Genomic DNA, 72089 nt, shown 5'->3' with positions numbered 1-72089 from the left:
TTTAATGTTAACTCGTTTAATACATTAACTCGAAGTTCTAAATTTTAAAAATATTATATTTAATTCTGTGATGACCAATCATTAGGTATATTGACACAAACTGTTTATTTTGGTTCAAATTTAAAAAAATCAATGGATTACAATGATTTAAAAATAATTTTGTAAATTAATTGGACTTTGTTATAGAGATGACGCATAAATATAATTTTAATTAAAAACAGATTTTTTTCAATCTTATTGTTATTATATAGTATAATATTTTGAAAATTAATTTAAAGAATTATTTATCAGAAATTATTATTATAATATTATATATTATAAAATCAAGTTGATTCAATATACATATTGTATTTTATTTTGTATTATCAGTATTATTACAACTATTCATATTAATAATATCTGCTAACAAATATTTTTTTAAATAAGTAATAATTCTTATTATTATTTAAAAAAAAAAAATTGTTATTTATAATTATTTATTGTGGTATTCTATATTTTCAAAAATGAGTTTCACGAATTATTACCTTAAATTATGTTATTTAGATAATTAGATGTAATTATTTTACATTCAGAAAACATAAATGTATAGTATTACCATACTTTAGGGGGATTATATTGGTTTCGAAATCTGTATCTCCCTTTTCAAATGTATCGATTTTGTCACACATTCACAAAAATTAAATTTTTTATTCAACTTTTATGTATTTTTAAATATTTTTCGTTAAAATATTATATTTTTATCTGATAGGTATCGGTTATGATAAATACTTTTATAAAGTGTCCAAATTTTTGACAGGAAAATAATTGTGGTCACCCTATCAATGTATAGCTTTTTAAGGGATGTTGAAAATAGTTATATTTAGATAAAAACATAACTTATAAGTCATCGTTGCGGACTAAAAACAGTTTTAGAGATTTTATTTACACCACTGACGCAGCGTAAAATCGAGTAAAATAAAATAATATTATAACTATGCGACGGTATTTACGGATAAAATCGCATTGTACGATAAAAGGATTGTTGTATATGTAGGATATCGTTTACGAAAAAACGGAAAAACATCTGCGCGCAAGTACATAACTAGCCCACAACAAACTCGCACACACGACAATAATACACGTTACAGAGGAATAGAGGATCAATATAACAATAATATAATATAACGATGGGTGTGCGAGTTAACGATCGTTTTTAAAAACGCGGTGTGACACAATATTGTACCTACCTATACACGTATAGTTTATACCCGTATATCCTATAGGCATGGGATATTATAATGAATAATAATAATAATATGTAATTCTTCTACCCGTACGATATTTTACCTATACCTGTGCAACAGTATTAACAACTTGGTCGCGGTGCGTTATTTGGCGAGGGACCGATTAACGGCGGCGGCGAGCGTATCACATCAATATTTTGGTGTGGAAGAAACCCGTAAAAACGATTTGACGCGGTACGCGCATGACGAGCGAGAGTCTATACAAGTATAAGGCTCGCAAGACGTCGATGTTATAACGAACAATATCGTAAAAGGTCCGCGAAGTCGATCCACATACGCTAATAATAATAATAATAATAATAATAATGTATAATGCGTCCGGGGCCGGAGCGGTCGTCGTTTACCACCCGGTGAGCGGCGGCGGCGGCAGTTATACATATTATTATTATCTTTGTGCGCATACATGTATGTACGTATATTATGATCTGAGCAAAAGGGGACTTTTCGGGGAGAAAAAATGTAAGACGGCGTGAGCGAGAGAGAAAACAGGGTGACGCGATTAACACGCCCTGTGCCGCAGGTTTTTGGGTGGCCGCCGCACCGCCGATAAAGTGAGCTGATTACGCGTTCGTATACAATATAATGTGTATACAAGAGTCAGCGGGTGGGTAGCAGCGGCGGCTAGTGTAGAAAAAGGCGATCGTTACGCCGCACATCCACACACACACAAGGGTGTGTATACGTAACATCGGGTCGGTCATGGATGTGATGACCGTACGTGTGTGTGTGTCAAGTACACTTCCATGTGCCGGGTGGTGGTTGGGGGAGAGGGGTATTGTGTTTTTGAAAATTCAGATCGTTCCCCCCCCCGCTGGTGCGTAACAAATCGCCACCGCCGTCGACGACCAACACACACACGGAACACTCGTACACAATGATAATATTATATACGATATTGAGCCATTAACCTTGGACGATATCGATACGCGAGCGGACCACCTCACATCACACACTAACACACACACGCTGGCATACCTTTGCACAATGCTCGGCGTACACGGTGTTTTGACACCTGGTCTCACAACACGGTATTTTATTATTGTTGTATGATATAGGTTTACGATAATAACAATAATGATAATAAGTGTAACATATCACATATATATTAATATGTGTGTGTGTGTGTGTGTGTGTGTGTAGACACGAATAATGTGTTACGACGAGCACTTCAGTGGTCCTGCGAGATCGAATCGGTTTATAATTATTGCCGTTAGTGATTATTATTGGGCGGAAGTCATAAAAGTCCTTAACATGCAAGACTGGGCTATTAACGAGTTAAAAATTAAGATTTGTAAAACGTCAAGTTACATTTTTACACGATTAACTAATATTTAATCAGGGAATTATACGAGTTAACTTCAAGTTAATTGTTCCCATAGTTGACTATAATACATCTTTTTGTATACGATTTATATACATTGACCGACTTGATGAAATAGCCTCTAGATGACGAGTCAATAATCAACATAATATTGGTAGTGTTTTTCGTGTATAAAAATCAAATTAGACTGCAGTATTATAATTATACTTCTTAATTTCATTACATTTTTTTTTATTATTATTACTTCCTAATATGCCTCTTCGGGCGCTCATGGATCAATGTTTTTCTCTATTTATTAGTGAACTCAATCTAATTTTTTCATATACAAAATGTATATTTTCTAAAATATGTTTATGAACTATTCCCTGTTAATAGGATGGCCTCTGAATAAATATTCATTAACGAACTAAATATATAGTTACTAACTTTGGGTTTGAATCTGACTAGTTTCAAGTTTGCTGCAACTGTAACATATGTAACTTGTAAAATAATATTTTAATTGAATTTTTTTTTTGCTTTTTAAACGGTTTTACTTACAGGTATCCATTCAGTGGTGACGCCAAAGACGGGACGAAGCGGGTCGTGCTCCCTCCTTGAAATTTTAATTGAACACACAAGTTTGAATTGGTATTTTTAAATATTATTACATAAATAGTTTTAAAAATATATGTGTATTGCCAGAGTTTGTTTTTTCTATATTATACGCAGTTACACAGACTGTAAGTTGTTTACGAATTACCTTTTATATTTCGTGTCGTTAGCGGAAATTGTTATATGGTTATCTATTTATCATGGTGTTATATACTCTTTCGGTTAAGGCCAAAAGGTATATATATGTTGTAAAAGAGTTCGTTCACTTACGGATTGTATTTAAAACACCACACAAAATCTGTTTGACTTTAAGAAAATATTTTATTAATTATTTTATTATAAGAATATTTTAACAACACAGTATTATTCGAATCGGTTACTTATCCACGACTAACTGTTGCTTATTCTATGTTCTCGTCTTGGCGACGCAGTCGCAAAAAAAAATACACATATTGCTTACACTACTATATTATTGTATAATATGCTTACTCATCTAAAATATGTGCAAGGGTTCCTAACACCCCCGGGGTTAAATGAAAGTTCATTGCCTATTGCAAACTATATTATTCTAGGCAATGGATTTTCATGATTTGGATTGTCTACGGTTTCATATATTATCTTACCTTCTATTGGGTTTTTTACGGAATTAGATGTTTTACAATGTTTCTTTTTGATTATTAAATATAAAATTATTATTATTACTAAACCTATACTGATGATACTTATTGTTATAATTATGTATAATTCATTATTTATTGTGCCCATAACATCACTACTTGTTTTTGTGTACTTTAATTCTTCTAGTGATTTGGAGTATTCAATTAGTTTGAATAAATTTTTTTTTACTATAGAATTACCTTTATCTGGAATATTTGAATTTTTTAAAATTGTATTTGTAATGTTTAATTTAGTTTTCCAGTTAATTGAAACGTCTAGTTGTGGAATAAAGTCTTTATATATTTTTGTAGTTATTTTTCTTTTTGCTATTAATAATGTCCCGTCATCAGTATTGGCTTCACATTGATTGTCTAAATCTAAAATGCCTGTGCCGTTTATACTTACTACTATTATTTCTGGATTATTTTTACATTTAATGATAATATTATCCCTAATTGTAACATATATCCAAGAATTTGTATTGTCTAACCTATGCCATATACTAAAATTAAAATTAACATTTTTTAAGTTACACAAATTAGGTAATATACCTGGCTTTCTAAATATTGTTAGCTCACAGGATTCATCCAAATGATGTAACTGTTGATCATAAGTACATAATAACGTATTCATCATTTGTTTACATTTTGATATTTGTATTTCGCTTAATTCTAAGTAATATAATCTAGATTCATCTATAGCTATATAATCAGATTTTGGAGCTATCATTACATAGTCGTTATCGTATATGTTAATAGGTAAAGGTATGTTTTTATATAATGTAAATTCATAATTGTTAACTAAAGGCATTTCTATGACGAAAATTAATACATTTTCTATATATACTATGTTAGTTGTAATTAGTCGTAACAATTCTGATATTCCTGAATTATCTAAATCTATTGGTATGCCTTCTCCTATGGGTAATTGTGTTTTAATATCTTTTAACTGGTTTTTAAGGGTATTTATATCTAATATACTGGAGTGAACGAAACCTTGTAGGGCCATATTTATTATATTTAGTAAATTTTCTGTTTCAAATGCGTATTGTGTTAAAATTATATTTAATAATGATATCCTTTCTTCTAGTGCTGTTTTAAAATTTAAGATACTTATTGCAGCTTTCTCTGCTTGCATTTCATGAAGTAGATAACTGTATTTGTCGGCTAAATTAATTTCATTTTTATTTATTTCTAATAGCGATGAGTTTACGTTTCATATAATTGATTGCATAATTTGTATTTGTGCATCAGATAATTTAGAAACGCGCGAATTTGAAATTTCAAGATCTCTTATTTTACTGTAAAAATATTCTGCGTCGGTGTCGTCACATACACCGAATAGGACGTTAGATACTCTCCCAACTAAATTGATTAGACCTCTCTTGGTACGATAATTGTTTTTTGGTTGATCTATAATTTTCATTATATGTTCTTTATTACTACTAATTTCTGATAAAAAGTTATATGCTTGATAATTATATTGGGAACAAAGTTGTTGTAAAGAATCTATCTCAAGGGATTTACTCATTTCACAGGACTCTTCAAAATCTTTTATCATGTTACCGATTTTATTGTTATAACATTATAGTTTTTAATATTAATATAGGTTAAGAAGCGCCAGTGAGAGTTGTATATGCGTAAATTGTTTATTGTGTGAAAATAGATTCCTGATGGGTAGTATATTGGAGTTAGATTGAATGAATTTGCCATCGTTTTTCCAAAAACAATTCTGAAAATGAGAAGAAAAAAAAATGTAAGAAGATTGGAAAAACAAAATGATATAATACGGCTTTGAATATTTTAATAAACAAATTTATGAGTAATTATTATATTTGCATTGTGTGTTATGAATTATTTAATTTTAATTTGCAAGTTTTATTTCATTTTTGTGTAATTTTATTTCCTTTCTGCCTCGTTGAATTGTTATATTTTCGTTATTATTTAATTGTATTACATTGTAAGGGCCCACCCATTTTGGTCCTAACTTTCCCTTTTGTTGGTGGTTTTTTACCCATACTTGGTCTCCGACTTTTACATTTACTTGTAGTTCTTTTTGATCGTACTTTTTCTTTGTTTTCTCTTTGTTTTTTAGTGTATTATTTCTGGCTGATTTACATGTTTCCTGAAGTTTTTGTTTTAATTCATATGTATAATCATCGTAGTTATATCTTGCTTGCGGTGTTCGACTTAATGTGTGAGGGACTGTGGCAGGAAAACCGTAAACAAGTTCATACGGTTGATGGTTAGTTGTTGTGTGAACTGTTGTATTGTATACAAATATAGCAAAAGCTACATAATCATCCCAATCTGTTTGGTTTTTATTGACATAGTGTCTAAGCTATTCTGCCAAAGTTCGGTGAGATCTTTCTAAACCGCCATTGGATTGTGGGTGGTATGGTGTAGTATTCATTTTTTCTATTTTAAGTAGCTTGCAGCATTCTTTGAATATTTTACTCATAAATTCAGTGCCGCAATCAGTTACAATCGATTCAGGTATGCCATGTTGACATATAAATTTTTCAATAAATGTTTTTGCTACCGAGTTAACATCATGAGTTACTAATGGGAATGCCGCTGAAAATTTGGTTAGATCATCTTGAATGGTAAGTATATATGAATGACCTTCATTTGTTGTTATTAACGGTCCCACAATGTCAAGAAATATTTTTTCGAACGGTTTTTTGGCCGCTGTTGTAATTACCATGGGTTGTTTGATAGTCCTGTTTATGCTTTTATTTTGCTAACACGATTGACAAGAATTCTTCTAAATTCTAAGGCTAATCCTTGTGACATCTCAAAATTTTTTGATACACAAACTACAAGAGTTATGTCTTCAGGTGCCTCGAATATATCACCCTTGATTTCGATTACCTTTGAATTTGTTATTAATGTTTTCTGTATATCTTCTTCGAATTTTTAGTTTAGTTTAGTTCTAGAGCGAAATGGCAGCAATTCTTTCGAACAGATCCGATCCGAGGATAGGATTCTTTAGTATATATATTGTTAAAAGGACAATGCGCATCAAGATGAATCCTGAAGGAAAGGTTTTCGACATGCCACTGACCAATGTTTATAGGATGCGTGACGTTGGCTAATATGCATGGATTTATTAGATTGTCGAATGATCGCGATTTTAGATTTGGCGTTTTAATGGAAAAGTGTGTGCCTGTGACTTGCATTGACATTCCCGAATTATTCGAGCGTTGGATGGATTATTTAAGTTACATAGATTTAACTTAGGAGTAATACATGGTGATTGCAATCCAAGTAATATAATGGCTGATAAGTATGGTGAATTGAAACTAGTTGACCCAGTTAATTTCATCAGTCAACAAATTAATTATGTAAATCTCACTTATTATACTGATAACACACCGAGCGAAGAAATAATCGTTTTTGTATCGTCTTGTTTCTTGAAAGTGGCCGAGCTGATGTCAATTGAATTGTGTGATTTGGGTGTTAAGATATACCCTGATAAGATGTATCCTGTATTATGTAGTCTAGCTGAGGGCGGTGTTTCAACATCTGAAGTGTTTAGAGACTTGACCGGCACACATGAGGATCTGCATAGACGATTCACAAACCGTTACATCATAGAAAGATACCCCAATATTCATGAATTAGTTGATGAGAATGGTATTGAATATGAAGACGACGTTGGCGTGGTTATCTATCAATTAGATTGTGATCAAGAGGTGTTTGAAGATGACGATGATGCTGAGTCTGATTCAAGTCTAGAAAATCCCGAGGTTGTAGTCAATGAGAGAGTGGCCGGACGTTCACGCGCCCAGGAGACTGGTCGAGTGTTACGATCTCAAACAAATGCGTCTAATGATAGGTCTACTAGGCAAAGGAGTAATAGTAGGCATGATTGATATTATTTTGTTATCTATTTATTTTGTTATTTGTTTATATGTCCGTTAATTTGTTTATTCATCCGTTTATTTATTGTTATCTTATGTAACAGAAACACAAAACAACCCTTGTCTCGGTTTCTTTGTTCGCGAGTTTTGCTGTCTTCACGGCTGTCATGGCTGGACTTGATACATCCAGTCTTGGTGGTCGGGGAACGGACTTTAGCCGTCCGTATAGATCCAGTGACTGATAACTATTAATAATCCCACCGCTGCCACCAGTTGTTATATACTCTTTCGGTTAAGGCCAAAAGGTATATATATGTTGTAAAAGAGTTCGTTCACTTACGGATTGTATTTAAAACACCACACAAAATCTGTTTGACTTTAAGAAAATATTTTATTAATTATTTTATTATAAGAATATTTTAACAACACAGTATTATTCGAATCGGTTACTTATCCACGACTAACTGTTGCTTATTCTATGTTCTCGTCTTGGCGACGCAGTCGCAAAAAAAAATACACATATTGCTTACACTACTATATTATTGTATAATATGCTTACTCATCTAAAATATGTGCAAGGGTTCCTAACAATGGTACAAATGTAATTTTAGATAATTCTGAAAAATGACCATATAATATGGTCTATGGGCGTGTAGCATGTAGCGATTAACGGCTAGAGCTATTAGCGTCAACGTCGTCAATAAAGCATTTATTTCAGGAATGTTATTCGATAATGAAAAAATGCTAAACTAGTATCAAGCCTTATTTAATTGCAAGCAATGTGAATGGATTTAACGTCGTTAGATTTCGGAGAATACGTTTTATTTTTATAGCTGATTTAGACCAGACATCGTATATAGTTTAATTATTAGTATATAAACATTATTTAACAAAATATTTAATACTGCAAGGCGTAGGCTTCAGTTTATTTACCTATTATATATTTTTGCTTCTTGAAATGCTTTAAAATATACAGCTATATCCTATAGGTGACCTCTGAAAACATTTATTAATGAATTAATTACATTTTTATATTTTTAGCAGGGTTTTAAACTTGGATTAAACTGCTAACTCCAGCATATAATTCAATTCTACCCTACTTTTCGCTTCTTAAAATGGATTTAAATTTCCAAACGTCTTTCCATTAGGGCCACGCCGCCACACAAGACCAAGTTTAACGCGCGGTGAAAACGCTCCATTTTCACGAATGATATTTGGCGTCACACTATAGCGTTTATTTCGCGTTTAACTGACTTCGAATTTGGAGAGCAGTACAGTTCATAAATTATGAACAATTATTTGTAAGGACATCAACTTATATATTATTACATTTTATACATACAGTTATATTTTAAAATTCAATGTTTTCGACAAAAATTACTTTAACCTACTGTATTATGAATTATGTTTAAATATTCATCTGTCAAAGATAACCCTGAATAATTCTGAATTAACAAACTAATTACATACAGTTGGCAATTATTTGAAATTTAGAATTAGATTAGTCTGCATTATCGAGCTCATACGCTTTTACCTATATAATTGTATTAGTGTTTTTACTGTTTTTAGATTCTGAGCAAAGCAATTGAATGTATTGATTTTACAATAATGTTTTTTTTTTGTGTAGGTACACGATAAGAAGTCAATTTTTATTTTACCATCTATTCGGATACTTTAGTTCGCCGGTTCGTATGCACGAATTTACATTATTCAAAAACAACATGAAACCCAGAGCACTTGGCAGTTGAATACCCGAGCTATTATGTACTACCCGTAGGTAAGACCCGCGTGTCAAGACCCACAGTTTTTAACCAGTCATCGAAACGCGTAGGGAAAAAACAGCATTCGTGATGTCGATATTATTATTATTCCGGTATAAAAATCGCATGAGTAGCGTTATCAATTTCAAAAAAAAAAAAAACATGTAAATCCTATATTGCGATACTTAAAACGTTAACGATAGGTAGACAAGATTATAATATTAACCACGTCGGACTTGTGTGTTTTGTTATTCGTCCTCATAAATATTATTATTATCTGTTAGTTGACTTTTTGTTTTTACGTCACATAGGCAGACACTTAAAACTGTATTATATTAAGGTACATCGAAAGCGTGTAGTGGCCTGTATAAAGTGTACGTGTGCGTGTGATATGTAGTTTGGAGCGGGAGGTACGAACACTCCAGGGGCGATTACTGCTTATTTCGGAGAACCCAAAGACAAAAATTTAATAAATATAACCATTAAAAATATATAGGTACATCTCAAATCAAACCCATTGCGTGCATATGAGCATCATGATAGGTGCGTATAGTTATAACTATATACTATCTATGTGTATGGCTACACCAGTTACATTAATAATAATTTACTATATTTTAATATGTTATTTAAATTATGTTCGGTTCGTTATCGCGATATCGTGCAGTTTTAAAAAACATGAAATAAATATATTATGTTGTTTATATATATTTAATGTTTATGTATTTTGTGCTCTGCGGTTTCGAAGAAGAAGAAAAACTGCTTTTACCGCCGTTGACTATTTATAATTAGTTAGATACTACGAATATTATTTCGTTTGGAGCCAAAATAGCTATTATATAATAATTTTAGTTTTGAAATGTTGAACGAGGTCTGACATATCATGTCACGTACTCACGTTATTTCGAAGCAAAACACAAATCTTATCCATACAATATTTATATATTTTACTCTACATGAAGTCTACACTGATATTGTTATTTATACACCTAAATGGCTTAAAATATTAAAATATATAAATTAATAATTTGTATTTTTAACAAATGTCATAAAAATTTTAAGGGTGTGTTTTTTAATAAAATTAATTTTTTATGATGGTTACAGAGGGTACCTATAGAACAAAATTTAAAAATCTGATCCCTGCAAGCGGCATACTCGTTAATTTAGCACTGTATAAACTATAATTCAGTATATTTACAACATAGGTATTTAATATAATATATATAAATTTATACATACTAGTATACTACATATAGTATATATTTACTAACCACTCTTCTGTATGTATTAACCAAAATCAGTGACCCACTTAAATGTTAAAATTATGACGTTGAAAAAATTCTTGATAGATCATAGTTTTTACATAAAAAGGACAAGTGAAATACAAGAATAACCCAAGTGGTTGGGGTAATGGGGCGTATTTGAAGCAACTATAGGTATATGGTTAAATAATAATAGACAATAGTAATAGCTTAAATTTTTCCTTTTATTTCATCAATTATTGAAATGATGCTTACATGTAATGTCATATTTTAAGTCTCTATATACCTAGGTAGTTTTTTTACTACTATATCATTAAAAATTGTAAATTAGTGTACATAAAATGTTAATTTATTGACATCATTACTATCTTCAAATTATATTTAGAACTTTTTAATTTTTCTGCTTGATACAATTTTATTTTATACCTTTTTTTAAATTTAATTTTAATTTAATACAATATATTTTGAATTTCGTAAAAATATGTAAAAAAAAAAAATTTGGCCAGTAACTTCAAACTATTATTATTTTAGATTCAGAGCCGAGTGATGAAATGTATTGATTTTTTTTTTACTTATGAGTTATGAGTACATGATAAATTGTTGATAAAATGCTTCAGTTTTCAAAAATGGTAATAGTTTTAGATATCAAACTAGATCTAGTTTGTATTTTGAAGGGGTCAAACTTAAAAATTCACATTACTTATTTTTATAATCGGGAATCTTTATGCAAATCCAATTTTTGACCATAACCGATTGAAATATTTATATTATCGTTTTTTATTTGATGAAACTATCAAAATATTTTAACTATTTCAACTATTTTAAGCTATTAAGACTAAAGCTATTAAGAAGCTATTAAGACGTAAGAAATGTTGTTGTAAATTACTTTAACTGAAATTAATATATTAATTGTACAACCACATTCCCACCAGTTTTTAAGTTATGAGGATAGTTTTTCTTTTAGTATTTCATGGAATTCAACATGTATAATTTACAAATCCATGATGACATTCGAAATCCAATTAAATGGCATAGTAACTCGTCGAAATATTAAACTTTTAAATGGAATATATTTTGCCAGGTTATAGAAATTATAAATTTAATAAAATTTATAAATGTCCAAAAATGCATAACTCATCTGTGGGACTTCAATTATATGAATGTTGGACAGTGATCCAATTGATGATTCTTCGGAATCTTAATTCAGATTATTTTTATATTTTATTTGTAGGAACCAATTCCTTCGAATGATTTTAGGCTCAGTCATTAAGCTGCTATTACTATTGTCTATTATTTTAATTTTACATTAAATGTTTCAAAGTGATTATAACGATTAATAGTATTAAATACAGATATTATATAATATTAGTATGATGCAGATCATTCTGTATTTCAAGCAATGTGTTGAGCATATAATATAATTGTTTTAAGGGTTTATTAGTATAAATTATAATGCGCGTGACCATATGGCACATTGTCGTGTGTATCTATTATGCCTATTATACACTCAGGTCATTCGACAATTGTCGAATATACAGTACCTATACAATATACATACAGGTACAATATATACGAGTATATAATATTATGTACCTATTATAGAAATACTAGGTACACAATAATGTTTCTATAAAATGTCCTCTAACGTATAGGTTAGATCACAAACCGTGCACGGATACCAAACGCCAGTACTTATATACACACAATTTATATTAATCTATCTATATTTAATGTACCTCCACCTCACTCTATAGAAAAGTACCCATATCGGATATACTTGTATAGCATAATATCCAATAATAATAGGCATACGTATGCCGTACAGAGATAATTATCGTATTATTTTATTATTATTACTGCAACCAGCCGTTTTTAGCACACTGCCGCCTTCTCTCCCATTGTTCGTCGGATCGGGAATTTATTGTCCACGATATTATCATATCAAGTTCACTGTGATATTAAATACGCACAAACGTACGCATAAATCCGCATCCCCACGTCGTAGGTACTTTATATAATATTTTTTCGACCTGACGACACGCGTAAAGTATCCGTCTTATCTGTGCATATTTATGTATAATATACTTATATGTATGAACGTATGTGAAAGACTTGCGTTTAAAAAAAATTAAATATTTTTATGTTATGGATTGATATTCCGATTATTACTTAGTAAATAATATTGCTTATAATGTAAGAATAACTTCAAAAAATTTATTTCTCAAAAAAATTAGTAATATTAAAAAAAAAAGGCTGAAAATAAATAAAGATATATGAAAGCTTGCAAAAGGAAAACAAGTACAAAAAAATAAAGACATGCGATGAAAAAGATCCAGTGATTGAACTTATTAAAGATTTTGAGTAGAGCGATGAACATAATAAATAATGATTTTACAATAATGTGTGTTTATACACGGTATAAGTAGTTGAAAATAGTATGACTTTCAATTTTGAGGGTGGTAATTGTTTTTAGATAGTAAATTGAAAAATTGAATTATAATTTGTACTTTGGAGAGGCCAACATTAAAAATTACCCATATTCTTCAAAATATTCAGGAAAAACAAACAAACAATTAATAAAAAATATAATAATTAATGAATTGTATTAACTATATTAATAAAATATTTACGAAAATCTAATTTTCGACAAAATCGTTACATTCATTTTTTATAACCCGTGACATTGTTACGTATTTAATCAATTTTTAAGAAAATTAAGTATAAAAATCTATACATGACAGGTATGATGACGTGAATAATTAGGCAATTAGAAATACAAGTATACTTAGGCTAGTGTTAAGACTAGGTAGAGCACCTATTCTGCGAACTTAAGAAAACAATTAAATGATATCGTTAACTTTGTGCATCCTATGAGAAGTCAATGCGGTAAAACTAATGTGTAATTTAACTTAATAGCCTATGGGAGTTACAATATGACGAAACATAGACAATTGTTTTGCGATATCGCATGCAGTAACTTCACGTATCTGAACATTAAGCGTCATATTAGATTCTGTGAGACATCTATAGGCTAAAAAGAAAACGATATACACGAGACAGCTAGTTAAATAATACAACTTAAGTTTGTATGATTATAATATTATCTAATTAATGGGCTCAGATTTCAGTGTAAAGTTCATTATTTTTTGAGCACTCTGTAATAGAACAATGGATTCTAAGTACACAATTTGATTCACATATCAGATATTTCAAGGACGAAACTTTTGTTCAGCATTGCTTTTTTCGATTTTTTGTAATTTTTAGAAGATGTTATCAATTCTTAGTGCATATTATAATTTACTTAAAGTCTAAAACTTACAATTTGTATGTTACAATTAGAAGATTAAAAATATTATATAAAGAAATATTGTTTTAAATTATTTTTAAACAAATTATAGTTTTTAATAAATTTAATTTTTAATTTTTATAAATAACATACATTTTTAAATTCATATTTTAAAGCAGAATATTTTTCATAGTATTTTGATACATACAATTTACTTGAAAAGCAGATGAGTACTATAAAATTTAAATATTATTGGTAATGATTCTCATTACATACACCTATATGAAATGGGAGGTGACTTTGATATTTATTGTGTAAACTATGAAATAATAATTAAGTAATTAATATTGAATTAAAAATTTATCAAAAAATGTATCACAATAACTTTTTAATTTTGAATACTATTTTTTGTTAAATTACAAGCAATAAGTACTAGTTTCAAGTTTCAAACTAGGTAATGATTGTTAGTTAATTCAAATATTTTTTTATTTGAAATTAGCAACTATTTATATTTTGAATCACATTTAAGTACACAAGATACCTAGTTGATAAATTGAAAAATTCTTATATCCGAATGAAAGCATTAGGTATTAGTTTTAACTCTAGATGTAGTTATTTCAACTACTAAATAAGTATTTGATTAAACTCAGTCATGTTGATTTGACCTCAGACTTTCTGATTTTAAATATAGACTGAAGTTAAATTAACAATATTTGATATTATAACAACTAATTGAACTAGTTATAAGTAATTTCTTATGAGTGTTAATGATTTTAAATTTAAGAGGACGTAGTACCCGCTTGTGTTTTCTCCGTCTTAAACACGTGAGACATAGCAAATTTTTGTTCGCCAGTTTCAATATTGTGCTGTTAGTTTTGATAATAGAGTGAACTGACTAATTATACAATTTAAAGGTAAGATTATTATCCAGGTCTTCACAAAGCCTTTTAATGATATTATTATTTTTATGTAAGTTATGAACATTTTAAAATATAGTCCTCTTAATCAATATTAAATTAACTGCAGATTAACCTTACCTCAAAAATGACCATCAAATGTAAATAATTTTAACATTTTTTGTAGTTGATTTAATCTCAGATTTCTATCCATATAGATAATGGGGTTATAAGTATTATTGAAAACGCAGTTATGTTCTAATGTTCTTCATATCAAGACTAATAAACTGCATATAGATTTTAAAATATATTTTTCAATAATATGTAAAATAAATTAAATTGTGTGTGTAATTTGTTTCGTTTAATATAAGCTTTTCATAAATGGCATTTTGTGTTTGTAATTTACCAATTTTGTAAAAATATATATTCAAAAGAGTAAATTAATAAATAATAATAATAATAAAGTATGGATATTGGACATATCCAAACATACTGTATACTTTAATAATCACATCAACAATAACCATATTAATGATGGAATAACAATCTATTTTGGTGAAACCTGCTTGTATCTAATGTATTGTTATAACAACCATATTTTATAAAATGATTCACAGGGATTTGTAGATTTTGTCAATTCGGAAGAAGCTTCTACTCACACTTTTTAGGTGGTAAAATTCCTTGTTCATCATTAATTTATGTAAAAGTAAAATAGGTATACGCCTACACAGACTACACAATAAATAGTAAAAAGTAGATTAACTTTTTTAACAAAGTTAAGTTAAGTTATTGAGTTAAATTTATGATTTATTAACTGTTAATTTTTAACTTATCAATACTTAGATAGGGTAGCAAAATGTTTTTAGGAGAATTTCAAAATTTTAGCAGAGTTTACAATTACCCGTAGTACATTTAGTACTCGTAATATTCAACAATGAGATTATCTTTATAGGTACAATTAAATACTGCTGAAATAACTAATTTTAAATAGTAACATAACATTTTTTTTCTTCAATGTATTTAATAAAATAATATTCGAGTAAATAATATAGTTACTTTAGAACCTCAAAGTTAAAATTATAACTTTAACAACGATTTTACTAATAGCTTAACAAATTTATTAAGTGAAAATGTTGAAGTTACTTGTAATAATTTGTTCGAAAATATTGGTATTATCGATAAAAATATCTATCAATACTTGTGATTTTGATTTGATAAATATTGATGATTCAAATTGTAATCTTCTACCTTTTAACGAAGCTAGTCCATTTAACGATATTTCAATAAATAATTATTACGATGATAATATCACTTGAAACTAAATTGGTTATTGACATGTAAGGGATAAAATTATAATTTCAACAATCTAAAAACATGGAAGAAGTTTCACTCATACTCTTGTGTGATCAACTTGTTAATTACGCAATGAGAGATGGAATTTGTTCAACAATCTTATCTTAATATGGTTAAAATTGTTGAATGTTGAATTTATTGTTTTAAATGTGAATATTATTACTTCTTGAATATCAATTATTTCATAAGCATTTTTATTTTTATTAATATAATATGAATCTGTGAAGTTATTTTCACCCATATAAACGTATACATTAAATTATAAAACTAATATAATTTGTGTTACACTTCTTATAAATGGTAATAATTTTTACACTACACCAAAAATTGCAAATTGATTTTTTAGCCATTTATAGCCATTTTCCGACTGCATAAATATTTTTCCAAATTTTATGAGTATTAGTTTAAATATAAACATTCGAAATATTCGATGTTATTTTGTTCAAGTTCTTTAAGTATAATTTTTTTGGTCGTGAAAATAAATCGTCAATTGCTTTTCGGCTTTTCGCAAACATTATTCATTATTTGTCGATTTATTTTTTTTTGACGACTATGATTTATGAACATTTTTATGTAACACATCAGCAACTATTATTTTGGCTTATATTCTAGAAAGATATTTAAAATTTTCGCCAATATTTATAGGTTTTCCACGGAAAATTTCCATAAATATCACTTTTTCAGACACTTTTGAGAGAAACACAATAACCATACAACACATTCGACGCACGATAGTCACTATAGTCGACGAACAATTCACTACTAAAAATATAGTGAAATACCCCAGGTCCCCAGATATCGAAAACCCGTATGTGTGTTTACTCAAGTCTGTATGTAATCGTAATGGTCGGTGATAACTTCACGTTTTTACTGATAAACGATATAATTTCTTTTCGTATGTTATACCCGTATGTACACGTCTTGTTTATCTTAATTAGGCTTAATTAAAATCAAACTATAACGTTATAAAATTATCGACTGATACTCGCTTAATTTATATTTTAATACGATATCCCTTATTAGTTGTTTTTATATCTGTATAAAAATATTAAAAGTACATTGGCACAATTATTTATATAAATAAAAATATTAAGTAAAAATTTGGACAGAATTACTTATTTAAATCATAATAATAACGATTTCAATTATTTTGTTATAATTTTAAAACATTATACATAGGTACCTTGTGATAACTTGAAACGTATAATATATTTTTATGAATTTTACTATACGAAACGATGTTTTTGATTAATTTTAACAGATAATATCTGTTTTTATTCTGAACATATTTTTACTGTATTTACAAAAAGATAAAATTAAATTTTCAACTTATAAACATTTTTTAATATGGTAAGTATAAATATATATTATTATAATAATTTAATAAATTATAAAAAAAAAAAAAATTATATCAACTAATATTAAGTAAAATAAATGGTTATACATTTATAATATAGCTTTATAAAATATAAAAAACATATCACAAAATATACTTAGTGATACCTATGTCGGCTGACAGACAACATCCGCTCTGAATCGTTTTTCATATGTAATGATATATCATTGAATTCAAATTTAACACACCCTTATATAACTATTATAATAGTGACCCACTCAACATCTACGTACAGCAGAGCGGTACCCACCCACTTGAATACTTTTTTCTTTCTAATACATTTTATTGTAATGGCCATCTCTTGAATGTTAATTATTAATTTATTTTTATTAACAAGAATATAGTTAATTTACTTATATCTATATATTAAGATGGTTCTTATTATGAACTACTCATCATTTCAAAATCTATTAACGATTTTTTTTGTTTTTATAATTTTCACTTACTACGTTTATACGCAGCAGTTAATGAAAATTAACTCAATGCGTATTGAGTTAATTCGCATTAGAGAGCGGGTTTATATGTGCACATAAAATATTAAGATTAGATGTTGAATAAAATTATAAGTTAATGCGAATGTTTTTTAGTCAGTGCTTTATGCTTTGGATTCCATGACCAAAATAATTATAATTTGACATTTTAAAATTCCCGTTGAAATATTAATTCGCATTAAAGCGTTCACATGAATTTCTTAATCCCGGAGTAAGAGATAATTCGATTTGACGAATCGAATTAAATAATAAATGCGCATCAGTTTAATGCGAATCAAAAATGTGTTTTTTGCACCTAACTCTTGGACTAACTCAATGCGCATATAAACGTAGTAACTATGTTTTAATTTAATATATTTAATATTTTTTCATTACACTTTTGACTGTCAAGATATTCTATTTAATATCCTTTATTAATTGTTAATACTAAATATATAAATTGGTATTTCTGGCGTTTCGGAAATTATTCCATTATTACATTAAAACTACCGTATAACATTCAGATTTAGTAATATAATATTATCAAATTTACCTTGAAACGAATAATGATGAATTAGATAGATATGTATTAATTATTTTGTTTTTTTATTATTATGATCCACATTATATTGGTTTACTTAAACAATTTACTTATGACATCGCCTATAATATTTTAGTATTTATACCTAACTAAATATATAAGTTTTGTTGCACACAATACATATACACACATAAATATATATATATATGTATACATTATACACAGGTAGGTATTTACGCCTTGTGAAATAATTTGGTGATTAATATATATATATATAAGTACCTATACATACATATTATACCTATTGACATTGATATACCTAGTTATGTACCACTATCAATTTTTATTACTTAACTTAAATAATTTGTGATTATAAATTATAATTTAAAACACAATTAAATTTTAATCAAAAAAATTAGTTTGTTCATATTTAAGAACTAACATTTAATTGGAAAAAAAGTCCTTTGTATAATTGTAAATTTAACTAGTTATCTTTGTGTAATTTACTAAGATGGTTTAAGTATACTATTTTAAAAAGAAAACTTCTAATAATTATTATTTTTAACTTGTAAATATATATTTTTCAAACTATTCATATCAATCTTTTATAAACTACTAGTTGTCCCCGTGTACTTCATTGACGTACAAAATGCATTTGTAACGCAAATTGAGTTGACTAATGCTAACATTTAACGTAATGCGTGTGGATAAATCATATTTTTGATTACAATATTATAGATTATAGACCAATGAATTCAATGAGCTATTGACTGAAATTAAAATCCTGTCTGTTAGTCTCTAAATAATGATGTAGAATCACCACTGCGAAAGAGACAAAAAATATTTGATACTTAAAATAAAATATTTATTTATTAAAATTAATAAATAATAATATTCTGATTATTTGTATCAAAAAGTTTAAAAAAATATAATATTTTCATTCATCATACTAAATTAGTTTAGTAATGTGATTATTGTTATGTTAAAATTATATATATATATATATATATATACCGATGATTATTATGTTATATATTTTCATACTAAAACATTTAAATGTATTTTCGAAATAAATATGAACATTCAGAATTTTATTTTTGAGTTTTTGCCGCGGTTGGATTTATTTTAACCGCGATTTGAGGTGCATATTTTTACGAGAAGACCAAAAAAAGTATGTTAATATAGATTGGTCATATATTAGTTATTTAGGATTAGTGTATTATACCCAAAATAATATTTTAGTACATAAAATTTTCTGCATTAACTTTTGTATCTTTAATATATTATTTATTTAATTAAACAAATACATGAAATTATACATTGTTCATTATAAATATATATATTAATATAATTTGTATTTGACTGATACACCATTTTAATTTTTATTAATTTTTTTTCAAATGAAGATAAAAAAATGCAAAAGACGATTTTTTTTCAGAAGTTTCTTACTATATAGACACCGGTTATTCTTATAATATTATGGATGTCGCGTCAAAGAATAAAAATGATAAAAATATTATATATTATACATATATTATTAATATTATTATATAGGTAAGTGTTTTTTTAATTGAACTGTCAAATAAAAATTGGGTAGGCCCGGACCTAGTTGACCTACCCTGTAAACACACCACTGTGTAAATATATAAAGTTGTAGATAAATAATGTACATAAATATAAATGTGATAATATTATAATTTATATGACAAGTTGCTGGAGTTATCCAATGCATTTACAACGAATAAAATTCCTGTGTGTAGTGAAAAATAATAAATGTACACTATCAATTATACATTATTACCATTTCACATAATTATATTAAGAGTTAGTTATACTTACATTTTTCTATAGACCAAATTAATATATTAATTATAGTCAACATTATTTCTTATCTGCATATTACAACGTAATTCGGAAGAACGGCCACTTCGACAAACAATAAGGCGCTGGGCACCCTTTCGTGCGTTTACAGACTGTATTTTGGTGTGGTATTGTCAAAACTATTAGAGTTAAAAGTGTAACAGACATATATACCTTGCAACTAAAGCACAATTCACTTTGTACAGTGAGTTCTCTGACGGTGACCACCCATCTGACACGCACTCTGTACCCGGTCCACTAGTCGCTTTATTTGAGCATCTAAACTATTGCCAGCCTAGCTCCACACTATCGACGCAATTATTACACCGCACATTTCCGAAGTTATTGGACCAGCTAAACCTAACTCACTATTCGGTTTAACCGCAGTTACCGCTCACCAGTTAATGGTACCCAACATTCCTCTACTGCTTGGAATTACATCTATACTGTTGCTATACCGCAGCTCCCGTCGCGATACCAGACTACTCGAATTACGTTCTAAAACATACGATTGCCAAAGAAAGATCAGTCCTATAATAACATCAAGAATGCTCTGTCTGGGCGAAACCAACGCTATATGCACACATATAGGTGGCCAGTAACTAATGAGTGAAAGCAGTAGCATATAAATACCGGAAGTGGATTTTTCGTTATTTCGGTACAGCTTACTGATTATCTATGGTATAAGATTACTTTGTATTACCTCTAATGTTGCATGTATCCGGCCCAACACTCTCACACTTGAACAGGAACGCCGTATATTATATATTCGAGGTTAGAGCGCACAAGGCAAATGGAATAAATGATAACACGTAGCAGATAAAATATTGAAATATATGATTATATTAATTTTTAATGTTATTATTATCGTCATCGTATTTTTACAGTGGATATATAATATAAATATATGTATACGAAAGAATTAAAAAGACAACATAATGATAATGTTAAACTTCATAATGATAATTATACATGTGTACCTATAAAATTATTATAATGTAATTAGGTATCTATGAAAAAATTGATGTAGTTAAATGTAAATATAATATGATTCTATGGAACATTGTATAGATACACCTAAACACAAATACATATTATAGAAGTCGAGTACATACATATATGGTATACATGTGTACACTGTATACAGACAATGTAATAATATATAAGTACATTTAGCGTAATAATATAATATATAATATAATAATACATAAATAATCATTAATGACTAGAAATACAATTAAAAATAAAAATATGTAATTGTAAAATTCTTAAAATATAAATCTAAATATTTCAGTCTACGTTATTTCTAAAATGTACATGTCTTACATGCTATATAGAGCCATATTTACTTGACGCGCGGGTTCAAGACGTAAATCCTATCTATTACACCTACCATGACCGTTTAACACGTATCTAAATAATTGTAATATTGTTTACAACTAAACATAATTCACACTGTCTATTTTTCGTCTTTCGTCTTATACGTCGTAGATATCACGATGAGACGCCGTGCGATTACTCAAATGATATATTATCGCCTCGAGCTTATTGATCCTATACCTACTTACATTATGTACGTCTACGCTATACGTCAACGAGTACCTACACTTTCTGAACTGACCGATAAGGACAGCGATTTTTTTGTTTTACGGGTTATAGGAATTCATTTGGTCAAATCAACCCCTTACCAACGTGAAATCGACATTTTAAATAAGTTGCACTACGGCTATTATAGTGACGAGTTAATAATTATTTATGAAAATCATAAAAATAAAAATGGCGATAGGATCCGATTCACTGGCATGGTATACGCTGTTCGTACAGTAATATTCTATTGCGATAAGACCCACGATGATAGGATGATCAAGGATTGCATAAAAAATAAATTAAATATTGTTTTATAAAATAAAAATCACCGATAATAACCATCGCTGCTCCGCGATTATTGTGTAACCAAGTATAAATAAATAATGTATTTACAGAAACAATTGATGATTTCTTATTTATATTCTCAAATAAATTAGTGAAACAATTTTGATATTTATCAAAATACTCATAACGCTCTTTATCAGATCGGCGACTATCACGTGGCAATATAGTCGACTGTACTGTGTTTTCAAAATGCATATTATGATATATAAGAATTAGAATTTTAGAGGTCGAAAACGCGGCATGGCATGGTATTTACATTTTTGCACACATAATATTATTATCATATAATACGCGCGCCTAAGGTTTATTGGCTCTCAAACGAAACGCGATTGTTCTACGCATAGAACAAACAGTAGTGATTTGACTCAACGGTGATACACATATAACAGCCTTACAGGTGTACATATAACAGTAGATAGATCATCGACCGACCGAACGACAACACGAATCGCATACCGATGTCGTTCGTGTTACTTACAATAACTATCAAAGACCTACGGAAAGACTGCTATTACTTTAGAGATACCTATGTAATCTATAACATTATGCTTTATTTACACGACACGTTCTTCGATTATAATATGTATAATATGTTCGATGTGTATGAACCGGAGAACGGGTCTTACAATTAAAAATTTCGTATAATTTTAACACGTTATACAACTATACATTGTATATGTGCATGAAAACGAAAACAACGTCTTAACAAAACAAAAAATAAAAACCACGTCAACTATACATTAAAAATAGTATGCCTATAGCATATAATATCGCACGTATATCTTAAAATAAAATATGAGCAGATCTGAGATGGTCTGCGGGAGAGGAGACATGAGATTTTAGGAAGATGAAACGAAAAAGACACTATAGGAAGTCGAAGAAACGAGGAAAATACCAACGTATATACACTTATGTAAGCGGTGGTTATTGGTAGGAATGAAGAAGAGTGATGTAGAACACGTCATTTGTATTGTATACAGCGTGCGCAGTACCGTCGGAAGGAACTCTGGTTGACCCGCGTACAATGATTTTAGAGGAAAAACGATTTACAGCGGAATGACACTCTGCGTACAACCTACTGGTAAATTAAGAGCAGCGACGACGACGGTGCCAGTTGACATTACGAGGACGCGACCGTCAGATGGTCATCCATCTCTTCGTCGGACATGGCGACCGTGGTGTGGTTGTACAGCCCCTGCGCCATCAGCTGCAACGCCAGCGGATTCTTGGAGCCGCTGGACTTCTTGATCTTGGCACGTTTGTTCTGGAACCATATCTTTATCTGGGCTTCGTTCAGGCCCAGCTCGTTAGCCAGTTCCTGGCGTCTGCGCTCCGTCAGGTATCGGTTCTCGTTGAACTCCTTCTTCAACCGGGACAGCTGTTCACCACTAAACGCGGTTCTGGGCCGTTTCTCTTCCGGACACTTGTCCTTCCGCTTCATCCTTCGCGAACGGGGTCCTAAAAATATTCCGAAAAATATCCGATTATTATATGACGAAACGAACACAAACTATATATTTATATGTTAATTGCAGGTATAGGTGTTTTTGGTGGTTGGCCAACCACCGATGCAAATTTTTTAAAAACGATTATAAATGTCGACTGTTAAATCATTAATAATGTCTTTATTCGCGTGATTACCTATAAGTAATAAAAGTGATCAAAGTTCTAAAAACTACTAAACTGTTCTCGAAGTGTACTGTCTAAAAATGTATGGGAGAAGAACAGCAACAGTAAATTGATATATGAAATGCAATATGCATGATGCACTAAAGTGATTTTATTTAAATACCTAGTTGAATAGCGATCGATTTTTTTCGATCTCATACTCGTATCCCGTAATCGGAACATTTTTATACATTACATTTTTAACCGATAAAGCGATTCTTACGCTACCTTAAATCACCGAAAAACAACTTGAACACCATTCAACTTCGAATTAATTTTTCAAAAAACGGTATTCAATCAAAATCTATCCAAATAAACCGTCGTTCAACTTTAAAATAATCACCCTGCCTACGATACCCGTCGTCCGGTATTTTATTCTCGGCGCACCGATGACATTCTTGAAAATAATACACATAGATTATATGTCATACTCAAACACGCGCGTTATATTAATTATCGCACAACGCGAGATGTACCTCGTTCACGATTGTTCGCAGGTTTTTGGCCTGGCGCCAAACACGACGGCGGCGGACAGACGATTGTGCGGCAAATGTATTACCATCATTTACATTTTATACGCGCGATGCACACCATCGACACCGCGATACTAAATTAATATCATATTATATTTCGCCGTACGCGTGTTGGCGCGTATAATATTCATATATTATGTTATTATAAATATGGTGGAAAACTGCGATGCAGGCAATCTCTGCCCGTCGGTATACCAGAGTACAATAATAATATTGTACAATAATATATTATACGGTTGAACCGCCTATAGCGATGTGTACAACGTATATAGGTACCGAGTTCCCACGTCAATTATTATCATCATAATATTGTATATATGCGTTAGGTTAGGTCTGAGTAGTGTGTGTGTAGCATAATATACTCACTCGTGTAATAAATGATATTGTGATCGCCGCACGATCGCAATTAAAAAAAAATCTAGCTAGTTTGCAAACATTCATGCACCGTCGGTGGTAATAAATTATTACATTTTATCAATAATGTAATATTATATTAATACAATAACAGTTGTTAACAGAAATAATTACAACGATGGTAATGACAATACGGCGTTGAAATAGTAAAAATAGTTTGGATAATTAAAAAAAAATAACAACAAAATATAGTGATAGGTAATTTTGAGATACTCCACTCGGGAAAAATACCTTCCTACCTTTTGGAACCCAAAAACCATAAAATCATTGAAAACTGAACAGGAACCATATTTTTAGATGAAAGAAATTGAGTGTAAACAACTTAAACTCGCAAAAGTAGTCTATGCCGGCCTGACTTTTAAAGTTTTCACCAAGTCTGTTAATGATTTTTATTATATCAACACAGAAAGAACTTTCGGCTATTAATAAATTATAATTTTTTTTTCATTAAATTTTATCTTATGTTAAACTTTACATTTGTATTTTATTTTAATATTTGTTAGTACTTATGTGTGAATAATCAACATTGTTTAAGTAATGTGACCTAAACTCGTTCAAATTCCTTAAAAAAATAAATTTTGTTCTGCACGTTTACGAGTCGTTTGAAAAATATAAACGTGAACACGTTTTATCAAATTCCAAACACTAGTTAACAAGGTCTTCATATATGGGCTACGGATAAAGAATATAGTTGAACCTCAATAGTCCGGATCCCCGGAAGTCCAGTGAACACGGTAAATCCGGACGACATATTATTCCATAGTATATAACTTGTCCAAATTCCCGGAACACTATAATTGACCTACTTCAAATACTTTTACGATTTATCTACAACAATTCCATTATTTGGGATTCCCTCTGTTTCTCTTTTGCTTACTGTACCGTGTCTATTAAATATATATATTTTTTAATAAAAGTTAAGAGCACTATTCCAAAAAAAAAAAAAACAGAAATTACACACTGATTTACAACAAAGTATGATCTATAAAGTAAATAATAATAGTATAATAATATAATTTTAGTAATAGAGCTCAGCTCCGTGCATTTTTCCACACACAAAAGAGTTTAAGGAGTTAGTTTGCATTGAAATAGAATTGGGAAAAAATATCGAAATACGCGAATTGTCTTACCTCCTGCAGACTTCGAAAGTCTGGTGCTGTTTTATTCCGAAAAAAAGTTTAAGTAAATTCGTGTGTTTGAATGTTAAATAGTCAGTAATCAACGGTGAAAATAAATTTTCATACACACAACTAAACTTACCAAGTAGGCAACCCAACTACGTTGGTTCGCGAACAATTATCGATTTCTTTTATTTATGACTATAAAAGTTACCTAATTATGGCGTATTCAATTGTACATAAATACATGATACACACATATAATTCATTTTAGTATGTAATTTGTAACTTATAAGTTATATTATTTACTCGAAAAATAAATTCGATGAAATGGTACGACGGCGAAATGAAACGACGGTAAAATGATGGGAGTTGACTGGTAAGACCTCCGGATGGACCTGAATTCGTCCGGACTATCGAGGTTGGTATAGCCTCATTATATATTATTTAACTGATATAAAATTACATAGCTGTAAAAAAGTTAGTCAAAATTCAAAGAACTTCAAAAATAATATTACAAACATTTAAAACATACATTAATTTATATTAAATCGTTTAAACTTGTGATATAAATAAATCTATTTTATTTTTCACGGCCAATCTTCGAAACTACTGAACCGATTTAAATAAACGTTAAATCAATAGATTTGTCAAGAATCGGTGAATGTTTTTGGTCTATATAAGTTGTATTTATCTATACAAAGTGAAGCATATCAACATGCCCATGAACTGAGGTAAACACTTAAATCGAACAATACACCGGATGTTCAATAATTAAATAACTATAAGAATATGTTCATAAAAGTAAAGATGTTTTATACAAATATTTTGAGCTTTAAAAATGTAATATTTCTACTCATAACCATTTATATAGTCTTATAGTTTAGTTGAAACGAATCGTTAAATTTATACAGTATATATATTATATAATATATAAAAAATATTTCTTTGATCAAAATTGGTACTAGCAATAAGCAACAAATCAGTTAAAAGATGTTATATATGCCCTTTGGTTAGGTCTTATTAAACGAATCCAAAATTACATTTCATGGAATCGTACAAGCCTATACATATATTATGGTCCGAGAATTGGGGTTCAACTCAGCTATTCGACCTTTCACCAGCATCGCGCCGCGCACGGATATTCACGTTAAGTATATACGTCCGACTTTCCGTCCATAAGGATAACGGAGTTTTCGCACCCCCACCGCAAAACGTCAGACGTGTATATACATAGTGCTTACGCATAACAAATGTAGGATGCCGAATATAGGTGGGTATATATAATATTCATGAGCTGTAATGAGGGTGTCTCCGCGCAACAGCTATTACACGGAGTTGGCTGAAACGTCAATTTGAATGCCGCTGGTTAATATATATAATATCTACCACAGCGAAACGTTTGCAAAACTTTGCGTTGTACGTACGAATCGTATAGGTGCACGGCTAACTAATCAAGGTAAACGCAACCGCGCCAAATGACTGGGGAAAATGTTTGGCCGAATCGAGGGGACAGTGACGATCGCATAGGCATGTAACATCGATACAACTTGCGCTCGGCTATACTGCTCATTAGCATTATACATCCGCTTTACTACTTTAGTAATAAAATTGACACAGTCATACGTTTTTATAGCAATGAATAATATTATAATGTTTTCTATATCGAATCATATTACTGGAATGTGAACTTTTTTCTTTACTTTTTAATATTTGAAATCCCTATAGTTCTTATAGTTCTTTTCTTTCCTTAATCTAAAATTTATAAAAAACCCAGACGTGTTTGTAATTTTTTATATGCATATACATATTACGTCTGTATTACTGTATACGATTTTCATTGTAATTATTCGACAATAATAATCCATGATGTCTATTAGATATACTCGTAATATAATTCATATCTCAATAACACAATAATATGTAGACAAAGTATTTTAAGATCGTTCCCTAATGACAAAAAAAAAAAAAAGAAAAGATGATCTTATAAAAAAAAATAGTCATGAATTTATAATCGAAGCCTTTACTCATTGGAGCATACATAATATATTTTAAACAAAGAACAAATTATAAAATAAATAAATATGCATAGTTAGTAGTTACAATGGTATATAACAATGAACAATGTTTTTTTTGCAATTATTTTATTACGATGTCGTGCAATTTTTTTGTTTTTTATTATAACATGCTACGGAGAGCATTAAGAATTAAGAATTAATAAGGAATAGAATAGAATTAAGAAGGCGGAGGTTCATGTGACCATCATCGAAGCCGTTTTTTACCGTAGCGAATAATAACGATTATTATAGAACGATTCAATATATACGTAAATCGACTATAATAGTAACTATACCGCCCGACGCCAATTTGTATTGATATCCAAACACCGGAAAAACGTTTAACTATGTAGATATTTCTATACACGGCCGAGCTTGTGTATAGCACGTGTCTTATGAATAAACAAATGTGCGATCGATCGTGTTTTAGGCTTATCGCGTAATTGGAGATGTACCTTCCTAGTAATCATCGCAGTAGCCAATAAATGGTCGTAACCAATTTTTAAAAACGCGTACATCGGACAACGGCATTAGTCCGTGTAAGATTAACTCTACAGCAGGTGTCACATACGTATAATCATGCAATAAAGAAACAAAACTAAATAGAAAACCTTAAACTCGTATGCGAAACTACGTTTACCCAATCGAAATCCAGACGTAAAAAAATGTATACTACGTACCAGTTCTTATTAAAAAAAAAATAGTAGACCACTTACAAAAATAAAAAACGAAAATGATTTATTATTGTTGATATACACTTCGAGGTAGGATCTGTTACTATATTATATACTAGGACAGGTAGCTATTACCTTTGTGTGTGCGTGTGTATTTTTGAAAATCAAAATATATGACACCTGGTACCTTTTATAGGTAATCAAACACGATTTCGTGTGTCTTATTCTTCATTCGGCAAATATATTTTGGGGCGCCAAGCCGGAAGCCCTCCTAGCTCACCGCTCCCCGCAACACCGGCACACTATGTCCCCATAAGGATAACCTCATTACATTAGTACGCGCGTTATACAGCACTGTCTATATATAGGAATGGCGGAATCCGGCTCTGAGTACCTTCGAGTATAATATTATATACCTGACGTCCTGACCTAACCACCGTTGGCCGGGAATTTTTCGATTCGGGTCGGCAATCGCAAGACACGTATAACAATATATAGCTAACGTAATTACGACGACAACCAACGATAACATATTATGATATTTATTATACGAACCGCTACAAAAGTCGTTTCTACGGGGATGATGATATTATGTATACATTGTGATACACGTATTTACATCGTTATAACAATATGTAGTTCTACCTGATGATAATATTATATATCAGTGTTTCACCTGTGCTCCGCCGCTGCGCGCCGAGTGGGCGGAGCCGTCGGACGAACCCCCTCGGCAACCCATAATACTACGAGCCTGTTGCACCGTCGATTATTATTTGGGAACCATCATGAAAAAATCTTACGTACCTATCTATTATAGGTACATACATATGTTATATGTATGTAAGTACCTGCAGCACCTCGTCCTATATTATTTTTTTAGTCTTTTCTCTTCTTATTTCCATCTCGAAAATATTTCATCACAATGTGCCCGCTCAAATATATGTATATGTGTATACGACAGCCGGAAGTCGTATTTTAAGTCTGACTCGAACACATTATTTTAATCACCATCATTCATCGCCGTCGTCGTCATCTCGCATTCATCATCGTCTAGATGAAATTAATTAGTTGAGCAATTAAGTTTGATTGAACTTTTTAACTTAGGGTTTATTCTTGACAGACAACTTTTACTGACGCTCTTAGTCGAATTCAACACCTACTGTTCTCAATAAACTAATTTATCTAGAAAAAATACCATCAAAAGTAGCAATCAATTTAGAAATAATTTAATTTAGATACAATTATATAAATATACCTTCTAGGTAATTTTTTTTTTTTAATCCGTCTATTTTTATTGAGATTTTCATTTCCTTTTACTGTACGATTTGTGTAGGTTATTGGTAGGTGTGCTCAAACGGCACGCATATTATAATACTTTTCCGCAGCATCTCAAAAATCATACATACCTACATTATATTATACATAGGAACGTGTGTGCGTGTGTGTGATGATATCAATTAGACCGAACGTCGGAGAATCGCGTTACAATACCGGTACAACACTTATCGCACTAATGCGTTTCTGTTATTGTATATACACGTCTTTGAAGCGCGCGTAGGATCCGTGCAACGGATGGCGGTCGAATCGCACAAACCACACGGAATCGCGGTTTCGGAAGTGTATTCGCGGCGCTCGATCGTATAATAATAATAATAATAATAATAATATGCGCGTTTCATTAATAACGAACAACGTTTCGGGACGTCTGAAAGGCAGATGCCATTAGGGCGCGATAGTCCGGAAGTGGTCGTACGTATGTTGTACACACGCACACACTCACACACACACCTGGTGTTACGGACGAGCGCGATCTTTTTACTGCCTACAACTATACCTATCACTCGGGCGATGAAAAATCGCGCGTATAATAAAATATTGTACGCGCTGTGTGTGTGTATGTGTGTGAAGACGACTGACGTGTTCGCTATTATGTAAACGGGGGTGAATCACGACGTTTGACAAATGAAAACACCGTGCGTACATAAATAACACGATGACGACGTGTCGACGACGGCAGCGGTGGCGGTTTTCGGGGTGCCGCCGAGGACGGATCGTCCACGTCGCGACTGTTTACGCGATTTTTCGTCGGTGTCTATCGTCATCTGTTTGCGTTCTTAACGTTTCTCGTCGAAATCCAAACAAAACGTGACGACGTCGTATGTGCTTACGATATTTTTACGTACACCTATATATACCTACCAACCTATAGAGTACAGCGTGTGATAGAAATCGAGACAACACCTGTCGTCGATTCCTATTACGACTGATGATGGCTATTTAAACACATCCGAAGTAAATATCGACTAAAAAAAAATAGTGAGATAATATACAATGCATAATACATGTATACCGAGTAATTAACTAGAGGACTCTTGAAATAGAAATCATTATTATGCTAGATATGCGTATATACATAGACAATAGGTTCCACGGCACTCACACACAAATGGATATGGATAATAATTGATTATGAGAATTAGATGTGTCGGTATTCGAGAAATCGATACAAAAAATAAAATTCATTGAATTATTTGCAACCAAAAAATGTTGCAAAAAAAGTTTCGTAACTATAAAGTTTTATTTAAGTAATACAATGCACAATATTATTGTTATTTTTATTACAATTATTTTTTGTTTTATATTTAAATACGAGGAATAAAGAAATATACAAATTCGTGTAAAATAAGTTGTTTTGTTTATGGTTTTTGACAATTTAATTATATTTATATATTTGGAGTAAAATGAATTGTTTTTAAGATTTGTTAAAATTATTATCATATAAAAATTTAGATTTAATTTTTGTTATTTTTAAAGTCTTAACAGCGAGTTTCAACACTTTCTCTTCCAAACAGAAGGTTTCATATCCATTTAAATACTGAACACCGCAGGGCGGCCGTATAGCGCGTAAACATTAAAGGCACTGTGCTTAGGGCCTAAGATAATATTAATAATAATTTACAGTAAAAATGAGGTTATCATTTGAAAAACGTATGTTTGTATCGCCACAGTACACTCCTTAAGTAATACAAAAAATATCAAGAATTTGAATGTATATGGTCTTTCAAGTATATTTAAATTAAATTGTATTTTTTTAACATCTAAAACTCATAAAAATTTGAATAAATTCATTATTAAATGAAACAATGGCGGAGGAGAGGCGAACACGCTAGGTGAATCACCCTGTGTATTAATATGTACTTATACAACAACGGTAGTAATATATCGTCGACCGGTGACGGCGTTAATACGTTCCCGCGGTGACGGTACGGACAGACGCGCGCGGTTCTGGTATTCTGTTGTACTCATTCGTTGTTTTTAGACCATTAAACACGCGTTGCTGTAATGACGAGCGGTGGAGTGGGACGATGAGCAATGAAAAATGAAAAAAATACTAGTCCGTTCCGTCCAGACCGATTATAATCGAAAAATAAAAAATAAATACTAAACAGAAGAAAAAGTAGGACGCGCGGGGTCCATCTTATAACTACATAATATTATATTGTACAGGTACATCATGGTAGCTATTATAAACGCGTTTACGTAATGATACGGAAAAAGTAATAATAAAAGCGCGTCTGCCTGTGTATGGACGACGGAAAGAGACCATCGTAGTACAACATAATAATATCTATACCGGCTATACCGGACACGACCGACGCGACGACTCGTAAGATGTCCGATTATACGGCCTTCGCGGCGTGCCGTGTAAGCCCGTCGTAGTCGTATTTAATGGTGAGGAGGGGGCTCGGCCCAACTGAACTATGAAAATCTTGTACCTATACACATTAAAACATGACAAAATATTGCCGGGACGTTCGAATGGTAAAAGTGTCTGTCTTTATTAGACAATTTAATATGTATACCTTGGTACCATAACTATATATATGTGTAAATAAATCTAATTAAAAGACAACTATAGGAATACAGTACACATTAGACCTACGTTATACGGCCGATGAATTCTTCTCGTTTGCTTTTTTGAACATTGAAATATTATTTTATTTTACAAAAAGTATGAGTGCACGAGATATTTAAAAATAATATACGTTATCCGAAGACATGGATAAACGATTACATTAGTGTTAACGAAATAATTTTAAAGTTTAGAACTTCAAATAAAAAGAAAATCCATAGCGATGAGCTATTGTACACCCCGCCCCCCATAATATTTCTATCATCCTACTCCTATGTGGGTGGGTAGATTTAGGACGACGCCGAAACCCGTAAAACCCGACAAGCATAAAACCGTCCGTTGATGACGTGGTATATACCGCAGGTACCACCCCTCTATACCTAGACGGCGATCGACCGAAGCGATATAGTTTTAATTAAAACCCCGTGACGCGAGGATATTAATTTATTACGCTTTTCATCGTTGTTCCGACGTATTCATTTATATCGTATCGATTAAATTCTTTGTTCACGTATACACACACACACACTTGGTCGCTGATCAAAATGGGAGATGCGTTTGAGGGTTGTTTTTGTTTAATATTTAGTGAGCGAAACAAATGTACAGCTATTATGGTCGACATATAGATGTATGACTATAATAATCAAAATGAAGTGGAGGGCGGAGGTCACGCGTTGTGAAAATCGCTCGCTAGGTCTAACAAACACAATAACAACTATGTACTTGTGTTTAAAATTTTTAATTTTTATAAGAGACTTCGGAATTTATTGCACTAAATATCCATAAAATATTCATATATAATTTTTTTAATTTTAAAAACAATAATAATTTGTAATTAATCAACAGCAGTGTCTATGATAACTCTTGTAGTCACGTGTATAACATTGATTATAATATTACTATTATTTAATTTTTTGAAGAAAATAATATGCAGTTAAAAATAAATACTTTATGCGGATAAATACGAAATAACTAGTTACACGACGGCACGATGCCGTGTATGCGCGCGTCAGGCTAGGATACGAAATGACGATGGCCGTGATACACGAACACGTACTGATTTTTAATTCTTCGTACAATATACTCGTAGAATCTAGTTATCATTAAAATTCTAGTCGTAAAATTAACCGCAGGCGATTCGATAATATATTTTTGACGTATTGTATGAAGACCGAAAATACTACGTATAACCTACCTGCGATAAAATAATAATAAATTTTTCGATCCAACTGCGGCAAACAACATGTATTCAATGTAGCCTGTTTCGGCGAAGCATTTTAATAATTTCACGATTTATATTTTTTTCTACGAGCAAAACCATCAGGATATTTAGTTAGTACTATATAACATTATAATAGGTATGTTTAAAATTTTAGATGAATGCGCACCGTATACATGAAGATTATTTTTTTGTTCTATAATAGGTACCGAAACTAATTATTTAAATGCCAAAACAAATTACATATAAGATACGTTGCATAAAGCGTATATTTTTTTAGAAGGTCAATGGGCCAACAATTTATTATTTTGCTACTTTTTTTTTTTTAATAAAAATTGCAAAACAAATTGGAAGCTGTTCTGCAGTAGCCACTGTTGTATGCACCTCATATCAAATATATGAATTTAGTGTTAATAAACTCTCAGAATATACAGCCCATCATCCAACCGGTGCTCGTAAAGCGCGTGCGTAGCATGAGTCGAAGCAAATAAAAGAGGGGTGGCGAACGACCCCAAAACGCGCGATGGCGCGACTCGTTGCATGTAGGGAAACGGTCTGCCATAGTTCAGTGTTTGTTGGTCGTCTAAGTAGACGCGTTTTCGATTTTTTTCAACCTCTCACAAACACGACCCGCGGGTTATATAGCGGCGCAACAATATTGATAAACGAATTTTCTATGCTAGTCCTTCGACGTGAAATAACGTACCTATGGCTACTCGTATTAATACTTGAAATTGTCTTAAGCTAAATTAATTTCAATATCAATGCATATTTTATGATGTTTACGTGGTATGCACAACGTACTATAATTTACTATTTACTTTTTGTATCGATTGATTTGTCGTAGAAAAACTGAAGGGTTTATGTTACATAATAGTTTGTTAAAACAGCAATGGAAAAAAAATATTTTATTAAATATATTGTATGTTGTACGGACATTATTCGAAGACGAACTTAATCGATATACAAGCACAGGCTTGGTGCCAACGACCAAACACCCTCCGTGTCGTCGAACGTGAGAAATAATGTATTTTTTTTTCTGTATAGGTACCATCGTTCGTCATCGTGAAATGGGGGAGTAAAGCGCGCGACTGTATCAGCGTATAATACCTACGCACCACCTATATACGCACTATTCGGGCGATAAAATCAATAACACGATTTACGCACACGAATGCGATCGCGGTGTATATCGTGTGCACATGTCGTTGAACGCGTATAGGTCGACATGTGTCGGACGTCCGTGTGATATAATTTCGGCACGGTTTGGCGGTTCGTACACGGTCGCGTCGTCACCGCAATTTGAAAATAAATGGGATAATAATATTATCCGATAATATGCGATGCGATGCGACGTAATGAAAAACTGACTATTGACAAGACGTGTACCCCACACTCGCGCACTAAGTGTGCGTACGCGTTGCGACGTGTGTCAGAGACCGATTTAAAATTCAAACGTATACGCGCGTACCTACTATAATACGTGTATTCCAGTGACGACTTTGTGCGGATAACCTGCACATACAGGGTGATCGGAATTCCGAGACGTCACTGTACGGTCCCCTCCGCCAGCGAGTACACGACGTACATAATATCATGTTTACCTATACATATACATCCCCCTGGGCCGTTTTCGTAACACGTATATCATTATATTATTTATATATAGTTACAATACATCGCTTTGTATATATGGACTTGTACGATCGCCCTGTATAGAGATCCGGACGCGCGGCGACTGGCAGAGCCTATATTATAACTGCCTATATATAATAATATTATATACATAAAAGTATGCGTACACACGCAACAGTCGTGGAATGTGTGTTCTGTACGACACATCGTCAAGTCTTGTCGTATACATTACAACGTTAGACGCACCGTTCTCGTCTATATTATATATTATACCATGCAGCCAGGGCTACGGGCTACGAGTGCGTTAGGTACCTGTTATAAACCTGTAACCTATACACTGACCTATTCATTGCGTTACCGCTCCAATACATTCCTCCATCAGTCGTATTATAGTAACAATACGCATAAGATAATAATATGTTATTAAAATATACGGTCTTGTGTAGCGTACGTCATATACGTACAGAGAGATTCACTAAACGCGCCCAACATAAATATATTTAACATGCTGCAGTTCCACTCAGCCGTGATGTGACATAAAATAGCGAGCACGGCCAGTGAATCGTCTTGTAAAACGATATATTATAATGTGTACGTGCAAGTCTATATAACCGAGGGTGGGTTTGCGAAGTTAAGTCACTGTCCTACACGACATGTTTTGTTTGAATTAGGTTGAGTAAAAAAATAATTCTATAACAAGTATTATTCGAAATTTCATTAAGCCTTACATGGCTATATCCAAACGAATGTATTATACATTTATCGTTTATTGGTATTAATGGTATTATTAGTTTAAATTTCAAAATAAAATTAAATAAATTTGTTGACGTTTTTATTTCGTTCGTAAAATTAACACCTCTAAAATATCTTCGAAAAAAAAAAGAGATGCCGGAAATCAATATAAACTAATAATCTTGTAAAAAATATTTATTCAAACGACTACCCTTGGGGTGCCGAGGAACTTAATACTTTAACCATTATGAAGGGCCAAAGCCCTTTTCCCTAAATCAATTATACGAGGATATACTTGATCCCTTAAATAGTTATATTTACTATATATATATATATAACGTATAAATAATTGTAGGGGATAGGCAACTTCGTCTCGTATTTACAAAACATCGTATTATACTGTTATGTGCACCAAATCGTGTTATCATCGTAGCGATTAATAAAATATCCGAATTATGCATTATCAGTAATGATGATTAACTATATCTGTATCCCAGAGGGCAGAGATATAAAGGACACAATGTTTTTTCTATGAAATTGAGTTAGCTCCGTGTTCTTGTTGAATATTTTTACTTCTATTTCAAAAGAGATAAAAAGAAATTTAATACTACGAAAATAACGGCAGCCAAAGCAAAGAAACAATAAGTGCTTTAAAGAATGACTTATACCTAAAAAGTGACGACAAGTTAAATGAATTTACTCCTTTGAATAATGACTCCCGTAGAAAAGTTAAAAACCAAATATCTATTGCGCAAAATATTATATTCTTTGATGTTCTAAGACCGTCCTGGTGCGTCATTTTAATCTATATTATAATGAGAGCGTCAAAAAAAAAAAAAAAAAAATTAAGTTCGTAAATTCAATTAGTCAAATATCCAATCTGCAGTATAACGAAGAAGCAATATCAAAAATCACGAGCGAGAGGGAGAGAGAATATAACATCGACGTACAACAAATTATAAAACTTAAGAACTTTTTATAAAGAAATATATTTTTTCTTTTGATAGTAATAATTTTTCTAACCGTTAGGTATTGGCGTTTGGTCCAAAACGTCTAACTTCAATAAATACATAATAACAACACTCTAAATCGTATTCACGGCGTCTTGTCGCCGGCATATACCGTCACTATACTCTCTACATTGTAATAGTATGCACACGACTATCGTCCGTAACGTGCCTACTGCCTACCCATATACTATAATATTGTACCTACGTCTACAATAATATAATACTCGTGCGCCGGTTGTTTACACGACGGAATGGAATTGTGTACACCGATACACGTTATATAAATTATGGGTACGCCGTAGAATAATAAAAATAATATTATTATTACCATCGCCGTGTATGGTCGCGGTGGTGTGCGCCGTGCGAGTGGTACGCGGTATGGAGAAAAAAAAAGAGCCGGCCTGGACGTTGCTCCGGCCCGACGGGGCGTGGCCCGTGTCGACGCTGATAGCCCCGAGGGTTCCGAAACGCACACCGGGCACGGGGAAACGTCGCCGCTGGTCGCACACACGGCCGCCGCCGCGCCGCGCGTAGGTACATACCGCGCGCGCGGTAGACAGGTAGGTACCAGCCGCGGTATAGCTGCAACGATGCCCAGAACGCGCGCACGGTCCACCGCGCGCGGCGGCGGCTTTTTGTCATCCGCTGCACGGTCGTAGTCTGCACAAAGTCGCGGAGGTATAGTAGTAAACGCGGGCGCGTCGTGCGGGTCCGTTTAAAATTGTCGCTTCGAGGGGAGGATTACGTGGGATTACGACTGGGTGAAAAAAAGTAAAAGAAAAGTTATTGCGGATCAACAATGGAGGGCGCCGAACTATAAAAAAACAAATAAATAAATGTGCGGCGGCCGATAATACTGTGTGTGTGCAAGGCAGCAGTTACTTTGTTACCGGAGCCCCGCCACCCCGCCACCACATCATCGGTTTCATATAGCGTCGCGATATTTATTATATTGTACACGTCTTCTGTCGTCGCGGCCAATATTATTATATGGGGGACCGCGGCGTGCTGCACACAATATTCGCATCTGCCGCACCGTAAAACGTGTAATATTTTACCGCGGCGGACCGCAGTGCGATGTAACAATCATCGTGATACACACGACGTGCGCGTGTATAAAGTAATATGGCGGCCGGAAAAATGTCTATGCGGCGAACGCAGTTCGTTTTCATTGCGATCGACCGACGATATTATAGTGTATAGGTAGATGGGTAGCGTAATACCGTCTACACACCGTATCGTGTTGTAATAATATAGAATATATTAACACGTGAGACCTCGCGGCGACGCATCGTTGTATAATAAGATAAATATCCGCTACCCGTACATATATTATGTACAGAGTGCAGTCGGAACATAAACAATAACATGCGGCCGACGAACGGAATCCACCGCGATTAATCAATCATTACGTTTTTTTTTTCATTTTTTAACATGATTGTAAATAATTTAATATCGATTGAAGACAATTAATTTACAGTTATTACATATAGAGTTAGTTAGCTATACGGTGTTGTCTGGAATATTGTACACGACACTTATAATAATAAGCATGTTTATTTAGCTTTAATATAAAATTGTTTTATTTTTTAGTTCTAGTCGAGGTAATGTGATTTAGAAATTGTATTACGTTATCATGCCTTCGGTGAGTGTCGGTACTTGCAGGATGGTACCCGATTAGCCTGTCTATTTCCGGTGCAGCTGATCATATCCGGGAAACGGAGGAGCATTCGGCAGGATGGGTTTGTTCGGTAAATGTCCCTTCCGCCATAGGTGTTTTTCGGAAGTTGTGGCCTAATGAGGTCTATGGCACGATTCCTGTTGGCCGATTTGTATGGAAGAAAATCGCACTGTTGTGGTCAACGCTTAACCTGGACTTCCATCAGTACAGTCCAGAGGAGGTAAGTTATTTTTTTAAATTTTTTTCGATTTTTCGTTTTTTGTTCATTGATTTTGTAGGCTGCTAAGAAATCGTCCTTTGTCGCTTCAGCGTTCTCCATTAAGAGGCTGATTCGGGAGTACGACTTTTCTGCAGAAATAACCTTGGTCAGGTTGTCGATTTATGGGACAGTCAGTAGCTCCACATTGCTGCTATAGGTCGGCAATTCTTAAAGTGTTATACTTTAAACGTTATGATTTTGATGTTTGTTTTATAAAACAGAAATATTTTAGAATTAAGGGCCAACGGCTTATATTTCCATTTCACGAGTATTGTAGTGTATGAAATAGAACCCTACCGTGAAGTTTGCGCTTAAGGCAATTTAGTTGATTTAAGAGACAGTAGAAAAAATATTTTCTAATCGGGTCATATATCACTCATCTCGACGTTTAAATTGTAACTGTAATCAACTGTGAACTATCTTGATATTTTAAAGGTGAAGTCTAAAATAGATCAAGCATTCAGGCGACACGCAACAATACTATCTATATGACTGTAAGAGAGTTATGAAATCTACGCTGCAAAACGTCGTTCATTTCTGAGGCCCAGCTATTTATAATCAGATCATAAATCATATACTTATTATGTATGTGAGATTAAAGACACGTGGGTGAATCAATCAAGACGAAAACCAAAAAATATGTTTTATAATTTCTTACCTCCTAATAGGTACCTCACCATTAAAAATAATTTTTCTAAAATGTGTTGTAATATAGCCATCGATTAAACGCTACTATTGGCACATGTGATTACAATGCATGTTGATAGAAATAAGGCCTTGAAAATATTTTGACGATCTGTCACGGGCCCTCGGCACAACTATTGCAACTATTGTACACATTTGACTTAACTTTGTGAATATGGCTGGTGCGTAATATAAACATAGTCAAATTCTAAAAAAAATAATTAATAGCCAAAACGACAAATTCGTATGTATTTCTTTGCATCATATCGTTTATCCTTAAATAACGTTCTAACAACGATGATACCATTAAAAATATTATTTTTATAAAACCAATTAAATTTTAGATCGATTTCCCCATAAAACTATATTATAAGACCAAATAATTTTAGTATTGTTTTTGAATAATAAGTAGCTCGAAACTGAGTGCATCGTTTTACATGATGTGTAATCGGCAGTTGGTCGATGTGTCAAAACGCGTTACATTAAAAATGTAGGTATTGACATTATAATATTCATAGTGCTCACCGGCGTATCAAAAATATATTGTCACCGTTAATAGTCGGCAAAACACGACTGGTATACAGAAAATTAGTGTTCACTTCATCCCGGCTCAAAAGAACACTGAAAACGCGCAAATATATACGACCGGCCGGGCTGAAAAATGAATAATATAAATCGCGAACCCGCACACACAAGTACATTGTGCACGTGCGTGCGCGCCGCGTAACCCGATATTATTTTAACGCTTTTATTCCTTCCGAATGCCCCTGATATCAGTCTAAATAACTATATTCGTGCCGCGTTGTATGGTACGACGGCGGACGTGTACCTACGCGTGTTGTGTACGCGGTAATATTATAATATTACGGTGTCAATGGAGAACGGCGCACGCACGTGCATATTTCGTATAATTAAGATATTATTATTATTGCCATGTTGTTAGGTAGGCAGGCACCGATAACGACACGCATCAGTGCATGACGTAGACAGCGGCGTATACAACAACGACCTTGACGGCGATCGTTTTCGTGTGGGTACGTTAGCCGTAAAAGTGTAATAGGTATCGTAATGATATTAAATGATACGCTACCGACTGGTGTGTGTAATTTTTCGCCGTACACACCCGGAGGATAACCTCGAGTCGGTTCAATAAATTCAAAAAACTGCGTGAATATCGACGTTTTTTTTTTTTGTCGAGTACATGAGTACTGAGGGAGGTACCTAACCTAGACCGGCTTATTTATTTTGGAATTACTCGTATTGGGTTAGTCTTACCTATTGGCGTCGATGAAGAGACACCACACAGAGGTTGGCAAAAAAGTCTCCAACATTTTTATTTTTTTCTGTTACCTTACTCTAATGCATAAAATCATTATTCACATCTTCCACATAGTTTACGATAAAAGTATAAAACCAAGCTTTTTTTGTCCCATGACCATAATTTGCTAGTTAGAGGTATGGCATGGTATGGTATGGTTTAATGTAAATGCCACACTATTTGTTTCTATTTCTAATTAGGTCGTTAATTTTGAATCAATAATGTAAATGGTAAAAAAAAAGTAATAAGTATTTTAAAAACCTTTTTTTTTTTAATGACAAACTTGGCAATTATTTAGGCATCGGACCTCACGAATTATAAAGACGGTGCTGAGTAGGTATATACGGGACAAATAAAAGACATTAAAATCGCGTAAACCTTAATAATGCGATTTTGATAACTGTTGTATAGATTATGTGCAGCGAGTGTGCCACACCGCGAATAATGAGTTAACGTTAAATGTATTGTTTGTCTACCGTATAACCATATACCATGTACATTCGTGGTAGGCATAGCCATAATATTCGAAGGTCGTGTAATTTTCTATTATTTACAATACCGCGGTCGGGTGTTGTTTTCATAGTCTGCATGCTCACATAGAAGTAATTAAATGTTTGCGCTATAATCGTTTTATAATTTTGAGAAAATTTTCGGCGATTCATTCGTTATAGATTCAATTTAGAAATGGTTTTTTTCATGAACTGCATTAGTATGGGACACGACCCGGTTCTGGATCATCAAAACAGAACACCAGCAATTAACAATATAATATTTTATTTAAATCATTTACCAGCACATTACGTGTAATCCTCGCCGTGAATAAGCTTATGGTAAAAAAAAAAAAAATTCTAATTAAAAAAAAAAAAAACTATTGAAATATTATAGTAAATTTTTTTGAGGCCATTCGAAACACTTTTACTCGTATATAGTCATCCTTCGCTTAAATCAGGCATTGTCTACAAAAACTATAATATATTGTTATTCATTATTATACTTATTATACATTTGTCTGCAGAATAAAATTATGGACATGTTTCTACCTAAATATAAATTTCAACACGTCGCGTACACAAGTTTATAAGTCTAAGTACACCACGTTGGCATATAATACGGTTTATGTAAATGTTTTAAAATGTAAATCGACAAAGACCGGGGGTGCGTGCGTACGTTATTAATAATAAGGCGGACGTGTACGTCATCGTAATATTATTATTATATACAGTGTGAACCAATTAACGTCGTCATACTAAGCTAATTTCGATAGATAATAATGTTTTAAAAGTTTCAAGTGTTCGTCGTACAAAATTCATTGTTTTATTTTAACGTTGAACTTTTAAAAATCTAAAATCATGCCACATTAAACTCGTTCGATATTCGTTTCAACATTCAATGTATTGCAGACCCGATTGGATTTCGTACCCACCGATCTGCTGAATTAGAATCAATTCGTATTATATGATCCTTTTAAAAAAATAGTTCTATCTACAGCAATAATCATACCCTGTTAATACTGTATATACATATACATAAACAATATTATCGCCAACAAAGTAGGCCTACATGAAATTACGTAGTTTGTAATCGTTGTATTTATGTGTAATATGTATAGTGATGAAGGAGTTGGCGCGAAAATAATTGCTCGCTCGACTATAGGTATGAACGAGCAGATTAAGAGAATTATATGGAAAAATGACACCTGTAGACGATAATTTTTTACACCTGCGTGGCACTAACGAATTAACCGAGTGGTAATTAGTAATTACTAATTGGCGTGTCAATAACCGCCGTATCAAAACTGTAGCTCGGGCTAGCCGCTTTTGTAAATGCTGGCTGCGAAGCTAATACATAATTCAAAGATATACTTGCACTGGGGTGCAATGGCGCTAGAGTTAGGGCGAATAGGAAACTAAAATCAGGATAAGAAGTTGCGGGTTTTTATGGGGAAAAAAACAAATTATTGGTGTTTTTCATCGTGTACAGCGATATGACGATATCGGGCCGTGTGGATTTATTTTTTAATAATCGAAATAATTTACTACGAAAATGAACGAGGCGCATTAAATGGATATCACACATATATCATTGTATTATATTATAATAACGGGCGGGATGCAAAAGCGTCAGGCGTTATAATGTGCACGGCGGCGTGAAAGGGTTATGGTGTGGGCGGGAAAAGGGGGACGCGAAAAAGGCTTATCTACGGCGCACGCATAAAGTTTGTTCACCAAAAGCAGCCTTTGCGGTCGTCTGCACACACAACGATATATTACGTCGTATTATATATTATTATGCAAAGTACATCGTGTGGTAAACGTCTGTAGTCGGCCGGTGTACATAATGTATACTCGTTGATATATTATATTTATAGTTGTTCTCGTCAACGGTTTTATTTTTACAAATTAATATTTTCGGAATACGATTTTGTGGAAATTCAGAAACTCTACAGTTTTAGTTTCGAAACTATTAGACGATCGTAAATTATTAAGTTCGTTGTTGTGAATTAATATATTATTATAATAAACCATTTGAAGTGCCAACAAAATTTTAGCCGACAGATTCAAACTGCTTTTGGGTCATTTTACAAGGCCAATAAATACTAGGTGAGAAAGTTTGAATTGGCAGGAATATAATAATAAAATTATCTGTGATTTTTTCTGTATTAATTCGAGGTAGGTACCTATATAATATAACGCAATGTTATAATGTTTCTTATTGCATGATTTTAGTTCTATATAACATATTATAGGAGCTGTCAGTTTGAAAAAAAGAAACTTTTTTAAACGGATATCATGATTTGTTTTTGAAGAACTTAGTCGACGACATTCTAAGCTTTTGGTTTTTACTTTTATTACACACTGCAGTGACTGCGATATTCGCGCTGTAAAAACAACCATTACAAGCGGGGTGTATGTCTGCACACGCACACGTCGGGTGGGCGTATTATAAATTGGCATCAAATGTTATATAGGACGCGTCTCGTATATAATAACTACATAATATGATAATTTATAATGACGATGAACTGTGTATAATATGTGTTGTAAATTATAATACACACGCCCGTATTGTATCTATATATGGTTATATTATACACGTTTAGAGGGAGCGTTTCGCGTCACGAAAATTCCTCGGCCATCACATGTAATATTATTATGTATTGTGGGTATATACCGCGCGGTTGCGTCGTTCGTTATAATATTCGTTTTTGGACAGACCCGGTCGTTAGGTTTATACCGCTGGTCGTCGTATACACCGCGATCGATTCAAAACGAAATAATCGCGTGCTCGCTCGTTTTTCGGAAGAAAAATAACGCCGTACTACACGAAATACCAAAAAGTAATTTTGTTAATGCGCGTATAATGTAGTGCTTGGCCACTTTTCCACTATCGCACTCCGCACGGTTAACTCAGTAGTCCTGTTAATGTGCCCCACTAGCTGGATTGAAAATGTCATATTTTTATGATCGACCTGCGCAAAGCCGATATCACGATTCTATTATACGATACCGTTCTTTGCACTTGCTAGGGTGTTCCGATATATTTCAACACAAATAATCACCGACTGCGAAATGGCTCTTTTTGATCAGCATAAGTTATTTTCCGCATGTATAGACGAAAGAGTGCGATAGGATTTTTTTTTGTTTGCAAAACGTACTTCATAAACGTGAGACGGTGAGATAGGTCACGAGTGAAATAGATATTTAGGTTCAAAGTTTGAATCACTTAAATGTGATAAAAAGTTACTGATGAATTTGTTTAAAAGACTAGATACTCTAAGGTTATATTTTTTTCTGCAAATTTAGTATACGTATATGAGTCGTATGACAGTACTATATTTGTATAGTTAGTAAGTTAATATAATGACTCATTATAATAATTATTATCAATGAGTTATGTTCAGGTGTTATACTAAAGTGATAGCATATCGTGTGATGTGCATCATTATTGTTTATTTTTATCTATTGATTTTTGGGTCATACATTGTTTACTTAACGTCAAATAACCTTAAATGATTTATACATTTACATATATCATAATATATATGTTATATTATAACTGGGAGAGATTAAAAGTAGCCAAAATTGCAAGTTGTTGCCTATGAAATTGAAGCTAAATTTTATTTGGTTTTCAAATAAAATGTAAGTATTTCTGTTTAAAAGTATATGTACGTAAGTAATATATTACTATAAGGGTAAAAATGTGAAGTGTGTGATACTATTAAAAGTTCATAGATTTTATCATATGGTAAACTTATACCTAAGTATTATGATTAAAACTATTACTTCAAATGTAATTGAATAAGCAAATTTATTTTAGATTTTATACATATTATAGGTGAATTATAAAAATAATTATACCTATTTTCAAATTCAATCAAAATTTGGTATTTAATGTTTTTTTATAACGTACAACTTATCAATATTTTTATACCCTTCTATATTGTTCGATATATTGAACAAAGACCGGCTATATAGGTACCTACATGTGGCATCATATTCGACGACTGACAACTTACACGGTGGCACTATTTATATTTTATATAACTATATCTATATAACTGGTACTTTATATATACCGACAAACAGTATTATTATAATACATATATAAATACCTATTTGCATGCATTAAATAAGTCTGGTACACACGTCTATTAATGCATGTGCGTATAAAACGTATAGGTATACCTACTCCGCGGGGTAGTGCATACAGGTTATATACCTGTGTATTAAACGGCCGTGTTTGTAGTTCTATACAAATGCAAAAACGGCCATTAGAAGAAATAAAATAAAAATTACACGAGCTCATAATAAATGTTTAGGTATGTATAATATTACTTATGTCCATGCCCATATAATGTTATATCGGTTGGTATAGCTACAATAATATGGGATGTAATATTCTCCCTTTGTAAAACGCGCGATCAGTACCTATATAATATATATAACGCATGGATTTTTATTATTGTTATTTTCTTTTGTTTCTCGTGGTCGCTTTTTAGAGTTCGCTGCCATTATTATTATTACAGATAGTTACCTAGATGTACATATATGCGTTCGTACCTACTAATATATTATATAATTCTATACCTACCTATATATCTACAATTATAATAAACATTATTATAATAAACGTATATGTGTACATATATATTAAAGACGACGACGAGTAGGTACTATCGCGATGTATATTACGATAATGTAGGTATCTGCTATATATATGTATGCACATACACCAATACCCATAGAGTATTATTATTATTTTATAAACTGACATTAAAATAAGATCTCTTCGGAGATTTGCTTGGTTCGTATTCCTATATATTATATATACATGCACATTGCACATACTGTAAATAGTCTGTTGTATCATCCTAACCTGATCGGCCTGTACATACTTATACATATTATTAAGGCAAGTACACGCGGATGAATTATTATCGTTAAGCGCATTCTCTCTAATACGCGAGCACCAAAGACAATATTATAATAATATATGTAGGAATATTGTCCTCGTGACTTATGTATTCGCAATAGTAATTACCTAAACGAGTTGGATTTTTCAACATTGCTGAATATTAAGAGCTAAAATACGCATTCACTAGCTACATAACACGATATTAGGAAAAAAAAACGAGGTAAAAATGTCCGGGAAAAAAGTTCAAGAAAAAATAAATTAAAATAAAATTAGTTCTTAAAAAAATTATTAAACAAAAATGTTTTATTGAGCTTATAGTTATTTTTTTCAAATAGTACGTTGAATTAAAGCGTTATATCCACCAGAGATATGGAACGTGCGCGAATTTACATTAAATGAGGAACACCGAACAAACAATATTTGTGAGTACTGGAATAATAGATTCAAACATGTAGTTACCATGATGGTTATGGGCATAACCATCCTACGATATGGAAGCTAATTGATAAAATGCGACAGGAAATAAGTGTCGATATCCTAAAAGTAGAATTAAACGATATTGAGCTAACATCTAAAGGAAAACAAAATACTTTGGAACACCGTCTTCAAATATTATGTCAAAGATCTGCAGATAACGAACCAGTCGAACTGATGTTACAAAATATAACACATTGTTTACGAAATAGGAGTAGGGAGTAGTAACGATAATGGCAAATTAGTGTGACAATTAACTTATAATATGTACTCGGTAGTCAATATATATATATATATAGTTATAATAATTAAATATAATATAAGTAATTTTAAAATAATGATAATAATTAATACATAATTATGTATAGGTACCTAATAAACCTAAATAACCTAATAAATAATATAATTTTTAAATTATTTTTTTCTCGGACTTTTTTACCGTTTACTACATCGTATGAAACACGATAATATCTATCAAAAAATATGATCAATAGTAAGTACCTATATAATATGTCCTTTAATAATTAATAAGAAATCGTATACCTACACAAACACAATATCATTATCATATTATGTTTATTTATAATAGAAAAAAAATCAAGAAAAATGAACGCGGTGCATGCGTATATTTTTTTAGCCGATTGAATTATATAATTAATATTTTGAAACCGTTAAACATGATTCCCGTAATGGTAATGTGTAAATTTATGATTCTCTAACGTATATAAACCACAATTTAATAAATATCAAGATAGAAAACAAACAATAAAAATATAATGGAGTAGGGTAATGTAGTGTGTGCAAGTGTGTACACAAAATAAAATCACCCAACAGACCCTAACGGTTTCCCACACTTTCGATGTGATATTATTATCTATTTATCGAGTTATTACGTGCGGTGTAAACATAAACGAACCTAATAATGTAATGAGATTTATGAATAATTGACTGCATGGGTATATATGTAGACGATTAAATGGATATAGTGTATATAACACAACAAGTGCAGTAAAACAAAACCATATAATATGTTTACACACACATCGTTTATGTAAAAATGAAGCGAGGGGAATGAGAGATTTGCGAGACACGTGCAGGGGTTTATTGTGAAATCATAAATGGTTTGAGAAGGAAAGTGATATTGAAAAGGGAGCAGAGACTTGGGATATCAGAATGGAACTTTAAAATCGATTTGACCAACGAGGGACTATATTGTCGTTGATAAACATAATACAGTAAGCTTGACTATTATTATAACACTAAAAATCTATTGCTTGGAACGTATAGCCTTTTATTTAATATACGATGTGCATAATATTAAATATATATATATGTATGAATGAATAAATGTAAATTATGTGTCATAATATTTGATAAAAGGTATATATTTCAAAAACCAAAATGTTGAATGTTGTATAGACAGTACATAGTTAAAGAAAGTTAACAAGATAGTATATATTAGTCTCGTACACCGTATGTGAAGTGAAATCAGTTATTGCAGGACCTCACAGAAAAACAGAACCGAATATTTTGTAAATAAAGGAACATGGTTGAAATTCGTCGACCAAATGTCATCACTCCGAAGTTAAAATCGTCCGTTCTAATGCACATCGTATTCGTAATTTATTATTTCTATGATGTTCGGATAAGGAAAATATTGTATTATGCCATCATAAAATAATATCCTACATATTATTATGTTTAAATAATGTAATTTTACATTCTAATTATTACACACGGTGGTAATCTTAACGAAATTGGATTTGCGTCGGGACGTGAGTATCGTCTGCCGAGTGTTGTCTTCAACAGTATTTTTGGGTTTACATCGAAAACACGTTCAGAAGCGGAAAACCATAAAATTATTCATTGTAATCGCAGTGTTTGTATATGATATTTTCGACTGGAGCAAATCGAAAAACGGCACAGAGATAGATTAATTTCGATCCGGCCACAACCGGGTAACGCAGCTATATTATAGTGTATCCGTGTAAATAAATAGTATCGAGTAAGTAAGCCGCGGTCGTGGACGTCGGCCGTGCGCGCGTGGCTAAATAAAACAATCGGCCGGCCGACGCTGTGCGCGCGCGGTAATTGGGCGGTGAAACGGCAGCCGGAGAGACCGTTCGCGTTTTATCGATCATCGCGCTCGTCTCACACACACCCACGCACGCGCACGTGCAAATAAATGTATATATATATATATATATTTATTCTATTATTCCGTATTACGCCGACGCCGTTCGGTAATACGTATGAACGTATGTATATACATACGTGTGTGTATAAAGGTCTGACGGCGAGCCCCGCAAAATGGTTGTCTCTGAATGATTATTCGCTCCGACGCGGAAATCACCGAGAAAATTAAATCGCTTAGGTGTACCGCACCACACTAAAGTATGCGTTCGCACAAGTCCGAGACGTGATATTCGGTTTAGCCAATAACGCTTTTGAGAAAAAATAATATGTTCGAACACAATTAATTACATTAACGTTTAGCTTTCGAATTTCCTAACCATCTTTTCGTAATTGCACCAACCGTGCAGACTGTGCCGTTAGGTAATTCGTAAAATATCATACGCATGTGTCGCTCTCGCGTCAAATTTTAAATTGTCTGTTTCGGCTACTCAATCGGACTCGAATTTGACTCTGGAATTGTATCGTAACGAGATTATACGAGAGTATTACTATATACAATAACAATGATAATTATTATAGGCAGTTACATATAACTTACAAACGAAACATGACATTAAACTGCAGATATGAAATTCAACGATCATAATATAGTTATTATACATCATGATTAAACAACGTCATATTGATCTAATTAATTCGAACTACGGGAGTGCGCTATCGTTTAAATTGACGACTACAGTCGATAACGTAGTGCGGCACTTGAACGGGGAAAAAAATTGAAAATTTTAGAAAACCGTTTTCCTGTGCGTATGACATAAATACCATATCGTTGCGGTTTTATACGTCAAATCATAAAATGGGGTCAGGAATAATGTGCACGGTTACACATTAGGTACATGACAAAAATGCCAAGAATTTCGAGAGGCAAGAGCTACTTGAGATTATATTATAAGAACGATGCGAAGTGCGACGTACAACGTGGGTTGTTGTTTAATGTTTTTACATAATATTACTCCTATATTGGGATCACAAAATAAAATCGATCTTCTCCGACCGCGAATTCTCTTTGACGATTTAATTTCTATATTGATTTCGATGAATTTCTTACGCGTCATATAATATATAGGTAAAGATTAAACATAACATTGGTTATACCGTTAAACGTAATTGATTTCACTGTAAACATGGGTTGACCTTTTGACAAAATTCATGTACATGTATCACACTTATATAGCAATTAACGTTGAAACGCTATCGTTTTAATTGTATACAATTATTTTCTAGCACACTTACGTAAAATTATGACGTGATTATTGCAGCGCGACGGCACGCCGCCGCGGCCACACTAAGATTTTTAAACTTACATCATCTGTTTATTTTAATAACAATATTTGTTTTTAAATGGAATTTAAATTAAACAACCTATTAATTTAAAAGTTGAATGGTGTGTAGCTTGTAAAACATCATATAAAATGGATAATTCATAATTATCATGAAGACATAACTATTAAGTTGGTTTTCATTGAAAATTTTTATTTTTTTAATTTTATTTTCTCTTAGAATGTTACTATTATTGAATGGCATTTCTATCGCAATAATTTCATTTTTTCTTCTTATAATACTATTATTGTAAAATGTTTACATACGAGTATATATATATTTATATTTATGGATTGTATATATTTAAATAAATGTTGAAAAAGTGTACATACATACTTAGTCAAAAATGTTCTGTTACATATTTTAATTTTAAAGTTTACTTTTCTTTTTACCTTGAGGTTATCATAATGAACTTAAATAAAGTTTAAATGTAGAAAATATAAAGCAATATTTTCTAAATTATTATAACGATTATATTTTTACATTAAGAATGCAGTGTTATTGAATGTTTTCACTTTTTAATTTTTATTTTCTGTTGAAGTTTAACCTAAACACTGTTCAATCGTTATTTATATATTTACAAATAACACAAACTAATTTTATCCGTTATTATCTTATTTTATATATTTTTTTAAATAGAATTTGAATTAAGTTAAAATATGTAAATAATCATGTTGCTATTCTGCTATTCTTAGATAAAATATTTATTAATAAAATAAATTATTTAACAAAACATTTTTTATTTAACATTAATTAAATATCATTTATAAATAACCATATTTATGGTTTTTGTTTTCATATTTCGTAAAATTTTAAATTACGCGTACCTATATGTAGAGCTGCAGGCACAATAAGAATACAATTTGTTTTTTTTTTAATGGAGTTTTAAACCGTGAGCTCTGAAACGTGTTCAAGCAGGTTCATTAAATATACCCAGGGTATAACATGGACAAATTCAATAACGGGTTCGAGAAACCAACGGATATCCAAAAAAAAAAAATAATTGATACCCGAGAAAAACTGGTCCCGTTTTGAATAGCTGCTGTAGTTTTTAAAATGCGTGTTGTGTACAAAAATAGAGTAAAACGAAGTGAACTTGGAAATCATTAAATTTGTTTATGAAATGTTTGTACGCGTGATATGTTATTTTATTATGTATTTGTGTTTCGTGTATAAATGGATAAAAATAACTTTAAAACATAAAAGTTCTTCTAATATCCTTTAATTATAATGCATTTTAACTTATTGAAGAAGCAATATTCTAAAATGTTTTCTTATGATAACTACGACGCCATCTAAGAGATAGCGATAGTTATTCATTATATTATTATCTACATCTTATTAGGGCCCTATTAAAAATTTAGTTTTTTGTAAATACTCAATCGTTGAACACAAAATAAAAATGAAATATGTAGTTTGTACTATACAATTTTAAAATGATTCATTATTAACTCCTTTACGCGTACAGGTAGGTACATCTAAAACTTAAATTATTTATTTATTTTATATGTGTTTTAAAGTTTAATGTAAGCTACATAAAAGTGTTCGGCTATAAAAGAAAAAAAACAATTTCCTGGATACAATCAAGAATGTTATTAAAAAGTAATCAACATCGTGCGAGTATGACAAAGTTGAAAAAAGATACTATATAAACGGAGAGCAGTTAAAAAAAACAAATGTTAAAAACTAGAATGATGAAGAAAAATAATTTGCTGTTGTATGTTAGACAATTTATTTAATCGACAGAAAATTAATATTACCTATTATAGAAAAGTTATTAATATTATAAATATTATGTTAAAACTTTATTTTATACCTTTTAATACCTACTATTTGTATTATGTGTCATAAATCAAAAATACAAATTATTATAAAATAAAGTATAATTTGTTTATTTCAATTTAATAATTTTATAAATTCATTAGAAGCTCAAGAAGACAAAGATTTTTGTTACGGTTGAAAACCAAAAGGTCCGTAGAGGATATGGCATACATACAAGTAGACGAATGTCCGATTGTTGCGTATATTGACTTATTGTGTAAAAATAACAATTTTAACATTTTTTTCTGTTAACAATGAACGTGACACCGTCTCGGTGAAACGTGAACATTTTACAAATTTTACAACGATTTTGCAATGGCTTATAATCAACAGTAAGTATAAAACATAAGCTTATATTATATTTATGATACGGGCGTTCTCCGAATAATAATCGTACGAGACCTGTAAAAACCGGTGTGAAAAAACACGCCAAATTTTTATTGTGAATTTACTCTGCAAGTTGCTTATAAATAAATATAATATACGTATTAGGTATATAGAAGATTTATAATAAAATTGATGGTGGTTCGTAAATTCAAACCAAATTATTGACATCATTTTAACCACAAAGATTATTTTAAGAATCTTATAAGATTTATTTGCTTTTTTCAATTATAAAATACTTTAAGGAAGTGCATTTTTTCCCAAAGCATCATATTATTATGTTTAATGTGACCGACAATGTTTATAAATAAATACGCGAACACACATTTTAATATATACGATCGTTTTTATCGTAGAAATGGAAAATCTACCTACTTATACAGGATTGCGGCAAAAAATAAAAAAATGTGTTCTCGGTTAAAATGACGTGTATCGCTATTCCAAAAGTGTCGGGTGAACTGCATGCAAGCAGTAGTCTTCATATTACGACTGCGGCTACACAATATACCTATACACAATAAGACCGCGACTAACCTAACCCGATCAATTCCGCATGCCGTAATACGCCGATTGATCCACGTATACACGACGACTCTGGGATCAACGAGGATTTTAAAGTCAATTCTTGACGGTGAAGAGGGGGGGGACGGTGCTGTGGTGGTTTAAATCGAAAATATCATTATTTTTCAACAACAGCATACGAAAAACCACTATATGTATATTGTGTATGCAGTATGCACGTCAGCCGTCGAAACCGATTCAAAATATGTATACGCGGTTCCCGCTGCGGTTTCGGCGACATAAGGCCCGTATAATATACAATAACAACATACAAGCGAATGCGGAACGGGAAAAAAGATAAATAAAAAAAAAAAAACCGCCATTGTCGTGAAATAATATAATAAAATCGTCTTTTGTCGCCGCCGATGTGGTCCCGCTCGCGCCGCCCGGGGACCATTATACGTCGTTTGTGTTATTATTACAATCATTTATTTATCGCGATATTATATCATGTCATTATATTACACATCATATACCGTCGGCGATGTGCGTACATGTGTTAAACACGATGCCGCCGACGCCCACCCCTACCCAACCGAAACGAGGGGGTGTGGTGAGAAGCTGCGACGGAGATAATGTCAAAAAAAAAAAAAAAAACACGAGCGACTATTACGCGATTAGGGTGGTTTTGTATACACACACACACACGCGCGTATTATTTATATACATTATGTATATATTGTGTGTGTATCTGTGCGAGAGCGTGAACGTTTGGGGATTTGTCGCATGCATACAACAGACGGAGAGCGCATAAACCACCCCCGTAGTTTTTATGCACACACCACAACTTCGCGCATAATGCAAAACCACAATTCGACGGCGCATATATTGTAAACGATCGTCAGTACACACGCGTATTATTAGGCATTATTGTATTATGAAAATCGAACGTTACTTTGTCCTGACGACGTACACAGATTTCCTTTTCTATCGGTTCAACGAGAAGAAACGTCAGCTATATAAATTCGATTCACGTGTATATACAATAAACACAGGTACAATAAAATACACATTCTGTTATGTTATTTTTTTTTGAGATTTTTATTTTTTCTACGTTTAAATTGATTTTTGGCATATATTAAATACATTCTTAAACAATGGAATCTGAAATATGTTATAGTTCAACGTTAGTTTTCACATCATCTGATCTTGTGATTTTTAACCTATATAACTAATTCATAGAATAAAATAAAATTACAACCTAAATACCGCCAAGTTTTAAACTATTTTTTTTTTTCGAATTTCTTAGATAATTGTTTGTACTTCTTTCGCTTTATTTGAAATGCTTTTTAGTAGTATCAGTGCTAAACATTTAAACTGACTAGTCTACGGGGCGGGAGGAAAGCAACCAAAAATATTTGGAGGTGACATAATTTATAAAATTCTCATTTTTGGTTTTAAGTACAAAATCAGGGCACGCACGCGAGGTTCTTCATTATCTAAGTGGTTGATTATAACTTTGACCTCGAATGACTTTAAAAATTAATTATACATAGTAGATTTTGTGCATAGTATAATACATTTGACGATTAATTGTATGGTGGTGTCGTTGAAAGAATACTGCGCCAAATTAAATTACTTGGGTACGTATATATATATTAAATAATAACGGTTTATATAGGTACTGGTTATTTAAACGGAATTGTGCAGCAAGCATCACAACTCAATACCCATAAATTTATTGACAAGACATTAACAAACCGAAAAACATTTCGGTAGGTCACACAGCCGTTGTTTTTATCATAAAAATGTCGTGTTTGCGCGTCATCGCGCGGTGATTACGATATATTATAGGGGAATCGAGTATACTACCTCTTTACATAAGTATTTAATTTATGGTTAGTGGCTATAGATTAAGGGGTTACGTGATGCAATCTACATACGTGGCTCTGTATTGGAACATTATAAAGATTGTGCGCTATAACGACAACGGTCATCACGACCTCCGTAATTTTTGTCATCATTATTGACCACCACAATATAGTTAATAATTATCCGACTAGAATATCCGCGTTAGTAAGTGTAATGGTATTTATTTTTTTCATTACGGATAAACCAGTTAAAAAAAAAAAAAAAATGTCGCGAAAAAATAATTTCGAGACACTGCGCGTCCACAAATTCTCTCTACACATGCGATGACAAGTCACGCGATCCCACAATTAAATATTATTTTTCAATTATCACATCCGCAGTGTATTGCGCATACCCATCATACACCTATGTATATATATTATATTAAATAGGTACATAAACATCGTGAATATTGTGCAGGGCCAAACGCGCGAATATCATTGTAATCTGCACGTTATTCGAAATGTACCCAAACCATACACACACACAAATTAGGTTTATACCGTACGTACTACATGTACTTCAATATATATATATTTGTATACACCAATAACCACTATAACCAAGCGATAATCCTCGATGATAGCGTTGACTTTTCTGCGCTGATGATAATTAGTTAAATCAAAAATATTTTATTATACGAACAAGTTTTATAAAAGTCAAACGGCTGAAGATTAGCCGAAGCCAGCTGAAATGATGCTAAATGTGCAGATATCACTGCAGAATCGTATATAGTGTCGACTTATAGTATTATATGTACTGCACCGTGGGCGTACAATATATAATCAATTATTCGATTAGTACGCTTCCCGTTTATTCATCATCGCGGTAAACCTAATAGGAGTCTACTAATTACCACGAAATTCTAATCACGTTGACCAAAATCTGTGACGGACCGTGATATCGCCGGCCAGTAGTGACTAATTATGTATAAAACATTATAGGGAGGTTTTTAGAAGAAACACGATATAATATAAATATACACGTATATAATTATAAAGTATTTGGTATTTTCAAGTTTTCCATACATAATTATAGAAAAATTTCTACCGATATATACATTTCTTGATTTACGGTAAAAATATTTGCACTATATGCTCGGACGTTAAAAATGTGCGAAAATCAACGACAAGCCATACCAACACGTATACGTTCAAAACGCGTCACACATTATATTGTGGGTCACGAAACACCAGAGATTTTATAATGTTATTAGGTCGGGGTTCACACCGGAATAAGATTTTTTCCCGAAAATAACTCGAATTTAATATTGGCACATAATTTTGAATTATAATATTGCGCACTCGTATGCATGACAATAATAATAATATAGACAATAAGCATTTTAATATATTCTTGTGATGAATTCGCGGCTTTCAAAATATTATATTTAACAGTCGCCTCGCTGAACAACGGCGTCGATCATCGACATATTGGCTATTAAATTTTATCGATTTTACACATCTTTTCGGTTTCTATATAGAGAGCGCATAAGACACCGTTTCGAAATAATATCGCGAATTGTCGTGGAATGTCCGCCACCGCCACAACACAGGGTCGCGACATTTTAAATACATTCATTGACATGCGTATTAAATAATATCTGTGCGCATTATAACTTTATAAGTATAGGCATAATATGACTTTTACTTTTCGCCTACCATTACGCAACGCCGCATGTTTCGCGGGCATAAAACGTTAAATGGCCGATTTATAATAATTTATATAATATAATAGGCGAACAACGGGAACAAAAACATTCGAACACACACACACGTACACGCTGCGTGTGTATCGGTCGTATTTATGTTAAAGCAGTCGTCAATCATTCGACGACGACAAGTGCAACGAATATATCATTACGAAAATCGGCTCAAGACACGAATGCGAAATATATTATATTAATGTATATAATTATATCATTATGCGAGTGTGTATATATGTTGGTACAATAACACACCTACGCGTATCATATTATATTGTAGACATCTAAACATAGTAACGCTGCAGTGTATAATATAATATTATTAAACCAGTGCACATTAATACATTATATATACCAACATAATCGTTAATCGCATTCAACGTGTGCGACAATATAATATCGTACGACCGTATCAACGTGTGTACATAATATTATGTATATATACGATGGCGGCGAATAGAGACGGTTTATTATTTTTTTTTTTTATTTCTTTCGTATTTATTCGCATAAATTATACGTTATACGCGTATATTATATACAGAAACGAACGGAATCGAAAATCGCGCGCGGATTATTTTTTTTTTTCCCATTGCGTACGCGACGAATGACTTAATTTCTCGTATGTTAATTTATGCGTTTAAACGCTAATGACTATATATATATATTATGCGCGCGTGTGTGTGTGTGTGTGTGTGTGCATACTTATGCATAATGTTTAAGTATACGATTATCGTACGACGTTTAGAGACGTTCGTACACATTAGTATGTATATAGGTATATAATATAATAGGCTATGTGCTATAGCAAAGTATTATATACAATAGTATAATAATATGTAATCATATTATGATCTGCGGTCTGTCCGGTCGATTAAATCGCGTTGAAAACGATTTTGCGCGTATATAAATAATATATACATACATATATCTAATATAATTTACATAATTGAGCGACGGCGGCAATCTGGCTGCCAGAAATAGGCAAACACAGACGGCGAATACAAAAAAAAAACATCGCAACAGTCGATGACGAGTTCATTATCACGTGCCTAATATCATTTCAGGTATAATATTATGTGATATAGCCGTAAACCCGAAAACGACCTTTCCAAACCAATAACCCGTACCTATATACATGCGGACATTTTATACATTTGCAACGTTGCAGAGCGGAAAATCGAGTACAAACTCAACGATATACATAAACGTGATAATAAAAAAACGTTTCTGCACTTACCCGAAGACGGTCTGTCCGAGTACCGGGTGCAGTACACCCATGCCGGCCACATCTCCTTGTCGTTGGATTGCTGGTCGCCGCTTCCGGTCGCGTCCGATCCCGCGGATTCCTGTTCGTTGCCCGAGTCGTCCGGCTTGTGGTGGTGGTCGCTCCGGCCGCCGTTCGCCGACTTGCTGTTGTCGCTGTCATAGTTGTTGTTGTTATTGTTGATGATGACGGGCGAGCACACCGGCAACGGCTGCTGTGCCGGTTTACGCTTATTGGCCTTTTCCGCCGCAACAGCGGACACCGGCCGTTTTGGTCCGACAGCCACGGCTTTGGGGCGGGTCGGAGCGGGCCGATGCAGCGACGGAATGGATTGCTGAGAGTGCGGCTTGTTCTGTAGCAGAGTGTTAAAGTGCATTTTGGCCACGGAAGGCGGCGGCGGTGGTGGCGACGCAGACGACGGCCTGCCGTTGCGGTAGTGGTGTTGCTGCGGCAAAGGCTGGAGATGATGGTGTTGCTGTTGCAGGTGGTGATGTAGTTTGCTACCGAATTCCGGTCTGAGTATGTTGTCGACGGAAAACGCCAACCGGTACGGGCTGGGCGAGCGGGGTGATGGCGAACGGTAGCTACCGCAGTTCTTCGTGGTTCCGGCGCCGGCGGCCGTCGGGGGCCCGTACGACGACGATACGTCCGACGAACCGGAAGTGCTGGCCGGCCGGGAAACATAACCGGTGGCCATCATCGGCGGCTGCAGCGAAGACGGTTGTGGCGGCGGCGGTGGAGGCGGTGGCTGAAGGGGTTGGTGCGCCGCCGACTGTACCACTTGCGGCGTCGGAACTACCGGATTGTTGTGATGGTGATGTAGGTTGGCCACCGTACCGGTTAGCTGCTGTTGCCTCGCGAACTCGGCGTGTTGCGACTGTAAGTGCAGCGCCGCGGCCGTCGGTCGATCGTCGCTCATTTCAGGCGATCCACCGCCGGCGGCCGGGTGGTGCAAGTTGTGGTGTTGCATTTCCCGGAAATACTCGGCCGCGGCCGGCACGATCGGTAGGAAGTTGAACCGGTACATCCACGAGTTGAACGGAAACACGGGCGGCACGTGACCGCCACCGCCGGCGGCAGCGGCTGCTGCCGCGGCCATGGCCATCGTGTACTCGACCGCAACCGCGGCCGCTGCGGTGGACGGTGGTTGGAGCGGACCGTGATCGCCGTTGTGGGCGGCGTGTTGTTGCTGCTGGTGGACCCATCGGGGCACGTCCGCAGTCGCTTGCTGGGTTTTCTGAACGTTTGACGACGGTTTTTTCCTCGCGGGTTGCTGCAACGGTGGCGGCGAAACGTGCCGGTTGTGGAGCGGATCGGCCGTCGTCGCGGCGGCGACGGTCTTGTTCTGGAGCGGCGAACATATGCTCAGCGGCTTGTTGCAGACCAACAGTGACGATTCCTCGGCCACTGTCTTCGGAGTACGGTTTTCGTCACCGTCCACAGCCGCCTCGTCGCGCACCGGACGGAACGCGGACACCGCGACGTCCGGCTGCGACTGCTGTTGCGGCGATGTCGTTGTCGTTGACGACGACGACGACACCACTTCTTTGGTCTGATCGCTGCAGTCGTCCAGCCCGGGCCGCCGGTTGTTGTCCGTCGGGCCGGGGCTCGAAGCGTTGTTCGGGCTGCAACGTTCCGTCTCCAGGGCCATGACCTGCAGGCCCGGATCCGTCGCGAAACGATAAAAATCGACAATCGCGGGCTTGCGTATATACGATAACAGGTCAAATCTACACGATCTGACGTCGTCGACAATGCGTACGATAATAATAATAATAATAATAATAATAATATAAACGTTATAAATAGCGTTTGTTTGGCGCGTGTGCGCGGTGACGGTTTCGCGGTCGGCCGCGCGTATTCCCGAAAAACGGCGGCTACGGAGGCGGCGTGCGACTCGTCTCCGCGGCTCGATCTGTTGTAATCGTCGTCGTCGTCGGAACGAGTATACCGGCGCGTCTGGTCGCGGGCCGCCGCGGCTGCCGCGCAGGCTCCGCCCGTCCACCGTGCCATGGTTACGCGGGGCCGGCGGGCCAACGGGCGCGACCGCCGGGCCACGCCCCCCGGACCCGCCGCCCAGTGCTATTGGCCGGCCGATTGAGCTGTCCGTTCACCCCGCCGCCGCCACCTATATACGCGCGCAGGACGACACCACTTCTCCGCGCGTACATCTCTCTCACGCGCGCACGGTCGCTATATTGTCGTCGTCGTCGTCGTCGTCGTCGTTGTTGTTATTATTATTATTCTTTTCATGCTCTTCTGCTGCTCCTTCACCTCAACACCTCTCGTTCAACGCCGCCGCCGCCACTGCACAGCCGTCTCCTTTTCACAAATATATATATATATATATATATATATCACACAGATAGATACGTGTGTGGGTAGTATTATATATAAGGGATCCGCAACGTCACGAATGCATATAGAAGACAAAACGAGAAATGTAAATTAATGACTGCGAGTATGTTGTAAATATATATATACGTTTTACACACACACACACACACACACATTCACACGCATAGATATATTATATCAACTGCGGCGTCGTACGGAGAAATCGATCCGCCGTCGACAGACTGTAAATAAACATATTATTATTATATATTTACAGTGCGTGTAATGTAGAGGGACCCGGGCCTCGGTAAATAAATTAACCAGATTTCCGGATAGAACGCGAGAGACCCAATCGAACGACGACCGACACGCGCTGCACGCAGGTTTAATACAGCTATATATATATATATATATATGTTATGCGGGTAGTTAACGCACGGGCGCGCAATAATAATAATAAAAACTCCGCGAAGCTATCGCTCGAACCTGACAGTGTGTGTATATGTGTACATGTATTATTTTTAAATAATATAAGTATACCCGTCACAATAATATATTACATGACTAGCGGCCGGGCGGCGGGCATCGTAGGTTTAATACCCGTTATAACTTTAGTCGTATAATATAGGGTAACACTACAATATATTATTTAGACAGGTTGCCATAAATTTTACCTTTACAATTAAAAAAGACATGTGTAGTAGTATAAAAAATATCTGGCAGTCTATTCTGGAAAACTAAAAAATCGCAGACGAATAAACCCTTTCAATCTCATAGATTATAATGTGGAAGGTATTCGACGGAAAAATGAATTGTTTTCGAGATTATGTCGATAATAAGTCGTAATACGCGGTTTTTTACTAGGTACAACTAAAATTGATTTATTGTCGGAAATGTTTTATTGATACTAATAAAATTATTATCTTATTATTATAGAGATTATAACAATTCTTATATGTTATACAGATTCTTAACATCTATATGATAACCAATTATATACTTATTGTAGGTATTATTATGGGCGCACGGGTAAGGTCAGCTACGTGCGGCTTATAGCTGCATATGCCGTACCCGTGGCGGATTTTTAACTCAATCAATCTGACAAGTGCTGAAAATGATTATGCTTGTTTGTCTAAAACATTTGGTATTAGTATTGATGAATTAAAAAGTGAAACCAGACTATTAAAATATATTCCAAATACAGAAATGCTTAGATAAAGTTCATCAACGGTGCGACTATTATACTCGGTGGCTTCAATGGCTATAGGTCAATCTGACAGAGCAAATATTTTTAATTATTTATATAAGACAATAGAATTATTTAGTACAATATATACCTGCTGTCACAAGTTGTTCCCGCGAGAGATCTTTTTCTAAACTAAATATTTTTAAGTCTAAACTTCGGGCAAGTATGAACCAAGAGCGTCTTTGCGGCTTATACTTTTTATGAGTATTGAATAAAAATCATGTACCTACGAAACTTGATTATGGAGAAATAATTGAAGAATTAAAAATATTATTTCCAGCAAGGAATCGCTGATTAACCTATTATAAAGTAATATAACTATGTGTTTTTGTTCGACAGATTTTTTATTTGAAAATATTTTTTTTCTTCTTTAAATGGTTTTTTTAACTGCATAGTATTATTGCCACAAAACAACCTCTACCTAAACTGACTACCGAGTACCAGACCTATACCTATTAAGAAAAAAATTATGCCGTACTTGCATCAAAGTGCTGTGCACGCCTATATGGGTATTATTATTATTATACTATACTGTTTTCTTGATTTCACGTTAAATTCAATTTCGTCTATTGACAGTTGTTCATTAGATTTTGAGCGGAGTGATGAACATGTCTGGATTTTACAATAACATTTATTTATATATATATATATAATAACAATAAACGATAGGTAAGTAGTTGAAATTTAAAGTTCTAAGTACTAAGTATTTTTTTTTAAATCAGGGAAAACAAACAAAAAATTAAAGAAAATCGAATATTTTATGTTAAGCCAGTTTTCAATTAAATTAGTTTTTTTATTTTGTTACAATTTATTCAAAAACCAATATAACCGTAGGAATTTGAAATTTGTTGTGTTTATATCATCATTTTCTATATACTATACAATTTTCAAAATATTTAGACTTTTTTGAAGGTATTTCTAGACAAATGAAATGTACGAACAATTTAATAAAATGGTTCCTAAAAAGTGATTCATTTTTTAATATATTATTACTACACTATATTAGATAATTATTGTATTCATTAATATAATTAAGTACCTATAAATTATTTACTATATATTTAATACGTATAGTGTAGATCCTTTGAAGAACATTGTAATAGACAATAATAGAACAACAAAATCGGGATATAGATATGGAAATACTACGTATAACGTATGCTACCTAGATACGATATAGATGGAAATTATTAAGTAGGGTTTTTAAAATAATTATGAATTATTCATTAGTATTATACGAATGAATACAAATTTATACAAAGCTATAGATAATTTCATATAACAAATATTGAAACAGTTCAAAAACAGCACCCTTGTGGCTCATAGACAAAGCAGTTGATGTTAAACGTCATCGAAAATAAATAAAAAAAATCAAAAATTACTAAATTATGTACAAAATATGTACATGTTTACCAAATACGTAAAAATATGTATTATTTATACCTAAATAATATGTAAAATAAATTTGAGTTTATTTCAATTAGAATGATCTAAATCGTACACATTTTTTATCAGATTTAAAATATCTTATTCCAATAAAAATATGTATTTACAATAAAATCCGTTCGCTACTTATCATATAGTTTTACTTTTCGTACGGAACTATACCCCACTTTCTCCCCACAAATCTTAAAATTAAAGATTTAGTTTTTTTTTTAACTACAAAGTTAAAAGGTAAAGTACAAACATTTATTAATTTCTCATTGTTTTTTTTTAATGTATTTATCCATTTATCAATGTAATATAATATTTCTCGTTAAACGTGTATTTTAATTTATGTTTACTGGTTTACTGATTAAGTAAATGCCATCTGTAGTCCTGTAAAATATATTCATTATACTAATTTAATAGTGGACGAGACCCAAATCTGATTCAATCCAATAAATAAAAAATGTATTTACCTTAAAAAAATATTGTTACAATACAATGTTGAGTACCTATATAAAAAAATAAAATATCATATTAAGAGCTGTAGGTATATAATGGATATATTGTTACAATATAACAACACAACATTGTGTGGTAAGTATAGTATTTTAACACATTATTTATAGAATGTTAATTTCAATAGTAAAATAATGTATAACAACGTAACATTAAAATATATGCATGTAATTTTTGTTAGTCCATACACATTACTTGACCATATTGCATTTAAATCGCTGTGAAATAATGTATATAATATATATGTTTCAAATGATGTGATTATGCTGTCTCTTAGATGATGTATTAAGTGTTGCATCAATGTTTCTTTTATATCTATGAAACTCGCATTGCGACGTTACATGTTCCAATAATTAATAGTTGCTGAAACATTGATACCACAATCCATTGTACAGTGCGCATGAATTATTCAAATCTGAAAGTGCAAAAAATATCAATAAGCTCTGATTTTCAAAAATAGCAAAAGGCTTTTATTTCTTCTTTACATTATTGTTTTTATCTTTACTATTTAAAATATTTTCATTTAATGTTAAATACAAATGAAATAGTTTTATTGTTTAATATAATAAGTAATAACTAATTAAATAAGGTATACTACTTATTTTTAAATCAATTTATCAATTATGTAAAACACATATTTTAGCTTCACTAATTTGGTGAGAGCACAATATTGAACCAGAATTTACCTTATAGATATCAGCTATGTGTTATTATTAGTTCTATGAATATGATTTTTATTTCAAAGATAAATACACTGCCAACTACAGACATGTCATCCTATTTTTTATATATGCACTGCAGAAGAATGTAAAATAAATAAAACATTATTAGCAACTACAAATAATTCTTCTGATATTTATAAAATATTAAAAGACCCACTCATTGATTTACCAAAAACTACTCTACGGAGACTTTAAGATTTTGATGGTCAACTAAATATCCATGTTGATCTAATAAAAAGCTTTGTGGGTATATTTTTATTTCTGAGTCTGTAAAACTTAATTTATATTTGTGTTATAAACACTTTAGAAATGTTTTATGGTAATCAATATCAGAGGGGTAGTAAAAATGTATCAACAGTTATCCCTAAGATAATGACTAAAGAAATTAAAATAATGTATAGTGCATTTGGGCATTTGACAGGGAAACCAATGGTATAAAAAAATTAAACTTTTCCTAGACAAACACATACGTAAGTATTTACTAGGTAAGTTATAGGTTAGATTTTTAATAATTTAGATTTTGTAAAGTATCAATAATACATAGATATATATGTATTTTATTAAATCTATACTATGAAGGATAGTGTGGACTTAAAGATTATATAAAAAAAACTCTATATCAAAGTTAATTACTAATGAGTAATGAGTATGCTACAAAATGTACTTAAACGAGTCGTGGCAAAGATATATTTCTTGGTTTTTAGCATTTTTTAAAGAAACAATAAGTAGCATCTCTTCAGTTATTATTTTTTTAATTTTAATTAGTTTTATTTTTAATAAACAACTCATTTTATTTTTTAGAATTACCTATTTGTTAGCAAATACCCTTAAGTAAAGGAGAAAGAATTTTCTAATATAATACTTTGTTGGTTTTCTGGAGCAAAAGATAGAGATGGAGGAAAAAAAAAGTATAGCCAAGAAAACGACATCCTTAATGAATTTATTTTATTTCATTAAAAAAATATTATCTATATTATCTAAGATTTTATGATAATCTTACGAATTTAACATAATGTATATGAATATTTAAAAATCTAGGAATCAGCTTAAGTTTTTAAAAATGTATTAGTATTATACCTGGTTAACTTTAATATAGGTATTACTTTATATTCATAATACTATACACAGAAATAAATTATCATAAAACAGCGTTATACAATTAAAAATACATTTTTAAACCATTGTGGGGTACAATAATCCAAGATGGCTTGAAAAATAATAATTATATACCACTGGTATTATTTTACTTCCTAGTAAAAATATAGATACTTATACTGAAACATTTACACATCTCAAATCTGAATTTCTAAAAAATATTATGAATTTTACACTTTAAATAATATTTGATGAATATGAAAAAGCAATACACTCATAATCATTATTAATCGTGTGGCTATCATTTCAATTGAAAGGATGCAGGTTTAATTTAGGTCAAAGTTGGTGGAGGAAAATTCAAACAGTTGGTTTGAATCAAGAACACAAGAAAAGGTTAAGTTTACCAATAAGTTTTTACTAGTTTCATAATTTTTTCATTTTATATTTATAACTTTTTTATTATTTTTTATTTTAATTTTTATGTTACACTCCTATAAGTTAAACCAGCACATTTTCATTTTGCTTACTTCTAATTGCATAACAACGACAAAAATCAATATTTTTAACATGTCGAACGTCATAATTTTCTATTGACAGTCCTAAGTCTTACGGTAAAATAGAAGGAAAATAATGTTTTTACATTGGGACGCAATTTGTGTAGTCGTTAAACATCAACGGGTCTCAATTCATGTGCAGCGATATATTATAGGATAAAATATGATACGATATAATAATATGTCATATCGTGATTCGCGATAACACCGATCACTAATAAATACGTTTCTATGATATAAATATTTAGATACTAATTATTTACTACGATCATTTTAATAACTGCCTACCTATAATTGTAGTATATAATGTCTATAAATAAGTAATACTATTATGAAATATTTAAAAATTATTTTTTTTAACGGAAATGTGTATATTAAAAAAAATGTAATTATTTATACCTACCTACCTATACATATTTATTTATAGTTAGACATTGTTGTACAATGATTAATATAAAAAGAGATAATGTAATAACAATAGGTGCTTAGTATCTAACAATTTAATTAGGTATGCACGACGCCAACACGGTATTATATTATTCCAATTTGATTCACGCATATTATCCATATCACGTATGTATGTAATATGTATATAATATAATATGGTAAACACTGGTTTATCAAAGTGGGCTGCGACCATATAGTTATATCGATAAAGCAAAAAATCAATTGAAACATAAACGCAACACAACACGTCCAGATCTCTGTATAAAACAGACGCACTGTACATAGGTACTGTATACTTATAATACCCGCACAATACATTCGGCTCACAATAATATACGGTATATTATTATTATTATTATTATTTAGAATCGTATCGTAACGAGGAGAACTACTACCTAGCTAACCCATTACATTACACACTTAATAATTACATCGAACACGTAATAGTGCCTATATTAATACCTACACCTATACCTATATTATAATATTATTATATTCATGCGGGTAAAACGTTGTTGTATCGGTACATTAATTGAGTAATTTTTGTCGCCCTGTTGCTCGAGTCGTATAAACACAGCGGTGTTATACATACGCAACATTATATATTATATTATTATATTCGTGTAGAAACACGACCGCCGAGCCGTTTTAATGAACTCGTCGAAATCCATAAATATAGGCATTGCCGCGCGACGGTTATACGTACACTTTATTATTATTCCCGGTATGCACGGTATTTATAATACATTTCGGAGACGCATGATGTGCGTGACGCAACCACCTCGGGCGAAAAATCATTTAAAAAATTCATAAATAAAATACCATTTTTATTTTTTGTTTATCTTTTTTTAACGAGCAATAACATTATTTTCTCACACTGTACACAGTACACGTGTGTATTATGCATATATACATGATAAAATAAAATATACTATATACTATATATATATATATATAACTTAACCTATATAGATATACGCACACGTTCGTGATCATATATTTTATATCTCACATTTCAATCGCATATCGTACCCGCTACATTATATTATATATATATATATACATACATGTATATAGGTTCTACGACGGTGCAGACTTTGACAGTGTAATTATTAAACATTACGTATTCATCAACAACTCTTATATGGCTAATTATGAATGAATATATTATAACATGTATGTGTGTGCGTGTACAAGCTCACAAGTTATAGGCACCTCTAGTGGTAGGCAGAAAAGAATTAAAAATTTAAATTGCTATTTCTTCGAAAATATTATATTTTAAACAAGTATAAAAAAAATATATTTGAATACACGTCACATAATATATGTAGTAATAATATATATATATATACCTATAGGTGTTTTAAGTGTATGGTATTCGAAAAATAAAACGTAATGACTAATAAGCATAGTAATCGATATAGGCGAACGAAGATGAAGAAAAACCGGACGATAAAAATTGATAAATCAATTACTTAGAACACCTATATGTTTTATTGTTTTTCTTCGTAATAAAACAATAATTTAATGTTAAGTATTAATAAGCCGAGAAAATGTAATAGGTATTATAGATGGGTATACCAGATGGTCAAGCTACAATGTGACATTTCAATTATTATATTATCTTAGCATTGTCTATTAACATTGTTATAACGTTAAAATGTATGCATTAAGTCATGATGTGTATATGTCTAATTTTAAAACTATATTTAATAAATTATAATTATGGTTTATAAGTACTATATAATATAAAAAATAAATAACAAAAAATGGTACAAGTGAACCTGCATGTTATAATACATAGTATACATAGGTACCACTTGAATAAACAAAAACTATGCGGAATACACTAAAGTCCAAAGTAGATCATCATGTTGTGGAAAGCCTTCACATACAGTTCATATCAATAGTTGTCGTGGATCAGTTCGGTCCGCCATTAAAACTTCCAGATTGCTTTCGTAAGAGCTTTACTATAAAAATACAACCAAGTGTTTAAATTTCTTCAGAAATAATTTAGTTTCATTATCATATATAGTGAGCTGATAAAAATATTTTTAATTTTTATTGTTCGATTTCATTATATTATGACCAGGACCAGTATACCTAACTAAGCTGTGGCCAAAACTATAAATTGTAGTCCATATAATAGACGTCATATTATTCTAATGGGCTTTAAAAATTATTACTCAAATACATACTTACAAAAAACAACTATAACTACTAATGATATGTAAATGTACCAACTTATTAGCTCTGGTTTATAATTCGTATGATTATTATTCAATATTTTGTTTAAATTTTAGAATTACTCACTACTAAACATATACGAGGGCTATTTCAAAATCAACCTCCGACGTGTTACAATTCATTACATACGTGTACTTTGGTGACGTGTTTTTGCATGTCGCAACCAATACATTATTCCCTAATAATACGCCAAGTTTCGACCGTTTTCGTTCATTATTTTTCTAATAGTTGCCGTTTAACATGGAGAGTACAATTTTATCTCCCGCCGCCTGTGAGGTGCGAAGTGTAATTCGTTTTTTGCAAGCCGAAGGAAATGGCGCAGCTCAAATTCATCGTCGGTTATGTGTTGTTTACGGCAATACGGTTATGAGTGATGGTTCGGTACGCGAATGGAGTAGACAATTTAAAAACGGACGCACAGATGTGCATAATGAAGGAGGCCAAGAGCGCAAATCGATCATGACCGAAGACGTGGTTCACCAAGTTGACCAATTTGTTCGACAAAACAGGCGTTTTACAATTTCAAAACTTGCGACAAGATTTTCCGAAATTTTTCGGACTACTCTATACCGAATCGTGTCTGAAAGCTTGGGTTACTAAAAGTTCTGTGCCCGTTAGGTCCCAAAAAAGCTCACGGATGTCCACAAGACCCAACGTGTCAATTCAGGAAAAGCATTTCTCGAACGTTTAGAAATGGTAGGTGAAGAATTTTTACAGCAAATTGTGACTGGAGATGAAATTCGGGTCCAGTATGTAAACTTAGAAAGCAAAGAACAGTCAAAGCAATGGATGCACACTCATTCCCCAAACAAGCCAAAAAAATTCAAACAAACTTTTTCCAATCGGTGGTGCCCTGTTTTAAGGAGGGTATACAAAAGCTCGTCCACGTTACCAAAAATGTATAGATTTAACGGAGACTATGTAGAAAAATAATTTAGATGTTAATAAAACTATTTTGTGCAAAAAATTAATGTTTTTGGTTTTTTTAAAAAATATTTTCCACTACGGAGGTTGATTTTTAAATAACTCTCGTAGAAGTGATCATAAAAGAATTTACAAGTATTCTAAGTCGTTGGTTCTCAGAAGTGAAAGACAGAGAAGGAGGCAAAAAATTAAGGCTCCGGAATTCGAATTACATGCCGTGTACCCTCAAGTTTATTTTATCATGCACTTATACATGATTTTTGTGACCATTTCTTAGTAACTTATGTGATGTTGGCTAACAATTTGTTTCCACCATTTATTTGGGCTGAATTTTCTAATTTTACAATGCGTACAACTAATGTTTGTGAATCATTCCATTCCAGACTGAATAACATGATTTATTCTTTAAGTCGCTAGTATATTTCAATTAGTCGATGTGTTATGAAAATACAGTGTGATATATATATGCAAAAAAGTATAGTTCAAATTTAAATAATAGACATCGATAAGTATAAGACATGTATAAGTATTCAGTGATGACACAATTTCAAAATAATGAAATCAATAGAATTTAACCAATGTTAACTTTGTGTATGAAAAAAATTATAATTGTTTTTTTTTTGTGAACCAACATATTCCTGTTTAAGCTTATCTTTAAAATGCGAATCTTCCAAAACCTTTTTTTAATGTTCACTTATATTATGGAACGAAAGTTATGTTAAAAATTCGGGTTTCTATCTGTGTATAAATTTTAGACAACGTTGATTTTTTACGAATCAGAACAAAACCTTTTGTTTTGCGCGTATATTGTGAATTGTATTTTTTCGTCATGTGGTCACTGTGTCAATGCTGAGCTTTTTATGAAAAATATTTTGTTTATAATGCTCAAGAACATCAATGATGTACTGTTGTGGTACGTCTTATTCGAGACATTTATCTTTTATACTTAATGTGAATGCCCTTCACGAATCCAATAATTTTAAGGTTTATCTATGTATATATCGATGTAGCCACTTTAGACCTAAATCCAAGCAGTTTTTTACCCCAGTCCACTCCTGATTACGAATGGCTTTAAGTTCACTAATCGCTTATACTTTTTTCTTCATTTTTTTTTCTGTTATTATGTTTGTTTGATAAAAAGTGCCTTTTATAATATAATATTATTATGTCAATCGTCCGCGAATGTTGGTCGTGACTTGTGACTAATTTAATAATGCCGTAGCGGTATAATAATATAATATAGGGGAGTGAATACATATATCTAGTGTATATATATATATATAATTCACACTGCTGTTGCAGGCTTGTGATGCCGAATTACAATAATGCATGATAATATGTATGATCATTATATAGATACGAGGGGAATAACCTCGCAGAGCGCCCTCGCTGTTCATTCTGAGTCAATTTCCGCTTATGCTCATCATATTAAATTGTATATATTATGTGGCAACACACGCACACTGCCAATTACAATAAACGCGCGGTATACATAATGCATACTCGCTATAAACAAAATCAATGGATTGAAAAACGACCGACGACCATGGAGGTATTATTATAGGTATGTACTAAACGATTGTAAAGAGAAAATATATGTTATTGATATATTTTAAGGTATTTTGTTTATTTATTTTACATTTTATATTTGATTAATGCAATCCAAGTATAGGCTTTTAATGTACCATACATTTGTACTTAACTGAAATTTAGTTCTGTAAAATAAAGATTATAATTATTATTATTGAAATTAAAATAAGATTGAACTTTTTAATTGTTTAATACCCTTATGTTTTAAGATGGAGATGTCTAAATTATAAAGTGTATATTATACATATTAATAAAAAAAAAAAAAATGCGTGATTACTAAAATAATTTAGTTTAGCACAGCTCATCAATGGTGGCCATTAAGATACATTTGATGGAGTCTGAGTCCTGAACGATTCAGCCAGTTATTCCGGATGTTAAAAACTGTATCTTTCTTAGTCGTATGGAGGGGTGTTCAGTTAAAATATAAAATTTAATGTTTGTATGAACCCCATAGCATAAATAGGGTGGGGGATGATTTATTTTGTCAAGAAGTAGTTTTGTAATATTTTTGTGGGGCCATATTCTGAGTCAAGTCAGTCATGATTACTCCAAGGTTTAAGCGCATTTTGCTAAACGTGATTAAATGTTGCACTGAGTTACACTG

General features: G+C 32.5%; 1 protein-coding gene across 1 annotated transcript; it reads right to left on the bottom strand.

Moving 5' to 3' along the window:
• Nucleotides 1–21551: 21551 nt before the first annotated feature.
• On the bottom strand, nucleotides 21552–60302 carry LOC113555801 (segmentation polarity homeobox protein engrailed-like). Its single transcript, XM_026960353.1, has 2 exons — nucleotides 58353–60302; nucleotides 21552–23931 (listed from the first exon to the last, which is right to left on the bottom strand). Exons 1-2 carry the CDS (start codon nucleotides 60028–60030, stop codon nucleotides 23594–23596), a joined length of 2016 nt encoding a protein of 671 aa, XP_026816154.1. The 5' UTR covers nucleotides 60031–60302; the 3' UTR covers nucleotides 21552–23593.
• Nucleotides 60303–72089: the final 11787 nt, after the last annotated feature.

This window comes from Rhopalosiphum maidis, chromosome 3 (assembly GCF_003676215.2).
Source record: "Rhopalosiphum maidis isolate BTI-1 chromosome 3, ASM367621v3, whole genome shotgun sequence".
NCBI classification, from domain to species: domain Eukaryota; kingdom Metazoa; phylum Arthropoda; class Insecta; order Hemiptera; family Aphididae; genus Rhopalosiphum; species Rhopalosiphum maidis.
The sequence above is the reverse complement of the archived record's forward strand: the minus strand, read 5'-3'. Positions and strand labels throughout refer to the sequence as shown.

Excerpts from the sequence above, each read along its gene's own strand:
- LOC113555801 (XM_026960353.1), bottom strand. The coding sequence starts at position 60,030 with ATGGCCCTGGAGACGGAACGTTGCAGCCCGAACAACGCTTCGAGCCCC. Across the intron at positions 23,932-58,352 it reads CTCGGACAGACCGTCTTCGG|GACCCCGTTCGCGAAGGATG; the intron begins GTAAGTGCAGAA and ends GAATATTTTTAG.